This window comes from Eumetopias jubatus, unplaced genomic scaffold (genome assembly GCF_037043125.1).
Source record: "Eumetopias jubatus isolate StellerSeaLion01/CBP00866 unplaced genomic scaffold, mEumJub1_p1.0 scaffold_16, whole genome shotgun sequence".
In the NCBI taxonomy this organism is placed as follows: Eukaryota; Metazoa; Chordata; class Mammalia; order Carnivora; family Otariidae; genus Eumetopias; species Eumetopias jubatus.
The window spans coordinates 20,925,547-20,987,473 of record NW_028274822.1 but is presented as its reverse complement, the minus strand read 5'-3'; the positions used below and the strand labels follow the sequence as shown (position 1 = coordinate 20,987,473).

The window sequence follows — 61,927 nt, the reverse complement described above, 5'->3', positions numbered from 1 at the left end:
TTTTTTTGGTAAGGAATGAAATTGGTTGTTAGATATTATTGGTGATGCCACTTAGAGGCAAACATTTATTAACATCCTCTCCAGTTTCTGGATCAGTTCAACTGAAGAGCATACTCAGTTTACAATGGGCACTGATAAAAAATATATATCCCATTTGAAATTGCTTATCTATATGATTCTGGAATTTCTGAAAACTCTGTAATCCAAACAGGATGAAGAAATAGATGTTGAGGTTGATATATGAACAACAACCACCCACAAACCTATATGGCAAATCTATGGTTACTATTCTCTAGTTACATTGCACTTATTGATAAGAATTAAAAAACATAACCTTATAAAATAAACAGAGCCATAAGTTTACTTTAATCTACAGCAGAGACAATGATTGAGGTGGGTGTTTTGGGTGAAATTTTACTTGATTAAGGAGTTTATTGCTTTAAAAAAGAGTTTGAAATTCACAAAGAAGTTTGAACAAAATAGCAATAAAAAAGCTGGATCTACAAGTAGTGAATGAATCCAGGAAATTCAGAGCTTTATCAAGTAATAATTTAATTCAATTATTTCTTTAATAGGACTTATGGAGCTGCTATATAATTTGACCATTTTTTTAAACAATGATTAACAGAGCAACTGATTTTTTTTTTTTAAAGATTTAGGATTCTTTTTTTTTTTTAAAGATTTATTTATTTATTTATTTATTTAATTGACAGAGAGAGGGAGAGACAGCGAGAGAGGGAAAACAAGCAGGGGGAGTGGGAGAGGGAGAAGCAGGCTTCCCGCCGAGCAGGGAGCCCGATGCGGGGCTTGATCCGAGGACCCTGGGATCATGACCTGAGCCGAAGGCAGTCGCTTAACCAACTGAGACACCCAGGCGCCCCCTGATTTTTTTTTTTAAAGATTTATTTATTTATTTGTTTGACAGAGAGAGAGAGGGAACACAAGCAGGGGGAGTGGGAGAAGGAGAAGCAAGCTACCCACTGAGTTGGGCTCAATCCCAGGATTCCGGAATCATGACCCAAGCCCAAGGCAGACGCTTAACGACTGAGCCACCCAGGTGCCCCAATTTGACATTTTTTTAAAAGATTTTATTTATTTATTTGACAGAGAGAGACACAGTGAGAGAGGGAACATAAGCAGAGGGAGTGGAAGAAGGAGAAGCAGGCTTCCCGCTGAGCAGGGAGCCTGATGCGGGGCTCAATCCCAGGATCCTGGGATCATGACCTGAGCCGAAGGCAGATGCTTAATGACTGAGTCACCGAGGTGCCCCCAATTTGACATTTTTATATCCACCCAATGTAAGAGGACTACCGATGTCACCTGCTCCAGCAAAGGGCTTGTTGTATCTGGGAAGACCCTGTTCACGCTCTCCTATAGAGATTTACAATAGCCCGGCTTGTGTCCCTGGGTAAGCCTTATAAAGGAATAAATAAGTCTCCTACCACCAACATCTGACTATATGCATTTTATCAGACAAGGCCAGTTCTTTTAATGGTCACCTATAGTTTTACTTAACTGTAGGCTGCATAAAGTCTATGACACAATTTTTCAGACCCAGTAGAGTCCTTGGTATATGCCTCCTAAGTGACTAAGATTTCCTCTCCTGGAATGGGGCCAGGAAATGACCTAAATCTAAATGTCCTAAAGTGCTAGTTTTCTTTTCTCCCCCCTAATCTTATTGAAGTGTAATTGAAGTGTACCAAACTACGCATGTTTATAGAGAGTACAATTCGATCCATCGTAACATATGCACATACCACAACCGAGATAATGAACATTTCCATCAGCCTTAAAGGCTTCCTTTGCCCCTTGGTAATCCCTTTCTATCTTCACGCCCTTCCACAGAAAACCACTGATCTACTTTCTGTCAATATAGATTAATTAACATTTTCCAGAATTTTATATATACATTATCATCTAATTGCTCTTTTTTTGCCTGGCTTCTTTTACTCAGCTATTCATTTTTAAGATTCATCCATGTTGTGATGAACATAAGTTGTCCATTCCTTTTTACTGCTGAGTAGTGTTCCACTGTATGGATGTACTGGTTTTGTTTATCTATTCATTACAGATGGACATTTGGGTTGTTTCCAATTTCAACTATTTCAAACGAACCTGGTAAGAACTTCCACGTACAGGTCTTTGTGTGGGCATCCATTTTCACTTCTCTAAGGCAAATAGCTAGGAATTGAATGACATATGGCAATGCTATGTTTAACTTTTTAAGAAACTGCCACACTGCTTTCCAAAGTCATCATATCATTTTGCATTCCCATGAACAAAGTATGAGTGTTTCAGTTGCTCCACATCCTCATCTACACTTGGGATAGTTAGTTTTTAGAACTTGAGTTTTCTCAATTTATATCTTTCATACCCTGTGGCAGATACTATTTTTGGAGATATGAGCACTAGAATTGGTACAGAAGCTATTGAAAGCCTCCTTACAATCATTGTAAATTGGGAGAAGGGTTTTTGTGTCTTGATTTATGATTATCCTTCCAGGGAGAGCATGTCAACTTAAATGGAAAACTTTTCTCTAACTATCTCAGTAAATAAATGAGATATTGCAATTAGAAATCTAAGGGAAACCTTATATTTACCCTTAGACTTAGCATTACCTATTTAAAACAAGAGAGGTTGTTTGAAAAAATGGTTAAGCTCTCTTTGCTCACTACCATCCTCAGGGTAGATATTTTGGACTCTATAGACAGTGACTGATACCACACTCTAAAGAGCTTGAATAGCTGTCTCCAAGCAAAGCTGTATGTATAACTGGACTTTGAAATCAATATTGCTGGATAAAATGCAGGTAAAAGAATGGAGTCACACCCAAAATAATCGTGGTTATCTATTTTTCCAACTATTGTAGATGGGGGGGGTGTTAAACATTTGCTCTTAATATTTTAGTAATGAAAAGGACCTCTGCTGTACTCCCCCAGAGGCAATGTATTTACTTTTTCTCTTTATCTCTTTTTCATTCTTTATCCTCTCTTTGCTCTTCCCCCAGGCCAGAACAGGTATTTGTTTAATTAGTGAGGAGGAGGGCCTGACAATCATAAGGCCAGGTGGGGTTAACGTGCTGTGGCTCAGCCTTCAGAATCCCTCCCGGATCGCCTCCCTGGAGGCATTGCTGGCTTGCTTTGCCTCCAGGTTCTAATCAGTCAACTGGCAGGTGAGTTGGGCCTCCTGCATGCCTGGACAGGCCTCTGCTGCCTCAAAACTAGCTTCTTACCCTGTTACTGGGTGGGAAAGTCAGGTTGGCTGTTCACATGGGGCTATTTATCTTCAATTCATGGTGGGGAGGGTGAGGTGGGAGGTAGAGGGGAAAAAAACTTTTTCCTTCAAACCTAGTTTTGTGGGGCGCCTGGGTGGCTCAGTCAGCTAAGCGTCTGCCTTCGGCTCAGGTCATGATCCTGGGGTTCTGGGATGGAGCCCCGCATTGGGCTCCCTTCCCAGCAGGGGAGCCTGCTTCTCCCTCTCCTCCCAGCTGTGCTGTCTCTCAAATAAATAAATAAAATCTTTACAACAACAACAACAACAAAACAACCTAGTTTTGCCACTAATCAAGTTGAAAATGAAAACATCTTCTTTCTGCTTGGGTCTATCTCTGAGTTAGTAGACTTGGGGGATTTGAGCTATGGGCTGTGAGATTTAAAAAAAAAAAGCTTGAATTGACATATAAATGTGTGACTCAATTCTGTTCTCTTCATGGAACCATTGTGCAATTCAAAGAACACATACATGATGCAGTTCATGGTGAGCTCTGTTTTTTGCCCCACCCTCTCTGTATATACTCTTCTCCTGTCTAATACTAGAGTATTGAGATACTTTGTAAAAAGGCTGTGTGTTACGCAAGCATTTGCAGAGACTTACAAAAAACAAGGGAAAACATAAGTAAAAGGATTTTCAAGGTGGAAAGGGCTGATTCGAAAGCATTAAATAAAGTTACAGTCTGATAACATGATGTTAATGTGAGAATCTACCTTAGCGATTTTTCCTAAACAGTGGATAAAGGTGAGGCAGGGCAAAGGTGATCCTACTGGAGAAGGTATTTAATGCCAGCAAGTCTGGTTTGCTGCTAAAGCAGATGCATTCTACTTTATTTGAGTTAAACACATACGTAATATTTTTATGGCATGCATTTTCTCCTCATGCTGTGTGTTCTTTGTGATCAGGATTGTAGCAATACTTTATTAAATGGCCTGATCAAAAGTCATGGGCTTTCAAATTCTATTATGTCTTGAAATTTGCCTCAGATATAGAAAAACAGATCAATAGCAACCTAAAACTGACTTTATCCTTCTCATGTTTAAACTTCTGTGACTAGTGAGCCAGCTAGAGGCCCAGACTCCAATGAGGCCGTCTGAGAACTCAAAAATTTTCATTTTTATTATGAATTTATTTATAAAAATATGTATAAAATCCTGGATCTGGCCATTAAAACTTCAGTTAAGATAGTGGAATAACGCTGGTGCATATTACAGAAGCCCAACTCTGACAAAAATGTGGGAGGCCTTCTCAGTTCTAATATCCTAGGACAATTGTCCTGAACGTTGTCCACTGCAGGCTTTTCTCTAATTTGACACCTAGTAAGACTTCCTTATTCACTTGAATAAAAAGTTAGAATTAAATAGGGTATAGAGAGAAGACTTTTGCAATCAGAACAGTCCAAAGATCTGAGATATATGAACTTCAAGGCTTGCCAGCTATATCTTTCTCTTTTTTTTAAAAGATTTTTATTTATTGAGAGAGAGAGAATGGTAGAGAGAGAGCATGAGAGGGAAGAAAGTCAGAGGGAGAAGCAGACTCCCTGCTGAGCAGGGAGCCTGATGCGGGATTCGATCCTGGGACTCCAGGATCATGACCTGAGCCAAAGGCAGTTGCTTAACCAACTGAGCCACCCAGGCACCCCCAGCTATATCTTTCTTAAATTCTATGAGTGAAATTCTGTTCAAATGGACAAAGAGTGAATTCAACCCAATGTCCAAGAAAGTATTCTTCCAAAAAATTTGTAAACAAATTAATCTGTTGTCTATTTCATCTAAAAATTATGTCAATATCCTCTTCAATAATTCCAAGTCTAAATTTTTACATCAATTTGAATTAAACTTTAGGCAGGACCGTTCTCCTATCAACCTGTTATTCCATGTTAGCATCTTTGTAATGAAATCATTTGAAAATGATGATTATTGACAGCTTATGTTATCCACTTATTGACCCTGAAGGAAGGGCTAATCTGTTTAAGCTTAATGTAAATCCTTATTTTTTTTTTTAAGATTTTATTTATTTATTTGACACACAGAGAGAGAGACAGCGAGAGAGGTAACACAAGCAGGGGGAGTGGGAGAGGGAGAAGCAGGCTTCCCGCTGAGCAGGGAGCCCGGTGCAGGGCTCGATCCCAAGACCCTGGGATCATGACCTGAGCAGAAGGCAGACGCTTAACGACTGAGCCACTCAGGCGCCCCCGTAAATCCTTATTATTAAAGCTTTTACAAAACCTACACCTCAGTGAGCAAGAATCATTTCCAGACAGATATTTCAAATAATGTCAAATAAAATTCTAAGTCATCTATAATCCTTATGCATTTATCTTTAAGTTGTCTTGCTCTTTGGGCGCCTGAGTGGCTCAGATGGTTAAGCATCTACCTTCGGCTCAGGTCATGATCCCAGGGTCCTGGGATGAAGTCCCACACCGGGCTCCCTGCTCAGCAGGGAGCCTGCTTCTCCCTCTGCCTCTCTCTCTCTCTTTCTCTCTCTCTCTCTGTCTCTTATGAATAAATAAATACAATCTTTAAAAAAAATAAAAAAAATTGTCTTGCCCTTTGTAAACTTGTATATTTACTTATACTCTGCAGAATTGATGCTTTAAAAGTGTTTGGCTGGGGTGCCTTGGTGGCTCAGTTGGTTAAGCAACTGCCTTCAGCTCAGGTCATGATCCCAGAGTCCTGGGATGGAGCCCAAGCCCCGCATTGGGCTCCCTGCTTCTCCTCTTCTGCTCCCCCTGCTTCTGCTCTCTCTCTCTGTCAAATAAATAAAATTTTTTTTTTAAAGATTTTATTTATTTGAGAGAGAGAATATGAGAGAGAGAGCACATGAGAGGGGGGAGGGTCAGAGGGAGAAGCAGACTCCCTGTCGAGCAGGGAGCCTGATGCGGGACTCGATCCAGGGACTCCAGGATCATGACCTGAGCCGAAGGCAGGTCGCTTAACCGACTGAGCCACCCAGGCGCCCCTAAATAAAATCTTTAAAAAAAATAAAAATAAAAGTACTTGGCTCTTGGGATTGTGCTTTTCACACCACCAAAACATAGAGCTGAGCAACCTGAGAGGTACACTCTGTCTAGGAAGAGTTTGCTGAGATTAAAAAAGCACTGGTTTAGGAACCAGGAAACCTGGCTCCGCTAAACAGCTCAATGACCACAAGCAAGTTATTTAATCTTTCTGGTTTTTACTTTCCTTCTCTGTAAAATGACCCAGTTGAATTGGATAATTTCTATGATCTCTCCCAACTCTGAATGTTTGAGCAAATACAGTTTTAAAACATTTTGGCATTCATTTGCAACAACACGGATGGAACTAAAGGGTATTATGCTAAACGAAATAAGTCCATTAGAGAAAAATGCAATTATCATATAATCTCACTCATATGTGGAATTTAAGAAACAAACAGAGGATCATAGGATAGGGGAAGGGAGGGAAAAATAAAACAAGATGAAATCAGAGAGGGAGACAAACCATAAGAGTCTCTTAATCATAAGAAACAAACTGAAGTTTGCTGGAGGGAAGGAGGATGGGGGATGGGGTAACTGGGTGATGGACATTAAGGAGGGCTCGTGATGTAATGAGCACTGGGTATTATATAAGACTGTTGAATCACTGAACTCTACCTCTGAAAATAATAATACATTATATGTTAATTCATTCAAGTTTTAAAAATTTTAAAAAATAAGAGAAGCAAAGATGAAAGTAGGAAAAAAGTTAGAAATAAAACCAGTTAAGTGTTGCTCCTTATATCTAAAATAAAAAAGAATAAAAAAATAAAATATTCTGGCATTTCTTATAAAACGCTTTCACATATACTTTATCATTTGTCCTCAAAAGAATCCCTAAAGTAGACAAAGAAGGTCTTTAGAGGATAGATAGAAGAGTGGGTATCATTTTATTTTATTTTATTTTATTTTATTTTAAGTTTTATTTGTCAGAGAGAGAGAGAGAGCATAAATGGAGGAGGGGCAGAGGGAAAAGCAGGCTCCTCACTAAGCAAGGAGCCCAATGCAGGGCTGGATCCCAGGACCCTGGGATCACAACCCAAGCTGAAGGCAGATGCTTAACCCACTGAGCCACCCAAGTGTCCCAGGAATGGGTATCATTTTAGATGAGGTAACTAAGGTTGTGGGATGTTTGGTGATCAGCAGAGATTACCTATGTGATAAATAGCAGGACTAGAACAGGAGCGCAGGTCTTCCAGTTCCCACAAATTTCTGTGTAGGCCACAAAAAAACATAAGAGAAAGCATAACTGTTTGGAATCCCTAATTATATGCATGAATTACTTCTACTGATACTGTCTTTAGTTACAAAGACCATGCTAAGCTAAAAGTAAATGTAAGTAACAGAAATAAAAGTAATAAAATCACCAGTGCTCTGTTTGATATGAATATGGGGGTAATTACAAGAGATTGAGAGGTAACAGCTGTGCTCTGGGTGGGTAAGTTTGAGGCGGCAGTGTGAAGCAAAGTTATGATTCAGTTATGGCCAATTCTTACCAGAAACGTAAAGATAAGCCATAGGAGGCAGTAGGGAAACAAAGCCATGAGCAAAGACAAGGAATTGGGAAACCCTCAAGTCAGCTAGGTAAAATGGGAAAACTCATAGACTAAAAGTATTTGAACAGGGTGCCTGGGTGGCTCCGTTGGTTAAGCAACTGCCTTCAGCTCAGGTCATGATCCTGGAGTCCCAGGATCGAGTCCCGCATCGGGCTCCCTGCTCAGCAGTGAGTCTGCTTCTCCCTCGGACCCTCCCCCCTCTCATGCTCTCTCTATCTCATTCTCTCTCTCAAATAAATAAATAAAATCTTTAAAAAAAAAAAAAGTATTTGAACAGCAAAAGCATATGAAAAACATAAAATATGAACCATGTTAGAAAGAATTAAGATTAGGAAAGGATAAGGGGCGCCTGGGTGGCTCAGTTGGTTAAGCATCTGCCTTCGGCTCAGGTCATGATCTCAGGGTCCTGGGATCGAGCCCCGCTTCGGGCTCCCTGCTCAGTGGGAAGCCTGCTTCTCCCTCTCCCACTCCCCTGCTTGTGTTCCCTCTCTCGCTGTCTCTCTCTCTGTCAAATAAATGAATAAAACCTTTAAAAAAAAAGATTAGGAAAGGATATAAACTCAATGGTTAGACTGCAGTAAAAAAAGATTTGTGAATACAAAATTATATGCCAAAATGAGTTATAGGATTTAGGAAATAGACACTGGAATATTAAGGGGTAAAGGAGGTGATATATGGTTCCCCCCTTCTTCAATACAAAATTTTTCTCCCAAAACTACCAAACCAGCTGATCTTTAAAAATGATTTCAATTATGAATTAATGGACTTCAACTCTTTGGGGGAAGCTGTATTGTATCAAGAGGTTTACAAAGAGGACCTATGCGCCAAATCCAGCCTACAGATGGCTTTTGTAGGACCCAGAACTAAGAATGGTTTTTACATTTTAAAATGGCTTTTAAAAAAAGAATATTTTATGACTCATAAAAATTATGAAATTCTGGAGCACCTGGGTGGCTCAGTTGGTTAAGCATCTGCCTTCGGCTCAGGTCGTGATCCCCCGAGTTGAGCTCCCTACTCAGTGGGGAGTCCTCCCTCTCCTTCTCCCCCCTACTCGTGCTCTCTCTCGCTTGCTCACTCTGTGTTCTCTCTCTCTCAAATAAATAAATAAAATCTTTTTAAAAATTATGAAATTCAAATTTCAGAGTCCATAGATAAAGTTTGGAATATAGCTATGTCCATTTGTTTATATATTGTCTATGGCTGCTTTCACTTACAAAGGCAGAGCTGAATCGTTGTGATAGACACCAGAGACCTTATACCTAAAAAACTTAGATATTTACTAGCTGGCCCTTATAGGGAAAGTTTGCCAGCTCCTGTGTTGTATAAAAACCAGTATAGATTATAAATTTCAGGAAACTCAGTGACTTCTGTGTATTCAGTTCAAAAGGAAAGTGGCCTTTTAGGACAGCTAGATTAACTGGGGCAAACCCTTTAATTCAATCGGGAGGTGACAATAAGCTGCATTTACTCATCCCTGCATTATAGGTGTCATTTTTAGGTTGGTTGTAATTGGACAGTTAATCTTTGCCCCTTCCCACAAATCTTTGCCTTTTCCCATACAAGCACCCAAAGGAAATTCTACTGTCAACTCTATAACTCCCCCAAGGGATATTTGTACTGTACAAAGGGCTCTACCAGAACCCTTTTCCAGGGTGGGAATTTCAGGCACCGGTAGTACTGTGGAATTGTGAGAGGGTGTGATATCCTTAGGTAGTGCCCTTCAGATCTCACCATTTCCATAAAAAGATGGCCTTAAGTCCACCTCTCCCTTGATTTTCCAGACAACCAATTTCTGCACAAACCAGAGTAGATACGTTCTGCTTTCTGTTGCTATCTGACACAATTATTCCTGACTGGGGGGGGAAATCCTACCCAGTTCCACAAGGATATGGGAGGTCAACAGGGCTTATAGACAGAAAGTATTAGCAATATTGCTGGTACTTGGCCCCTTTCTGGAAGGTGATGTGCTAAGCTCCTGTGTGGCTCAAGGTTTCTGTGAACATCAAAGAATTAACAAATAAAGTATTTTGTAATGATAATGAAATAATACAAGTGAAAGCATTCCTGAACTGTGGCAGGCAATATGACTATAACAGATACTATAGTTATAATAGACATAGTTGTTACTCAGCTAAAAACAAGCCAAGGTTAAATTGAAAAAAAAATCATATCAGTAGTCTTGTTGTTTAACACTATAAGCACATTATAGACAGTTTAGCTGCCTTAATCCTGATAGATGCAACATCCCTTGCTGTTTGCTCTTCCCAGTGACACAGGTGTATTAATTTGCTAAGGCTGTCGCAACAAAGTATCACAAACTGGGTAGCTTAAACAAAAGAAATTTATTGTCTCACAGTTCTTGAGGCTAAAAGCCCCAAATCATAGTGTTAGCACGGTTTGTTTGTTCTGAGGTAATAATGTGTTCCAGGCCTTTCTCCTTGGCTTGATGGATGGCAATCTCCTCCCCATGTCACTTCACAGTCTTCCCTCTGTGAGTGTCTGTGTCTAAATTCCCTCTTCTTTTAAGGACACTGGTCATATTGGATTAGGTTTCACCCTAGCGACGCCGTTTTAACATGATTACCTCTGTAAAAACCCCATCTCTAAGTAAAGTCACATTCTGAGGTACTGAGGGTTAGGACTTCAACAAAAGAATTTGGGGACAATATAATTCAACCTATACCATGAAGGATGGTTTATTTGGTGAATTTAGGTACAAAATCCTTTTTGTTGAAGACCTAATTCTTTGGTGACCCATTGATCTTAGTGAAAGATGTTCTCCCTCTCTTTCTCAACTTCGAGGCATGTCTCATTTTCACTGCTGAATCTATCCAACCAAAATGGAAAAGAGCCGATAAGTTTGCCCCCCACAACACTGCAAAGGATGGGTAGTGAGTTCAAAGACCTACATGTGGAATTCAGGCATACTCAACTTGGTGTTCAGCCTTTCAATATACAGATCTTTCCCCAAGAACTTAAGAACTAAAGGTAAGAATGAATCTACCACCCTCTGCAGAGCCTAGAAAATATGAGAGGTGTGGTTGTGGTTGAAGTCAGTCTGCTGGCTTAGCTACAGAGTATAGCATAAGCAGAAGCCTCCGAGGATGGCCATTCACCTGTGTCAAAGGGAAAATCAAAAAGACTATTTTTATAAGGAACATAGGAGTGATAGGACACTAACAAAGACCAGACTTCAATAAGTTCTGTTGGGAAGCAAACTCGTTAAGAAACACAAAGCATTGAAGAAGACTTTCTTTTTGTGGCTAGAATATCTATAAATCCAAAAATTAGCCTATTTATTTTTAAACACTAAACTAAGTTTATTTGCAGTTTTAATAGAAGCATTCCAGCTAAAATTGTTCATTGTCGCAGCCAACCTTCTCCATTGTTCGCTGAGAGCACCCCTGACATTTAAAATATAGTCTTCATTTTCATTTGTCATGTACTAACATGTGTGGCTGCACATCTTAATGTAGGCAATTACTGAAAATGTCTTTGATGCAGTAAGACAGGTTCTACCTAATTCTCCTCTTCTGGCGCTGCAGGGTTCAATGACAAATCTGGAAGTAAAAAAAAAAAGGAAGCCCCAAAACCCTTTTATGAAACCTTCCCCAAATTTGTATTCAAGCAAGGAGCAGTTTAATCATTAACTCTACACCTCCCCTGCTACCAACAGTTGCTAAATGGTAGCAAAAGCTGTGCAGGAAACTCTCAGTGAGGCACGTAGAGAGGCTCTGAAATAATCCTTCAAAGAGACTGTAAAATCAGTGTTGTCAGCTTCATGTCTGGGGCAGTGTGAAGGAGCAAAGGCAGAAATCCTCAGAGTTATGCCCACCCCATACATTTGTTTATTTATGGCCACCTTCCCACTGTGCAAGAGAGGGGGCTGAAACCAGCAATAAGAAGTGGTGGTGACAGTCACTGAGCTCCAGCTGAACTGAATTACTGGTACAACGACTATAATGAGAAGGAAAGAATCTAGCATTTCCTGAACACTCACTCAGCGGCTAGGTCAGCGCTTCACCAACGTTAACGTGCATATGAATCATCCAAGACATCCTCTTAACAAGCATGTTCAGGTTCAGCAGGGCTGGGGCCGGGCCTGACATTCTGCATTTGTAACAAGTTCTCAGTGACTGCTAGCTGCTGATGCCCACACCAAAGAGTCTGGAGCCTGAGCAAGAGCCTGGATCCTTCATATTTAATACTTAGTATAAATTTAAGAGATAGATATTATTATTACCTTTTAAAATGGACATTGAAGGAGAGGTTGAAAAAATTAATAAATGAGGAAAATTGAAATTTGACAAATAGCAAAGCTCTTCTGTTTCCAGTATTCCGATAACACCCCCTAGGAGCACCAGATGCTTCATTTTATTTTTTAAAATTTGTGTCTTAAATATGCCTCGTCATCTGTGACATTTGTCTAAAATTCAGAACCTTGGGCTCCACTGCAATCTATTAAATTAGAATTTCTAGAAGACATGCCTAGGAAAAGGTATTTTAAGTTGCCATCTAGATTATTCTTGTGCGCAGGAAAGTTGAGGAAACAATGATCATGCAGGTCACACTGTATTCTGAAAACTCAGGTAAGAAGGGCTGGTGTTCCTTGTTTATTACATCTCTTGGAGAGAACGTTGTCTGATCAGGCAATGAGGATCTCAGAACCCCTTTACTGCATTTCTTCTTTTTTTTTTTTTTAGTTTTTTTTTTTTTTGAGAGAGAGAGAATGAGAGATAGAGAGCACGAGAGGGAAGAGGGTCAGAGGGAGAAGCAGACTCCCTGCTGAGCAGGGAGCCCGATGTGGGACTCGATCCCAGGACTCCAGGATCATGACCTGAGCCGCAGGCAGTCGCTTAACCAACTGAGCCACCCAGGCGCCCTCCTTTACTGCATTTCAACTTCACTGAGAAGGGCTGCTGATGCACAGGGAATGAAACTTGTTAGTTTTTGTGATGCAAGGGATAGGTTTAAACCTGTGTCTTAGAACAGGGTGCAAAAGTATAGTGTCTAATTATGTCGCTTTAATTGTAAGGTGAAAGCAGCAACAGGTACAATGTTTTCCTTCCCTCTTTATCAAGTAAATGATCTCTGTCTACCAATCCAATTATAGAGCATCTGTATTCTAGAATAAAAGCTCAACTGGATAATATTTCCCATGTCCAAAGTCCATAATTAAAATTTTTAGTTGGAACTCTCAGTGAGATCAGAGTAAGATTGGTTATTTATTTATCTTTGCTTTGAAATGGTAACTTTGTGCCAAGGAGATTACCCATAAATTTTTCACTATAGTTCTGAATGGTAAATAAAGGGCCAAAGAAGGGGACTTTTTTTTTTTTAAGATTTTATTTATTTGACAGAGAGAGACACAGCGAAAGAAGGAACATAAGCAAGGGGGAGTGGGAGACGGAGAAGCAGGCATCTCGAGGAGCAGGGAGTCCGACGTGGGGCTCGATCCCAGGACTCTGGGATCATGACCTGAGTCGAAGGCAGACATGTAACTACTGAGCCACCCAGGTGCCCCAGCAGTGGACTTTCAAAGTAAACATTGAGTTAGTTCTTTTAGATCACTGAGCTCTTTTCTGGCTTTTAAAAAACACATTTATTATACTGCAATACTATACATTATTAAGAAGTACTCTAGGATCTTGATATAGTTAGGTTAATGTACTTATGAATGTACTTATGAAATTTTACTTAGGTTAATGTACTTATGAAATATGTACTTTATTAGCTTAATACATTCCATTACTAATAGAACCTAATAATAACTAGAAGATGTTGGATTTTCTCATATATTTCTAAATATTGAATAAAATGTAATTATTTAAGACCATTTTCTTTCTTTTTTTTTAAAGATTTTATTTATTTATTTGAGAGGGAAAGAATGAGAGATAGGGAGCACGAGAGGGAAGAGGGTCAGAGGGAGAAGCAGACTCCCTGCTGAGCAGGGAGCCCGATGCGGGACTCGATCCCGGGACTCCAGGATCATGACCTGAGCCGAAGGCAGTCGCCCAACCAACCTAGCCACCCAGGCGCCCCTATATAAGACCATTTTCAAGTATCACATTTCCTCTTAAAATTAGCAGAATATTTCAAATATGTCAAAGGACTTGTATTACTGAAATCTCACAATGACACAACTTCACTAAGGGTAGAATTTGTTGCAGGCTAGGTCAACCCATACAAATAGTGAGACATTTAGAGATAGCCCAATCTGAGGTCAAAGCTAGAGCGGGCCAGTTACTTTTCTGACCCTCCATTCCCCCTCCTCTGGGAAATAAAGATGTTTCCTTCTTGAGTTATGTATTAGACTAGAGAGAGACAAATGGGCAAGCATGTGCAAGGTGATTACTGAATAGTAATTATAAAATGGTATTATTGTTGAACTGCTAAAGGACTTACTTTTAATGATTATCATTTACAAGATGATCTCAAAGAGTGAACTCCCCCAGCACTCGATTAGCAAAATTTGTGGGTATTTACTTCTTTCACTGGACCACTATGAAGTCAAATGATATCTACATTTTACTTATTCAAAATCAACTACATGAGGGTGCCTGGGTGGCTCAGATGGTTAAGCATCTGCCTTCGACTCAGGTCATGATCCCAGGGTCCTGGGATCGAGTCCCGCATCGGGCTCCCTGCTCGGTGGGAAGCCTGCTTCTTCTCCCTCTGCCTCTCTCTCTCTCTGTCTCTTATGAGTAAATAAATAAAATCTTAAAAAAAAAAAACAAAAAAAAAGCAAAATCAACTACATGCACTTGACAAGAAAGAAAAAAAAATGGAAAGAGGAAAAAAGTTTCCCCAATTTTAAATTATCTAGGCAGTTTAGCCCAATAGCCCACTCAATGAGCCAATACTCTTGTATAAACACAAGATGAGAAATGTGGCTCTTTCTCTCAGTTGGTCTTGCCTCCAATGTGCCTCTCAAAGTACGGACATTTCGTGGTGCAGAGCATAATTCTGGCATCTTGAAATGTATATTTCTGTACAAAATATTCCTAAAGCACAGGTCAATAACTGTACTTTATCTGCTGCTCAGCTAAAGAAACAATGCTCTGTTTCAAACCTGGAGGGAAAACCAGCTCTATTGGAACTATTGAGCAATAGTATGTTTCCCTCTGAAGTAACAACTTCCTGAGGAATTTTCCAACGCCATTACAAAAAAAAAAACAAACAAACCCTTTTTATTTTGAAATAATTTTAGACTTACAAAAGTTGGAAAAAAACTTGCAAAAATAATTCAGGAAGTTGTTGTCTCCTCTTTACTCAGTTTCTCTAATGTTAACAACGTACATAACCATAATCAAATTATCAAAAGCAGGAGACAAACATTGGTACAAAACTGACTGCATAACTGATTCAAATTTGCCTGTTTTTTCCCCCACGTCCTTTTTCTGTCCCAGGATCTGATCCAGGATCCTAGCTCTTTTATTTGTTACATTTTCTCAGTCTCCTCCAATCTGTGATCTTTCCTCATCTTTCTTAGTCTTTCTTGATTTTGATCTTTTGTTTCCGTGAAGGGAAAGAAAGGCAAAGTAAAGTCAACATTTTTATAAGTGTCTCAAGTAAGAATTGATTTCTTAGGTAATGCTATATAAATCCAAAACCAGGATATTTTCTATAGTGGATTATTTATTAATTTGTCATTATACAAGTGAATGTAGCAGATGCCTTTATCTGAATGAAAATAATTCCCCCAGTGACAACAAAAGTAACAAAGTGCTTTTGCTCCTGGGTAGTTACTACCTTGTATTAAGAACCATTTTAGATACTGGTAGAAGAATCTGTTGGTAGTACTCCAAGTCCATCACCTCAGATGGATTGCATATTCAGCAATTCTGACTTCAGGTTCTCATTACCACTGATTTCTTGATAATCTCTCTGGCTTTTATTCAAAAGAAATATAAGCTAAAACTTATAGACAAGTAAGAATCATCTCATGTGGAAACTCTTTTTATGGAGTGATGATTTTAACAGCAGTAATTATCTGTCGGGTGCCAGTATGTTCAAAAATATCCTCCAATTATAAAAATTAAATGGGCATTAACTGCATAGATAGCATCTTTTAAGGAATTTTACAGTATGGTAATAGAAATGGAAAACAATTGTTGAGACCTAGGAGGTTTAAAAATTTTGTAAACAGGGGCGCCTGGGTGGCTCAGTCAGTTAAGCGACTGCCTTCGGCCCAGGTCATGATCCTGGAGTCCTAGGATTGAGTCCCACATCAGGCTCCCTGCTCAGCAGGGAGTCTGCTTCTCCCTCTGACCCTTCCCCCTCTCATGTGTTCTCTCTCTCATTCTCACTTTCTCAAATAAATAAAGTCTTCAAAAAAAATTTTTGTAAACATGATTCAGAAGACAGTAGTTATCAATTTATATACATGTTAACTAATAAAAAGGCAAAATGTTCACTGCACTTTTGAATATCAGCAGCAACTATATAAGTTGCTTTATTGAGGTATAATTACAAATAAAAATCATATATATTTAGGGTATGCAACATGATTTAATATACGTACATATTTTGAAACGATTACCACAATCAAGTTAATTAACACAACCATCACCTCACAGAGGCAGTTCCCTTTTTGTGTGGGTGTATGCTGAGCTACAGGACTCTCTTTTTCATTCTTGTGTTCTTTTATTTGTAAAGATTTGAAAAAAAATATTAAGGTTTATTTACATTCTAGTTTGTGATTATCTATTTTTTAAAATAAGCTTTTTATTTTGGAATAAATTTACACTTACAGAAAAGTTGCAAAGATAATAAAGAGAGATCTCTCTCAGCCCTCACCAGTTTCGTCAGGTGTTCACATCTCACATGGTACTTTGGTCAAAACTAAGAAACCAGGGGTGCCAGGGTGGCTTAGTCGGTTGGGCATCTGCCTTTGGCTCAGGTCATGATCTCAGGGTCCTGGCATTGAGCCCCACGTTGGGCTCCTTGCTTGGCAGGGAGCCTGCTTCTCCCTCTCCCTCGCCCCCCCCCCCACTTGTGCACGCACTCTCTCGCTCTCAGATAAATAAATAAAATATTAAAAAAAAAACCCTAAGGGCGCCTGGGTGGCTCAGTTGGTTAAGCGACTGCCTTCGGCTCAGGTCATGATCCCAGAGTCCTGGGATCGAGTCCCACATCAGGCTCCCAGCTCAGCGGGGAGCCTGCTTCTCCCTCTGACCCTCTCCCCTCTTATGCTGTTTCTCTCTCTCTCATTCTCTCTCTCAAATAAATAAATAAAATCTTTTAAAAAAACAAAAATAAAAACAAAAAACCTAAGAAACAACATTGACGTATTTCCACAAACTTGAGATTTTATTTGGGTTTCACCAGTTTTCCCATAAATGTCCTCTTTTTGTTCTGGAATTCGATCCACATTGCATTTAGATGTCAGGTCTTAGTCTCTTTTAACTTCTACCAGTTTCTTTTACCTTGCTTTTCATGACCTTGCTGCTTTTGATGAATACTAATCAATTGTTTTGTAAAGTCCCTCAATTGTCTTGAGGTTTTCTTATGATTACATTGAGATTTTAGGCAAGAATTCCACAGATGTGATGTTGTGCCCTTCAGAATGCATCTTAGCAGTGGTGTATGATACCTATATGATCATCGGGTTGAGTCAGTGACTCCAGGCTTCTCCACTGTAAATTTACTATTCCTCCCTTTCCATCCTCTGTTCTTTGGAAGGAAGTCACCATCTAGTCCACTTGTAAGAGGAAGAGATTAAGCTTCACCTCCTGGAGGGGGCTTATCTACATATAGTATTTAGAATTCTTCTATAAGGAATATTTGTCTATACAGGACTTTTAAAAATCTACCATTATTAAAGTTAGCCAACTGATGTTGAAATAGTGCCATTCATTTATTGCACATATGTTTTTGGTAGATATCAGTAAAGTACAAGGCATACTAGGTCCCTGACCTAATACAACTGACATTCTAGTAGGAGGCAGAGATTAAAAACAAGTAAACAGCAAATAAACAGTTACATATTTGGGTGCTATAAACAATACTCAGTATGTTGTGAGAGAACGTGATTCTGGGGGAGGTCATCTGAGAGAGTGTGGTTTGGAAAAGTCAGTTGGAGGTGTTGACATTTGAACTGAGAACTGGAAAAAGAGAACAAGCCAGTTAATATGAAAAAACTTTCAAATGATAGAGTGGTCTGGAGGCTGGAAGTTGTCCTGTGGTTAATTTCATGCATCAATTTGGGCCACAGGGTACCCATATACAGGTTAAACACTATTCTAGGTATGTCTATGAGAATGTTTCTGGATGAGATTAACATTCACATTGGTAGAATGAGTGAAGTAGAGTGCTTTTCCCAATGTGGATAGCTTCATCCAGTCTGTTGAAGGCTTGAATAGTGGCAAAAACTAACTAAGGAAGAGTCTGCTTTCTCTACCTGTCATAGAGTTGAGACATTGGTCTTCTGCTTTCAGAGTTGGACTCAAACTAGAATTTACACCATTGGCTCTCCTGGTTGTCAGGCCTTTGGATTCAGACTAGAACTATCTCACTAGCTCTCCTAGCAAGATCTCCAGCTTGCTGACTGCAGACTACTATAAACCCCCAGAATAGAAAGGGGGCTGGTGTGGCCCAAGTGCAAGGAAAAAATGATAAACTGTTATGAGAAGTAAGGAAGAAAGCTCAAGCATGCCCCAGTGGTGCTGTGAAGACCATGGCAAGAAAGGAGTTTGACTTTTACTCTAAAGGTTGTGGGAAGCCTATGAAAGGTTCTTAGCAGGAAAATGAAATTATAGATCATTAAAAGATCACTCTTAGCACCCACAGATGGTAAAAGGCAGATGTTAGGAGGCCACTGCTGTAAACTAAGCCAGAGATGACTGTATGTGGCCTAGACATGGAGTGCATCGGTGCAAATTCAGAGGAGGGGAGAGATTTGAGAGTATGTCCGGAAGCAGAACTGACAGGCCTCATGTATCATGGTGTGCTTTCACATGGTGTATTCTTAATTTAAAAAGATAAAGATAACCTTACTAGACTTTTAGGTTAGATTTGTCCTAGGGAAGGGTGGGTTCAAACTCCTGAAGAAGGGCAAAGATATATGTACGAGAATGTTTATGGCAGCAGAAAATCAGAGATAAGTGCCTATCAATATGGAATTGTAAAATCATGCAGCCACTAAAAAGAATGCAGTACATTCTTGTACATGGAAAATAAATGATGTTCAAGAGATACTAATTGAGAAAACATAGTGTAGAAAGTCTGTATGGTAGGAGCCCACTCATCTAAATAAGAAATGATTATCACTGTGTCTACCCTCTACTGAGCATTATAAGAAAAGTTCTGATGTAGTATATCTCTACATCATTAATAGTGGTTAACTCTGTTAACAGTGGTTATATCAAGGTGCAGTGGGGATTATGGAGGCTTTTCATGTTATACCCTATATTTTTTGTTTTACTAGAAAATCTTAAACAATTGATGAGAAGAAAAATAATTTAAAAAAAATCAGGGGCACAAGCAGTACTTTTAGGATTAATAGGTACTTTAATGAGGTCTTTGAATCAACTTTAAGAAATAACTCCTATGCATATAAATATAATTTTCCTTTGAGAGTTTATATTAAACTCAAATTCGGTACATGGAGATTACTGATTAAACTGAAATTATTATTATTATTTTTTAAAGATTTTACTTATTTGACAGAGAGAGACACAGCGAGAGAGGGAACACAAGCAGGGGGGGTGGGAGAGGGAGAAGCAGGCCTCCTGCAGAGCAGGGAGTCCGATGCGGGGCCTGATCCCAGGACCCTAGGATCACGACCTGAGCCGAAGGCAGACGCCTAACGACTGAGCCACCCAGGCGCCCCTAAACTGAAATTATTAACATCTCCAATCTTGGAGATGTTAATATAATAATAATTATTATATAATAATAAATATAATTTATTTATAACTTATATAAAAGCATATAATAAAATATGCTGAGACCATATTTATTCATTTACTTCATATTAACATCAAAAGCAAGCAAATGTATAAAGATTTTTCTTTTTTTTTTAATTTTTAAAAATTTTATTATGTTAGTCACCATACATTACATCATTAGTTTTTTTTAATTTTTTAAATAATTTTTTATTGTTATGTTAATCACCATACATTACATCATTAGTTTTTGATGTAGTGTTCCATGATTCATTGTTTGTGCATAACACCCAGTGCTCCACGCAGAACGTGCCCTCTTTAATACCCATCACCAGGCTAACCCATCCCCTCACCCCCCTCCCCTCTAGAACCCTCAGTTTGTTTTTCAGAGTCCATCGTCTCCCCCTCCGACTTACTCCCCTTCATTCTTCCCCTCATGCTATCTTCTTTTTTTTTTATTATAAAGGTTTTTCTGTGTCATTTGTTCTGACAATGCATCTCACAATGGTTTTTGTGGTTTGGTAAAGAAATAGATGCAGAAATATATTTGTGAAATAAAAAAATAGCCTAAGTTGTGCTTTATGAAAAGACTATTAAGGCATGGTTATCTCTGAGCACCCAAATTATGAATTATTATGGATTATTTCCATTTTCTTCTTACCTCCTTTCTATAGTTTATAATAATCCTGAATACCTTATAATAATCCTGAATTACCTTTGCAATCAGAAAAAGGGTTTCTTTTTTTAAAAAAATTGTTACATGAAAGTTATGTGTCTATAAATATAGCATAGTAAACCTGATCTATTTCAATCTGCTTGCACTTTCTATATGACATCCAGTAGTTCTCTTTCCCTCAGTGGCTGAAGTTTGCAGACTTTATTTACAAGCTGGAACCCAATGACTTGTAGTGTGATCACATTGGTCCCCATCTGTCTCCAAAATGACAAAGCAAGGTCCATTGAGCACAACCTGACAAGCAATGTTTTAAATGTCATTACTAAAACAACTATGCAGGCTTTTCATCAGACTTCTACAGAACCACAAAGAAAGGTCAAAGCAAAGAGAAGCTGACTGTTAGAAAAACTCCAGCCTCTTACACCTCTCATAGCCACAGTCACATGGTATGAAGCAAATATTTTTAGGTTACACGGAGAAAATTTGAAACTGCAACTTTGGTGTGCAATGGGATATGCAAAGAGAGACAGAGAGAGAAGAGGGTTTCTTCATGATGAGTAAAGTTTTCGTGCAAAGGGTTTGAGATCCTTGGATGAAAGTTGTTAAGTAAATACTGCATGACATGCACATTGTACAACAGCGTGTCATAATTATAGTTTTCTTTCAACCATCTGAAGCCTTTCTGTGTTTTCTGGTTTTAGCTTCTAAGCCTTATGAATTATTTCTGACTCATCAGCCTTTCACCCTAGGGGCAACTACCAAGCTCCATAAAAATATGGATATTTTTCTTAAATCTCTTTTCTGGCAAATGCATTTGTTTTTAGCCTCAGAATGTAAATTCCCAAAATGAAAAGCGACTAAGTAATACTTCTCTCCCTCTCTTATATCTTCCTTTCTCTAAAAATGTCGATTTGTAATTAAAAGCACATATCTGAAGACCAGTTCTTCATTATAATTGGGGACCTGAAGCTGAAGAGACAGTTGGGAGCAGGATGGTATGAAAGCTACTACTAGGTCAGCGTGCCCACCTCTGGTCAGCCCAACTGACACTTTGGGCTGGATAATTCTTTATTGCGAAAGGCTGCCCTGTGCATTGTAGGATGTTCAACAATATCGCTGGCCTCTGCACAACAGATGCCAGTAGGGCAGAGCTCCAACTCCCCAGACGTGGTCACCAAAAGTATGTCCAAGATATTACCAAATATCTCCTAGCAGACAAAATCAGTCCCAATTGAGAACCACTGCACTGGGCCAAAAACCCTACAAAACCAAACCCTTAGTGCTTTTTCCAATTCAAAGTGCTCCTTTGACCTCAGAGTCAACCTCTACCTACCTAGCTACCTACCAACATAAAATACAGACACTCAAACACCTTCACACTTTTCATGTCAAAGCCCTTGAACGTTGTCTAGAGTTTTTCCTCTGAGCCTTACGTGACTAATTTGGCTAGGAGAAGAGAAGCACTGGTAACTTTCCCACCCTTCACTGACATGGGTGTTCACGCTTTTAATGTTCATGGTGTTTTTAAGTGACATGGGTGTTCATGTCACTTTTAATGTTCATGGTGTCTTGACTACTGAAGCTGTAAATGTCCGCAGATTGTTTTTTTAATCTGCTAGTCACACTGCAACCCCATGCTCCCCCCATGAATATTGTTTCAACCATAATTTTATTTAATTGTTTATTTTGCCTTGTAATTCTCTCATTTTGTCCTTAAATATGCAATTATGATCTAGGCTCAATATATTTATTTCCTGAAATTATCCTAGATTAGAATGGGTTAATTAAAACCAAAGAAGGGATTTATAGAATTAAAAAAAGGACTTCCTAATTCATTCCACAACAAAGCAACACATAGTACTCATATAAACTGTATTTTTACGCCTCTTAGTATATTCAAGGGATGTTTATTCTCCCTACTTCAAGTTATCTGATGCTTGAAGCACCAAGGAAAAGGGACAGAGGGAGTGATTTCCTCTATGGAAGAAACATTAATAAATTCTTCTCTATGGAAAACTCTTGATAAGTGGATTTACCATCACTAGATTCATAATCATGAGTAAGCACCTTAGTCTCTGCTGGCCTGTTTCATTTTTAGTAAAATGAGAATGATGATACCTACCCTCCAGGGCATGTTGAATGAGATCATCTATTTTAAGCTTTTAAAGACTTTTTATTTTTTTAAATTATTTATTTATTTATCTATTTATTTATTTATTTATGCATTTATGCATTTACGCATTTATTTGACAGAGAGACACAGGGAGAGAAGCAACACAAGCAGGGGTACTGGGAGAGGGAGAAGCAGGCTTCCCACGGAGCAGGGAGCCCGATGCCGGGCTTGATCCCAGGACCCTGGGACCATGACCCAAGCCAAAGGCAGACTGAGTCACCCAGGCGCCCCTGTTTTAAGCTTTTAGCCCTGTGCCTGACATACAGGTGTTTTATTGTCATTTCTGTGCTACTTCCCTCCTTTGTTCCTAGCACCAGCTAAATAATTTATGAGATTCAGTGCAAAATAAAAAATGAGTGCTCCCTTGCTCAAAAATTAAGAATTTCAAGATGACCACAGCAAAACATTAAACCAAGTGAGGGGCCCTTCCAAGAGAGGGGCTTTCTTTGTTACTGCATCAGCTGTACACTCATAGAGCCAGCCTTGCTTGCTCCCCTAGGGTTTTCAAGTTCCGTTTGTCTATTCTTTTAAATTAAAAGCCCCTCTTCAATTTGACAATTGACAGGGAAATAAATGTAACTAACCAAATAGGGCTTGACTGTGTGTGTTGTTTTTCAATGCTTGCTCACTTTTACTCAAGCTGTTGAATGTTAGTGGGCCTCGAGCTGTTACAAAGGAGCTATTAATCTGCCATGGCATTTCAGGCGTTTGTACCATTCTCAAAATGGAGGAATTAAAAAAAAATACCTTAGTTGTCTATAAGAAATTCGACCCTTGATGATAGCCCAAGAGGCACTTAGTGTCCAAAGAAGCCACTTAGTTGAAAAGCTCTTTATCCAGAGTTATCAAATAGCATTCACAAAGAAAGCAGCATAGCTCTAAATATTTTAGATCCTAGCCTGGAGACTTTTAGAGACCTGGTCCAGATGTCTAAGAGTAAAATACCCAAAGAGGAAGACTTGGTCTCCAAACTGTGCCCCAGTTCTGCAGGTTATTCCTTCTTTAAGGATGCAGCAGCATGTCCTATAAAGGGTTTGTCAAGGTTTTCACATCCTACTTGTAAGAACAGATTCCTGTATAAAGGCAAAATATGTGTGTGACTGTGTATAAATACATAGATACACCGAGAAATGTCCAAATTTCCTCTATTGGAACACACACACATACACACACACACACAGGCACACAAGCATCTTAACAGAAGGCAAAGAGAATTAACATTTACTGAGCACCTTCTATGTGCCAGGTGTTTTACGTAAATGAGAATACTAAAGTATATGTTAGTTCTCATTCTTTCATTCAATCTCAGGACACTGAAAACAACTCCCTCCCCGCCCCCCACCCCCCGTGTGGAAACTGAAGCTCAGAGCAGTTTTGCAACCTGCCCAAAGTCATACAGTTAGCAAGTTGGAGGGTCTGGACTGGAAATTTTATCTGATTCCAAAACGCATATATCACATCCCTCTTGACCTTAGATGATTAAGAATTCAGGGGTCTAATCTGTCACAGTGTCTTTTAATCAAACAACAAATGAAATGCAACATATTTTAACATACTTGCTAATCATATTAGTTTACATGGCCGCCTTGCTCTTACCATAATTCCCACTCTTTCTCCCACCCTCCATCACCATAAATCGTTCAGTGTCTAAGGGTTACCAATTTCGCTAACAGTTATCGGGAGAACAGGCTGGCCTCTTTGTAAAGATAAAAAGTTAAAATTTGTGGTCTGGGACTAACTCCAAAGATCTAAAAAAAAAAAGAAAAGAAGAAAAAGAAAGCTGTCTGGGACTCCAGTCCCTCACTTCCGGCCTTGACAGGGCGAGAATGAACCCCAGCACGTGAGACCAGAGGATTCCTAGCAGGCGCGACCCTCCGAGCAACTGCCTGGTCGGCCCGGACTGCGCAGGCGTGAAGGCCGAAGGGGCTGGGGGCGGTCGGCTCGCGGTTTCCCTGGAGACCGGGCGGAAGCGGCCGGAAGCTGCGCTGCGGTTGGCCACGGCGGAATGGAGCAGCTGGGGGTGGAGCCCGCGGAGGAAGCTGGCCGCGACGAGGAAGAGGACGCAGCTCAGGCCATGGAGCGGGTGGAGGCGGGGGAGGCAGGCTGCTCGCCTGGTGCGCCAGCGCCTGAGGAGCCCGGCGGCCTCACTTGGTGTAAATGAGAAGGGCGGGGCGGACGGAGGCCAGGGGCGGCGGCGGCCTTCGGGGTGCGACTGTCCCCGCCTCGCTCTGTTCTTTCGCTTTCCCGGCTTGGTAGAGAGAGCTGGCCTCCGCTACCGGGTGTTTTATTGCCAAGATCCCGAAAGGGTTGGCTTTGCTTAATAGGACTAGGGTGGGCGTGTCAGTTAATGATAGTCGAAGGTGCATTTGTGCGACCCCAAACCGTCCGGTGAAGGCGGAAGAGGCGCCCGGGCGGTGTAAGGTTGCAGAAGTAGAGAACCTTGTCGCCCACTTGGCAGAGGTTGGGACTCAGGCTGGGCTCGCAACCGGACGAGGCACATCTGTAGTGGCCGCCTCTCCGTGACCCTGTTTCAGCCTCTGGGCTCTACCTTGTACCGCCCAAACCCAGGGCCTGGGGCCAAGGCTCCAATTCCGGGCCTCCCCTTCCCCCTTTAACTTGTAAATTTTGGAATAATTTTAGACTTACAGAAGTTGCAGAAACGCCTTTCCCTAATATTAATGTCTTCTATGATTGTAGTACAGGTCGAAACTGAGAAGTGAACACTGGCATAATGCTATTTTTTTTAAAGATTTTATTTATTTATTTGAGAGAGAGAGAATGAGAGCACGAGAGGGAAGAGGGTCAGAGGGAGAAGCTGACTCCCTGCTGAGCCGGGAGCCCGATGCGGGACTCGATCCCGGGACTCCAGGATCATGACCCGAGCCGAAGGCAGTCGCCCAACCAACTGAGCCACCCAGGCGCCCTGGCATAATGCTATTAACTAAAGTAAAAACGTTACTCGGATTTTACCAGTATTTTCCATTAAAATTTTTGTTCCAGTATCCAGACCAGAATACCACATTGCATTTATCCTTCCTTGGTTTTGACTGGTTATGAGCTGGAATCTCCTCTTATCCCCCTTCCCTCCCCACCCCTGACGAGCTACTTTTTTAAAATTCAAGAAATATTTACTCATTCTTCTAATTTAGTGAGTATTTATTGGTAGTCTGTGATATGCCAGGCACTCTTCTAGGTATTTGGGATTCAGTACAGAACTAGATAATCCTTTTCTCATATGGGCACTAAATACAGTCCACTGGGACCCACAGGTCTGGCTTCTGCCCTTTTGTGTTTACGATTATTATTATTTTTTAATTTAAGAACATGCCACTTAGAATAATTTTTAGTTGGTTGAAATCAGTGTTTAAACTTTCCTACCCCCCTTTCCTACCCCCTAGTGTTTAAACTTTCCTACCCCCTTAGATGTTCTAAGAACATCTAAATGTTCTTAGAAACTTCCAAATGATAGGATTACCTTTTGCATCTTCCATTATTGATCAAGATTTTTTGCCTCAAAGTTATTACTAGCCTGAGAAAAATAGAGTGCACAAAGAAATACTAAGTAAACAGGACTGAGGACCCTACTGTAGATGGAGTTTCTCTCATGTCTATAACTTTTAGATGCCTTGACACATGAATCCAGGAAAAAAAAAATCTATTCTTCTTTCTCAGTTACCATATTTTAAGGAACTGCCAATTGCTCAGAGATGATAAGCAGTCTGAATGTATTTTTCTGTTTCTTTGCATATTTTGCATTGGTTCATGGTCAAGTGGTTCCAGAAGGAAGTTCTTCATCCAGAGTCATAGTACACGTGGATCTGGATTGCTTTTATGCACAGGTAGAAATGATTTCAAATCCGGAACTGAAGGGCAAACCTTTAGGTAATTTTGGACATTAATAATAATTTTCATTTTGTATAAGAGTATTAGCTATTCCTTTATGTTGATTATATTCTGATTTATTAACCATATTTAAGATTTTGGAAGCAGTTCTCAAGGTACTTTATAGACAGTAAACTTTGCTTCACTACCAGGTGTAAAACTTATAAGCCTTATTTAATAAATGGTGAATTTTATACAACTAGTATAGCCAGCGAACACATGAACGGAAAGACCATAATAAACTTTTAATCTTGTTCTCAGTGGTTGAAATTTTATAATCCTCTTATCACAAAAAAAAGTCATTACATTCTAATGGACGTTTTCATCTGTCCTCTCCACTTTTGAAATTAACTCTTGGATTGTGTAACATATGACAAAAAGGTTGGATTTTGAATAGACCCCTAAATACTTAAGGCATATTGAGTGTAAGTTTTCCATAAATAATAAGTATCTTTTTAAATAAAAGGCAAAGAGAAATTTTATGTTGAAGATTTACTTATTAATATGTTGGCTTATTTTAACATTTTTATTATATGTATATCTTAAATTGGAAAAGTCATTTAAATTTCCAAATTTTATGCATGTAGTGAGAGTTTATCTTTTTTTTTTTTAAAGATTTTATTTATTTATTTGAGAGAGAATGAGAGAGAGAGAGCATGAGAGGCGGGAGGGTCAAAGGGAGAAGCAGACTCTCTGTTGAGCAGGGAGCCCTATGCGGGACTCATCCCGGGGGATCATGACCTGAGCCGAAGGCAGTCGCTTAACCAACTGAGCCACCCAGGCACCCAAGAGTTTATCTTTTAGTATAAGCATAAAGAGCAACTCTGGTTCACCTGCTGCTAACCTCTTGTGCCTCATTTGGTTTTGATAAATCCCAGTTCAACCCAGCCTAGTTGATTTACTGAAGAAGAACAAAGGGATGACTAGTTTTTGGTATGCCAATATCAGTCTAGGATCTTTAGATTTCCCATGGGTGTCAAGGAGTTAGGATTAGAGGATATAAGTTTTCTCCTAAAGGCATTTGTAATTAGTAGCACTATAACACAAGATGCTATGTAGATAATGCTCAATAAAAAAGTATTGTATAATTAAGACACAGGAATGAATGATTATCTGGAAGGGAGAAATGTGATGTTGAAAGTTTCTGGGAGAAAGCAGAAGTAGTCTTTCAGTTATGCTTAACAAATGTGTGAGTGTTTAAGTTGGGCTGGTGACATATAATGGTGAGTCCATATAATTTAATTCTGTATTAAAAGACTGCTTTTTTAGTTGAGGAAGTTACCAATCCTATTTTCTATATAGTTCACTGATTAATCTTAAATTACGACTTTTGACCTAGAGATTCTATTTTGGGGCATAATCTGATATATCACAAATCTTTATGTGAAATAACATTACTTTGCCGTGTTTATAATATCAACATTTTAGAAACCTATGTCTTACATTGGTGGAATGGACATAATCCTTTTTTTTCTTCTATATGTTTGTATTTTACATTTAGATGACCATTACTTTTATAGTGATAAGTGGTCAACTTGTGTAAAGAGAAAATTAATTTCAGCAATCTTAAGCCACCACTAGTAAGCTAGAGTTTTCAGTCTGTAGATGATCATAATTTAATCATTTTTGATAAGGAGGAGGCTCACTAATGATGGCTGACTAATATTTTCTACAAATTACTGTGAAGAACAGTTCAATAATTACATTTATCGGGGGGAGATCTTTAATAATAACTATAGGTTAGCACTTGTAACAGAACATTGCTTTATATTCATTGGAAAGTTTTTCTAGCAGAAACCAGTAATTAATTGTACTCAGTTATTTTCATCTGCTTTATTTTTCTGGTGAAACATGGCCTAGACTTTATACAGAGAGAGTTAATTCAACATAAATTAATCTGGTTTATATTGTCTGAAAAAAAAATCCTAGAAGTATCTTTTCACTGAAGACTCCAGAGAATATACTGATTTATAATAATTTTTGTTAAATTTCATAGAACCTTGATGAATGGAGGCTGTGCTTTTTTTTTTTTTAAAGATTTTATTTATTTATTTGACAGAGACTCAGTAAGAGAGGGAACACAAGCAGGGGGAGTGGGAGAGGGAGAAGCAGGCTTCCCGCAGAGCAGGGAACCCGATGCAGGGCGGGGCTCGATCCCAGGACCCTGGGATCATGACCTGAGCCGAAGGCAGACGCTTAATGACGGAGCCACCCAGGCGCCCCTGGAGGCTATGCTTTTCAAATGAATAGAGCTTTTTATTCTTAATCAAAATAGATTGCATTACAATTTACAATTATAATATGGAATTAGTAAATTTTATTTTAAAATGTTTCTTTAATCTTGCTCACTTTTCTCATAAAATATTTGCTATTTTATAGGAGTTCAGCAGAAATATTTGGTGGTTACCTGTAACTATGAAGCTAGGAAACTTGGAGTTAAGAAACTTATGAATGTCAGAGATGCAAAAGAAAAATGTCCACAGCTGGTATTAGTTAATGGAGAAGATTTGACTCGTTACAGAGAGATGTCATATAAGGTTACAGGTACAGATCATGGACAATATACTTTCATCATTAATTTGTATATAGGATGCTCATTTACTACATGAAACTTTTAATTAGTAAAATGCCATAAATCACACCCTTTTTGCTAATAACTTTTATTTTGGATCTTGCCTGCTTTTAAAAACATCTTATATAAGAGGATGGCTTTATATGAGTAATGTTGACCAAAAAAACGTATAGTTGGAAGAAATTTGAAGTCTCTTGTGACTGGTGTTTATATGTGAGAAAAATGTGTTAAATGTGAGAAAAAATGTAAACAAGATTTGGAAGCAAGAAAATGGAAAGATATACAAGAGATAAATGCAAGAAAGTAAACGATTTTTTTTATTTTATTTTAAATTTAAACAACAAGTTTAAATGAATTATGAGGAAATATCTGTACTCTGATGCACTAGTAGTTGGGAGAGGCTTCTGTAATGTTTGATTAACATAATTAAAAACTAGATTTGTTAAGAACTATTAGCAGAAATAATGGGTATATTAAATTTTTCTTGGATTGTGTATGTGTGTGTGTATATATGTATATGTATATATATATACATGTATGTATATATATACAATTAAAAACTAGATTTGTTAAGAACTATCAGCAGAAATAATGGGTATATTAAATTTTTCTTGGATTGTGTATGTGTATATATATATGTATATGTATATATATATGTGTGTGTATACATACATATACACACACACACACACAGACTAAATATTATAGTATAGATAAACTCTTCCCTATTAAGGTTTGGGTTTGAATCTTAGAGTTTTAGTAAATTACAGGAAAAATGAAAACATTTATACTGGTATATTGCAAATATATATAATTAAAAAAGTATAAGAATCAAAGAATCAACTGTTTATCTTTTCTGCTTTGTTTTTGCTTCTTTTTTAATTGTAGCAGTTTTCAGATGAAAGTGTTAAATATAATACCCAAAGCCCTTACAAGTTTACAAGAAAAAGATACTTAAGAAAAATGGATGAAAGATATGAATAGGCAGTTGACAAAAAGAACAAACCCAGTGTCCACAATTATGTGGAAAAAGAATACTCAAATTAATCAATAGCTAAGGAAATTTGAAGTAGATATTATTTTATGTCCATCATACTTGCAAAAAATAATGTGAAAGTAGGAACAAAATATTATACATTTACAAAAGTGATATAGAAACATTTTTTGAAATTAGAGATAGTATATTTTTTAACCCTGTGATACTACTGCTGGGAATTTATTCAATAGGAATAAAATAATGAGAACATATGTACAAAAATATTTCTTGTGGCATGGTTCATAAATGATAAAAATATGAAATAAAAACAAGTGTTCATCAGGATGAGAATGGCTAAATAAGACTTCTCTGTGATGGAATATTATATAGCCATTAAAAAGAATGCATTGGTGCTATACTGTTTGACTCAGAGAGATATGCCTTGTTGAGTAAAAGGCAAGATGCAAAAACATGTCATATTGTTCCATATGTGTAAAACAATGGCCCAAACCCCTTCCTTTACACATATATATATGCCTGTATATAAATAGGAAGGGAAACATGAAAGTATGTATACTAGGTTTTTAACATTAATTAACTTCTGGAGAGAGCATGGTGAAATGGGAGAAGGGAGAAGAAGGGGTAGCCAAGCAAAGATAAGACTATACTCTGAAAATATCACTTGTGCATACATGCAAAATTGTATGTGTCTGAATATTAAGAAGTTAATCTTTATACAGAAGAGGTTATACATACAGTTGTTCCTCTTGGTGATCTCTCATATCCTTCATACCAGCTCTTCCTCATTCTTTTTAATGCCTGCGTAGTACTACATTGTATTTTGTTCCATACTCATTTAACCAGTCCTTTAGTGATATGAAGACAGTGTGTCCCACTTTATTCCTGTTATCCCTACATAATTATTAAAGCACTTTTCATTCAAAAAATGTCTTATGTTGGATGATAAATTACATGGTTTCCTGATAGTGATGGATTAATTTGGCTATTACTTACTTTTTGCTCTTCCAAATATATGCTTCAGTAGACATTTTCATATAGAAATTTTGGCATACTTTTATGAAGATATCCATGACATAAGTTCTTAGAGCTTAATTTCTAGGTCAAAGTGACTTTTCTTTTTGATTTAGTAATAATTGGAAGTTTGTGGGGTTTTTGTTTTTTTTTTAAGATTTTATTTATTTATTTGACAGAGAGAGACACAGCGAGAGAGGAAACACAAGCAGGGGGAGTGAGAGAGGGAGAAGCAGGCTTCCTGCTGAGCAGGGAGCCCGATGCGCGGCTCGATCCAGGACCCTGGAATCATGACCTGCCAAAGGCAGACGCTTAATGACTGAGCCACCCAGGTGCCCCAATAATTGGAAGTTCTGTTTATATTTTTGAGAGAGAGAGAGCACATGCACGCAGTAGTGGGGGGAACGGCAGAGGGAGAGGCAGACTAGACTCCCTGTTGAATGTGGAGACTGACGCTGGATCCCAGGACCCTGAGATCATGACCCGAGCCAGAGTCAGATGCTTAATCCACTGAGCCACCCAGATGCCCCGGAAGTTTTACATTTTATTTGTTTTGTCTTTTTAAGACTTGTGGAAAATACAGGTAGAGTGTATTATTACTTGTCTCTGCTTTTCTAGGCTGATTGTAATTTACTCTTTGGAACCACTGTTTCAAAATCATAATGAACTATAAGCATTGATATATAATGTACTACAGGTATAGAAATTATAGGTATAGGAGATTGAGCTAAATATATTGCTATAAGCATCTGTCCAGGGAATGTCATTTTGGACTTATTTTGTTGGAAAATATTGCCTTTACTCAAAATGTGGTATAGGAAAAAAATCCGGTTAATGGGGGACTTTATTAAAGATATTGTGGAACTGAATATATGTAAAGCCTTTAACATATGTGACATATTTTTCAGCATAAAATAGTTAAATCCACTTCAGTTATGACTTTAGTTAACATCTGTGCGCCAATATTATTTCAATTTAGAGTTGCTGGAAGAATTTAGTCCAGTTGTTGAGAGACTTGGATTTGATGAAAATTTTGTGGATCTAACAGAAATGGTTGAGAAGAGACTACAGCAGCTTCAAAGTGATGAACTTTCAGCACTGACTGGGTCGGGTCATGTATATAATAATCAGTGTAAGTGTATTCTTACTTTATTTAGTAACTCAAAGTACCAACATTTTTTAATGTTCCCTGAATTCAATGAGTTCAACGAGTTGACTTTATCTTTCTGAAAATTTTATGGCTTTTGTTGGAGGTATAGCCATATTTCAGTGACCTGTCTCAAATGACTAAAATTAGGTATTGCTGTTCCATATTAAGTAGGCAGAAAGTGAGATTTTGATGACATGTGTATGTAGCTCAGTGGTCCATGCACTTTTCATTTCTCTGACACAGTTTGTGTGTTACCATTTTTGAGAGCCATACTTCCTTAGGTCATCCTTTAGTTATAATAGTTGCCTTAATAATATACTTTTTAGAATAATTTTTGCTTCTTCCAAAGCTGTCTTTAAGCAAAATTTTGAGGTAAACTAAATTTGTCCTTTGTTGCATCTTTTGCTTGTTCCTTTCTATTCCCCCAGGCATCACTCATGTTGCTCTTTAAGTTCCTGAGTTACCTCTGTGGAAGCTTGTCCAGGCCTACCTGCCATCTTTTGCAAACTCATATTCAGTCAGTTTGATAATCTTTGCCAACTATTAGCAAGAAAACAGAATGGTCCATCTCCTTCACATATTAAAATATAAATGACTGATGGAATTTCCAGAGATATTTGCTTTTGAAAATAAGCTTCAATAAGCCCCAGTGAATATCTTTTAGACTTTAAAACCTCTTGTAACTCTGCTGGTGACTTTCATATCATACCACATGGAAGACATGCTAGTCTGCTTTAGTATAAGATCTGCCCTGACCTTATTGGCCTAGGTCTCAGCATATGTGTCCTCTTAGCCTCCTTTTTTGAGAGCTAGTGATCGATCTCCAGTCTAGTTCTCTGCCATCCTGATGCTAAAGAAGAAAAGGGGTAGAGCTACAGTTCTCTTCTAGAAGAGGACACGAAGCTTTTCATGTGTCCTTTGGATCTGCTCTTTTGTCACTTATAGGGACTGACTAGAAGAAGGTTCTGTTTCTTTATAATTTTTAAAGCAAATTCAGTATTTGTTAGAACATAATACAGAGATCTAGGTTTTATATTCTAAAAAGAAAATGTCTGATTCTTCATGAATCCTTCCTCACAAGATAATGTTAAACAATTTTTTCAAACCTACAAAAAAGTTGAGTAGTACAGTGAGAACACTTATTATGCCATTCCTTGTAGATACACCCATTGTTATTTTCCTACATTTACTTTATCTTGCTTCCTCTTGATTGATTGGTTGGTTGATGAGCCATTTAAAAGTAAATTGCAGACATCATGACACTTCATCTGTAAATACTCCTGAGGATAAGGACAGTCTTATATAATTCTTTTTTTTTAAAGATTTTTATTTATTTGTCAGAGAGAGAGAGCATAAGCAGGGGGAGCAGCAGAGGGAGAGGGAGAAGCAGGCTCCTCACTGAGCAAGGAGCCCAATGGGGGACTTGATCCCAGGACCCTGGGATCATGACCTGAGCCGAAGGCAGACGCTTAACTGACTGAGCCACCCAGGCGTCCCAAGTCTCATATAATTCTAATACCATTTTCACCCCTAAGAAAATTTGTTTCTGTATAATTTCCCTACACTTTTCATAGAAGATCTCTTAAACTATGTACAGACTCAGAATTATTTACAGTAGCACATATAGCTAGTGTGTGTAAAGTTTAGATTCAGATCTTTAAAGCTGTAATGTTAGCTCTGTTATTAGCATAATACTTCTACTTTTATGCTTGCTTACAGTTAAACACAAGTAAAAGTTTTACTAGTGTCAGTAGGAATTTTTTTTATGAGACATCAGTTTTCATAATCTGTTAATCATTAAGCACTCCCAGGATGCATTCACTATCACAGGCACTTGGAATTCACTTTTGGAAGTTATTTACTTTACAGGATTCCTATGAAGAATGAGAGAGATGAATTAAATGGGTGACAGTATGGTAGTGGTCGCGGGGGGGGTTGGATATAGGTTAAGCCCTGTGCCCTTTTTATTTATTTATTTATTTATTTAAAGATTTTTATTTATTTGACAGAGAGCGAGAAAGGGAACACAAGCAGGGGGAGTGGGAGAGGGAGAAGCAGGCCTCCCGATGCGGGGCTCGATCCTAGGACCCTGGGATCATGACCCGAGCCGAAGGCAGACATGTAACTACTGAGCCACCCAGGCGCCCCAGCCCTGTGCCCTTTTTAAACTCATATGTAAAAAAGAAAATTAAAATTTTTGTGGTGACTTAATGATATTGGCTGTTTTTATAGATATAAACCTGCATGACATCGTGCACATCAGACTACTTGTTGGATCTCAGATTGCAGCAGAGATGCGGGAAGCCATGTATAATCAACTGGGTCTCACTGGCTGTGCTGGAGTGGCTTCTAATAAATTACTGGCAAAATTAGTTTCTGGTATTTTTAAACCAAATCAGCAAACAGTGTTATTACCCGAAAGTTCTCAAGTTCTCATTCAGAGCTTGAGCCATGTAAAGGAAATGCCTGGTAAGACGTTTATAGTTGAAAAATATACATTAGTTTTATTGTATTTCTTTAATTTTAAAAATTGTAGATACATGTTATTAATTCTTAGACTCTGTATACTTGGCTCTTGGAGAAAACCCAAAACCCTGATGTTCTCTAGAGGGAATCTGGATTAGGAAATCTATGAAAGTACTTTTCTAGTTTCACCTACTTTTTGTATAGTTTGACTATGATCGTGAAAGTTATAACCTGGAATCACAGTCCTTTATTTCCAATCCCTGCTTCATATTCTTTTTTTTTTTTTTAAGATTTTATTTATTTATTTGACAGAGAGAGTGAGACAGTGAGTACAAGCAGGGGGAATGGCAGGCAGGGGAGAAGCAGGCTTCTCGCTGAGCGAGGAGCCCGATGTAGGGCTCGATCCTAGGACCCCGGGATCATGACCTGAGCCGAAGGCAGACGCTTAACCGAATGAGCCACCCAGGTGCCCCAATAAATAAATCTTAAAAAAAAACATTTCTCCTCCCCATCCATTGCCTTTGATTTACTTCTTTTACTATACAGGAAGATCAAAATACTGTAAAATTAAATTTTTTTTAAATGAGAGAAATAAAGGGGCACTAAATTACCTGATCATCTCAGGTAAGGTGATAAAGTATGACTGAGTTTTAGTGCAAGAACTTTTGATAGTTTTGTTAATGAGTAGGTTTTTTTGTTTGTTTGCTTTCTGGTTCTTATATTTGGGATAGTAAATATTGCCAAATATGACTTGTGGATAAATGTGTGATATTATAGGTAGGAGTCAGGTTAGCTGATTAGCACATGCTAATTAATTTTGTTGCTGTAGTGACAGTCTTTCTTTGCATGAATAGTAACCCTTATTCTTGAATACTTCCAGAGTATTATGTAACAGGTGGTAAACATTTCATTTTATCAAGACAGCATTTATTGGTTGTCTCCATATTCATTATGTTGTACTAGGGTTGTGAGGTTTTCAAAGTGGTTCATTTAAGAGGCCCTGAGCAGAAGAAGGACAGCCTAATTTTCAATAAAATTTAGTCCTAGCAAAATATTCATCATGGAATTTAAGGATGTTTTTGGTATATCTCTATAATATTTTAATTAGCTTTAAGGAGAAAAACTACTGTAACACTGTATTTCTTTTTGTCTAGGTATTGGCTATAAAACTGCCAAACGTCTTGAAGCGCTGGGTATCAGTAGTGTGCTTGATCTTCAAACCTTTTCACCCAAAATATTAGAAAAGGAGTTAGGAATTTCAGTTGCTCAGCGTATCCAGAAGCTCAGTTTTGGAGAAGATAACTCACCTGTGACGCCCTCAGGACCACCTCAGGTACATGATAATGATATTTATTTTAATTGAGTACTGTTTGTCACTATTTGAGATAAAAATTTCTGGTTTTAGTATTATGTTCTTTTCTGATTTGCTTACTAGGTTAGTATATGATCTCTTTCCTATGAGAAGGCTAATTTATTAAGTTAGTAAATTTTTTTTTTAAGATTTTATTTTATTTATTTGACAGAGGGATAGAGAGAGCGCAAGTAGGCAGAGCAGCAGGCAGAGGGAGAGGGAGAAGCAGGCTCTCCACTGAGCAGGGAGCCTGACATGCGGCTCGATCCCAGGACTCTGGGATCATGACCTGAGCCGAAGGCAGCTGCTTAACCATCTGAGCCACCCAGGTGCCCCAGGTTAGTAAATTTTTTTTAAGTAGGCTCCATGCTGGAGCTTGAACTCATGATTCTGAGATCAAGACCTGAGCTGAAATCAAGAGTTGGATGCTGGGGTGCCTGGGTGGCTCAGTCGTTAAGCATCTGCCTTTAGCTCGGGTCATGATCTCAGGGTCCTGGGATCGAGCCCCGCATTGGGCTCCCTGCTCCGCTGGGAGCGTGCTTTTTCCCTCTCCCACTCTCCCTGCTGGTGTTCCCTCTCTCGCTGTGTCTCTCTCTGTCAAATAAATAAATCTTTAAAAAAAAGAGAGTTGGATGCGTAACTGACTGAGCCACCCAGCCGTCCCTAGATTAGTAAATATTTTTAAATTGGATCTAAGAAATAGTATTTCTGTCTCAAGTTAGCTACCTTGATTAAATATCATTTAATTTTAACAGCCTATATTGCATACATTTGGCAAAATATTTTAATTTTTAAGAAATATTGTTTGCCAATTAGTCTAATGATTTAGGAAATGGGGACAGGTATAATCACCTAGTCAACACTGATTGATTTTTTTTTCCTATGTGACAGGCACTTTACTAAGTGCTTTATATACCTTAGTCCATTTATCTTCACAACAAAGCTTCAAGGTAGCTATTTTTTGTTCTATTATTTGTTCATACCTTTTTCCCTCTCTCCTGTTCTTTTCTTAAAGATAAGATACTGTACTTTAGAAAGGTTAAATAATGTGTCCAAGGTTAAACTCAATTTCAAGTGCTAGGAGATTAAGAACCTCACTGTAATCGTAGAATAAAGCTTGGAGTTGGTACTAGAACTTTATAGTTTTGACTTTCAAATCTTTTTTTTTTCTAAAGATTTTATGTATTTATTTGAGAGAGAGAGAATGAGAGCTAGAGAGCACGAGAGGGAAGAGGGTCAGAGGGAGAAGCAGACTCCCTGCTGAGCAGGGAGCCCGACATGGGACTCGATCCCGGGACTCCAGGATCATGACCTGAGCCAAAGGCAGTCGCTTAACCAACTGAGCCACCCAGGCGCCCCTAGTTTTGACTTTCTAGTGGAGTACAATAACTTGCAGATAAAAAAGAGTTAATATAAAAGTGAACTAAACGGCTCAAATTAAGCACGAGAGGGAAGTTAGTAAAGAATGTTTGAATATTTGGCATGCACACTCATAACTGGATATGCTTGTTTGGGTTTACAATAATACCTATTTGTGCTTCTTTGGTAGTCCTTTAGTGAGGAAGATTCATTTAAAAAATGTTCATCAGAAGTCGAAGCTAAAAATAAGATTGAAGAACTACTTGCCAGTCTTTTGAACAGGTGATTTTCCATTTTGCCATATCATTCTATACTGTATGAAATATATGGAAAGTATAGTTGATGTTCTGTCTTGGAACTTACAGACTAACTGGAGACTGAACAGTGTAAAGAGAGATCATTTATCATTGAGTTTCTCTACATTATAAACTATTGCAAAGATAGTAACAGGTGCTCTTAACTAAATTTAATTCATTTGTTCCCATTAGTCTTAATTTTGGTAACATTGTGGTTATACTGTGGCTCTTAAGCTGCTCATAGTTACCTAAGAGGGTGTTAAGGATATCTAGAATCTCTACACCTATAGATTTGTGATGATTGAGGATAGGAAATTATGAAGACACCAGTGATGGAGAAAGTAGAAGAACCTCATTATCTCCTTTGCCTCAGACTATGTAAAAGAAAATGGACTCAGACAAAGGAATAGGTCAGTGGGGCTGTGTGTGAGCAGTCAGAGTGTGGTGTGTGCAGGGCACTGGTCTGTAAGTACATGAACACGTCAGCTGGGATTATGAGTGTATGAATAGCATAGCGTAAACTGAGCAAGATGTTTAGTTTTCTGATGCTCCTTTACTGTCCTATATCTATTTCTCAGTGTTCCATAGAAGAGTATTATCTCTTTTCCTCCCATTTCTTTGATTACTCAAAATAAGGTGTCAAGGGTCTAACAGTTTTGAGTAGCTGTACTTCTGTAAATGAGTGTAAGATGGCTATGACTAGAGAAAAAGATTTTTAGATGACTAAGTCTCAGTAAACCGATGAGGTAAAATTTCCTACAGCTTTGCTCTCACATGCTCTGTGGTTCTCATGTCTTGCGCAGAGCCGTGCAGCTCATCGTTTGCTGTGTGCAACGGGGGCTTGCTGAATGACCCAGCTCCAGTGATGTAACTCAGGCTGGGCCTGTGAGTGTGCTTTTGAAACTGGGTCATCTGCTCTGCTTCAGCTAAATGTGAGACTACTATGAAATGCCTGGCCATTGGAAAGAGTTCTGCATGCAGAGAAACCACAATTTCATAGACTCTTATATTTGAAGCATCAACCCAGAAATGAGGCTAGGTGCTCTAAACCTGTAAATGACCAACTATGAACCATTTATCCTCATCTCTGCTTTCCATTCCCTTTCTACACCATGGCCCCTTATTTCAGTGACTGAGGTATAATACCATCAAAGTGACTGGCAAAAAGAAGATTGTGTTTGTGTGAATGTGTTTTCCCTCTAGTTTAAGCTTGCTTAGAATATAACCTTTTCCTAATATGTCTTAATTAGTTATAGGAACCAAGTAATACTCTTTAAATTGTATGACTTAATAGAGAAAGGTTAACTGGAAGATATTTAAACTAATAACATGTTTACAGGAACCACGTAAGATATTATCTTAGGCAGCAATCAAGACGTTTTGTGATAAAGCAATAAAGAAAAAAATCATTTATAAAAACCCAAATTTTCCAGTTCAAAATCTTCAATATGTTTAACAATGTACAATATTTTTCTTTTGTGTTTGTGATTTTTTAATGCATTGCCATACATATAAAAAATAAAATATTACTTTAATGACATTCTAGTAATTAGATTTTCTGCTTTTTAAGTGAATTTTCTATCTTGTTAAAACTTTTGTTTTCAACACTGAAACCAAGACCATTTGAATGGAACACTTTTTAAGATGCCTGTACATGTACTACTTAAATATAGTGTATAATTGATCGTTCAAGCTATTACTCTTATTTGCCATATAATGGTGATATTACTGTTCTTTAGGTCTATTCAGGGAGTGCTTGTGGACAAAAGTTACCTCATTTAAAATTTTTTTTTCTTTTTGTAATCTTATTTTTTTTCCTGTGTAAAAAGAATCTGTCATTTTTCATGTTTTTGCCTCTGCCGGTGAAGGAGTCCCTTAGTTTCTTTAATTTCCTGCCGATTTTATATGTTGCTTTTAGTTATGTTTGGACTTGGATTATAAAATGACTTGTTATAATTATATCTTATTTCTGTTCTTTTCCTGATTGCACTCAATTCTGAATTTTACCTGACACCTTACATTTAAGATTTTAGCACTTTGGTGCATAGATGTGGTGAAATTTCTTTGGGCTATTCAGAGACTTTTATTGCTTACTGCCTAGTCATCAACCATATTTATAATTGTTATGGTTACTAAATCTGATACCTCTATAGATAAAAAAAAAAATCTCTCCTTTCTCTTTCCTTTTAGAGTATGCCAAGATGGAAGGAAGCCACATACAATCAGATTAATAATCCGTCGGTATTCATCTGAGAATCACTGTAGCCGTGAGAGTCGTCAGTGCCCTATTCCATCTCATGTGATTCAGAAGTTAGGGACAGGTATGGGCTAATTTTCTAATAAATTGAACTCTTTGACCTCTTTTTTTTTTTTTAATTTTTAAGATTTTATTTATTTGGGAGAGAGAAAGAGTGAGAGAGAGCATGAGAGGGGAGAGGGTCAGAGGGAGAAGCAGACTCCCCGCTGAGCTGGGAGCCCGATGGGGGACTTGATCCTGGGACTCCCGGATCATGACCTGAGCCAGAGGCAGTGGCCTAACCAGCTGAGCCACCCAGGTGCCTGACAGGTTGAACTCTTAAAAAAACAAACTTTGAATTAGAAATATGATCCAAAGATGGAGGATCTTCACAGGGAGTTAGTGAGCTATTAAATACCTTCATTCTATCAGGAATTTTTACAGGAAAACTTTGTTGTTGTTTAATAGAGAATGTATTTTATGGCACAAGATAACTTCTCTATGGGCATTTAGATTGTTTCCATTTTTTGGCTATTATGAAAAATGGTGCTATGAATATTTGTATGCAAGTCATTGGGCAGATATATGTTTTTGTTTATCTTGGGTGGATTACAAAAAGTGGAATTGCTGGGTTATATGCTAAGTTGAACTTTAAGAAACTACCAAACTTTTTCCCAAAGTGAGTATAACCATTTACATTCTTACCAAGAATGTATGAGGGTTCCGGGCTTTCATATTCTCTTTCACACTTAATATTGTCAGTTTACTTTATTATCGTCATTCTTGTGGCCTTGCAGTGGTATTTCATTGTGTTTGTGTTTTTTTTTTCTCTTTTATGGATAATGCTTTTGGTGTCTTATTTAAAAATTCTTTGCCTAACTCAAAGGTCACAGATATTTCCTCCTGTGTTTTCTTTTAGAAATTTATAGTTTTAAGCTTTACACTTGATCTAATTTGAGTAAATTTTTGTGTATGGTGTAAGATAAGAGGCTTAGTTCATTCTTTTGTATGTGGATATCCAGTTGTTCCAACAGAATTTGTTAAACAGATTATTCTTTCTTGAATTGTCATGGCACCTTTGTCAAAAACTAATTGACTCTAAAGAAGTTTACTTCTTGATTTTCTTATTTCATTGATTTATGTGGTTATCCTTATATCAGTTCCACCCTATCTGATACTTTGTTATAAGTTTTGAAATTAAATAGTGTAAGTTCTCCAGCTTTGTTCTATTTTGAATTTGTTTGGCTATTCATGGTCCTGGCCTTTTGTTTATAGGAAGATTTTAAAATAGGAATTTGATTTTTTATTTATTGTAAGTTTATTCAAATTTTCTATTTATTTTGAATCAGTTTTGGTAACTTTTATCTTCTAGGAATGTATCCATTTCATTCAAGTTGTCTAGTTTGGTGGCATGAAGTTGTCAATATTGCCTTATTATCTTTCTAATTTTTGTAGGATCTATAGTGATGTCTCCTCTTTCATTCCTGATTTTGGTAATGCATGTATTCTCGTTTTTTCTTTATCATTCTAGCAAAGGTTTATCTGAGTGAGGCCTCACTCAAAGGTTTTATTGATCTTTTTCTAAGAGCCAACTTTTGGTGTCATTGATTTTTCTGTTGTTTTTCTACTTTCTATTTCATTTATTTCTGCTCTGCCTTTAATTTATTTCTGCTTGCTTTAGTTTAATTTGTCCTTTTCCCTCTGGTTTGTTAAGATGGAAGCTTATATTATTTGTTTTATACTTATTTTCTAATAATTCAAGTTTAAAGTGATACATTTCCTTTTATTGGTGCTTTAGCTGTATTCCATAACATTTGTTGTTATTTCCTTTTCATTAAGGTCAAAATCGTTTCTAATATCCCTTGTGATTTCTTCTTTGACCCCTAAGCTCATTTAGAAATTTGTTGTTTAATTTCCAAATATTTGATGATTTCCCAAATTTCATTCTGTTGTTGATTTCTACTTTAATTTCATGTTGATCAGAGAACATATTTTGAGTAATTTCAGGCTGTCTAGATTTATTGAGTGTAATTTTATTGTCTAGCATATGGTCTATCCTGGAAAATGCACCAGTTATGTTTGAAAAGAAGAGTTGAGCATCACTATCACACCATTCTACCTAACTAAAATTTATGAAAGACTCCAATATAGCATTTTTGAATGGCACTTTGTCTGGATATAGAATTCTTGACTGTAGGGGCACCTGGGTGGCTCTGTCATTAAGCGTCTGCCTTCGGCTCAGGTCATGATCCCAGGGTCCTGGGATTGAGCCCCGCATTGGGCTCCCTGCTCCGCAGGAAGCCTACTTCTCCCTCTCCCACTCCCCCTGCTTGTGTTCCCTCTCTCGCTGTGTCTCTCTCTGTCAAGTAAATAAATAAAATCTTTAAAAAAAAAAAAAGAATTCTTGACTCTTTTTCTTTCCCTACTTTGAATATACCATTCTGTTGTCTTCTGGTTTCCATTATTTATGATGAGGAGTCAGCTCTTAATAGTTTTATCAGTCTCCTACCAATCAGGAGAGAATAACCACACAAAAATTTAAATAGAGAAAGTTCCACAGAATTATTAAACCATGTTAGAGGAGTGACTATAAAAGTATAAAGAGGACTCTTAAGGGGTACCCAACGGCTGAGGAAAAGCACCCAAGGAAGGACAAACTTAGAAAGGAGATTCCCTCTACCCCTTAAGGAGAAGGTGTGGTTGTAGAACAGTGGGTGGTGGAGAAATCTTTTGAATTACCTGGCCCAGAGCTGGTCCATAGTTATTGGACAAAGAGAAAAACCATCCTCTGATCTGTGGGTGAGCTGAGGCTGGTTGGTGGGCACACAGAAGGAGTTGGGATGTTGGGAACTTGCTCATTGTTGAGGCAGTGTATGGGTTGGAGCATGCAGTGTTCGTATTGGGAAGACTTCTGTTAACAACCCTTTAGGATGCAGGTAAGCTGAGGCTGGTGGGTGGTTGTGCTGAAGGTATCTGTATTCTGCTAGTGCAAAGGTGGAAAGTATGGTGCCTGCATAGGAAGACCTGGAGGAAACAACCTCGTGAGATAGAGGCAAGTCAAGGCTATTAGGTGGGTGTGCAGAATGAGTGGGGTCACTGTCCTGGTATGTATGGTGTTTAAGTTGGTAGTGCCATGGTACAGAGTCACTAAGCTCAAGCTGGGGCTCGAGGTTGCTGAGGGACTGAGTGTTCCACATGTATGTGGTATAGAAAGTACTCTTAGGTGTCCCCACACATGCACTACAAACAAACCATGTAATGGGAGAAAGCAAAATTAAATAACTGTACATTGGAAATTAATGGAACCAGGAACCAGGTTCCTGGACCAGGAAGAGAATCTTCCTGGTCTTCCAGTGTTCTTTAATGACAAGGTGTAACGTCATATTCAATGTGAAAAATTTTAGAGTGCAATGCATTATCACAGAGCAGGTACTGAAGGGTGAATTTGGAGCTGAGTTGTACTGCACTATAATGATAGTTGTATTGTTATTCTCTTTTATTGATGAGTCATTTGTCTCTGTCTTTGTCTTTCATCAGTTTGACCATGATGTGTCTAAGTGTGGAATCTTTGTGTTTATCTTTCTCTGGATTTATTGAACTTCTTGATTCTGTAGATTAATTTTTTAATGAAATTTGGGGAGTTTTAGGCTCTTATTTCTTCAAATAGTCTTTCTTGCCCCTTTTTTCCCCTCATCTCCTCTGGGATCTCATTTCACATATGTTGGTATGCTTGATAATAACCTAAAGGTGTGTGCAATTCTGTTCATTTTTCTTCAGTCTTTTTTCTCTTCTTTTTAGATTGGATAATTTTTTTTAAAGGATTTTTTTTTTTTAAATAATCTTTACACCCAACATGGGGCTTGAACTTACAACCCTGAAATCAAGAGTCGCATGTTCTACCGACTGAGCCTGCTAGGCACCCAAAGATTGGATAATTTCTATTGAGCTGTCTTCAAGTTCTCTTGGTTCAGCTGTCATCTCAAAGCTGGCATTGCCCATCTAGTGATTTTATTTGTTTATTTTGTTTACTGTACTTTTTAACTCTAGACTTTCCATTTGGTTTGTTTGTATGAGTCTGTTTCCTTACGAGATTCTTCTCTTTTGGTAGTTGTTACCATTTCAGTTATTTTTTATTTTTACTTTTTCTAAGATTTATTTATTTATTTATTTGAGGTATAAATAAATATAGAAACAGGAAGCCTGCTTCTCCCTGTGCTTGAGAGAGAGAGGGAGTGAGATGGGGAGAGGGGCAGAGGGAATCTTCAAGCAGACTCCCTGGTGAGTGTGGAGCCGAATGCAGGCTTGATCCCACCACCCATAAGATCATGACCTGAGCCAAAACCAAGTCAGATGCTTAACTGACTGAACCACTTACGCACCCCTCATATTTTACTTTAATTATTTAAAATGGTTTTCTTTAATTCTTTTTTTTTTTTAAGATTTTGTTTTTTATTTGAGAGAGAGAGACAGAGCACACATGCATGAGTGGGGAAAGGGACAGAGGGAGAGAGAGAGAAGCAGACTCCCTGCTGAGTGTGGAGCCTGACTCAGGTCTCAATCTCAGGATCCTGAGATCACGACCTGTACTGAAATCAAGAGTTGGAGGCTTAACCCACTGAGCCACCAAGGTGTCCTGTTAATTTTTTGAACATATCTATAGTAGCAACTTTGAAGTCTGCTAAATCCAACTCAAAGTCAATTTCTATTGACTGCTGTTTCCTCCTCACTAGACTCACACTCCTGTTTCTTCATGTATTATAATATTTTATTGAAAAGTGGACATTTTAGATAATGTATTTTAGCAACTCTGGATTTGAATTTTCTTCTTGTGGGCTTTTTTTTGTCTTTCTTTTCCTTTTCTAACCTGCCTGAACTTAAGCTGCAGAATCTACGTCCCCTGTGATGTGTAGCCTCTGATTTCTCTGCTTAGCTTTCTTTTTTTTTTTTAATTTTAATTTAAATTTTTTATTTTGGCTTCCTTACCCCTGTGTCTGCATAGTTTAGTGGTTAGCCGATGACTGGTCAAAGCTTTTGCTCAAATGCTAGAGCCTGAAAGGCTTGTGCCTTCTGTCAATAGATAAGTGCATGGGTTGGAGAGTGCTTTCAGAATTTAGGCCATTTTCAACTCTGCCTTGGCTTTTATTTTCTGTAGCCTTCTTGCATCGTCCATGTATGCTTGCTGCCATTCCCGTCCGCAATGTGTAGAGAGCTTGGGCCTTCTATCCCCTCCCCTCCATGTGTGTGCAGTCTCCCAGTCAGCTGGGGTTGTGAGGAGAGCTTATCCAGTCCCTCTATGGTTCTCTCATTTCCAGATCTCCTGCTTAAATTTATGGCTCATCCACTGATTTTTTACTCACTCCAGCCACAACTGCAACCTCAGACTAGAGAGTTGTGTGATTTCTCCAGTTGTTTCCTACCAAGTTTATTCACTTTACTGCAAACACTGCTGGGTATGGGCTTTTGCCCTCTGCCTCAAATCAAGTCTGTCCTTTCTGACAGCAAAGCTACTGGCTCTCACAGCCAGCCTCACCCTGGCAGGACTACTACATAGAGCAAGATATGAACAACCCCAGCGAGTAAGGCTGCTGTCTCCTCTTTTCTCATCTAAGTTCTACTAGCTGTTACAAATCAATGCTTCTCAATTTATTTGCCTTTGGTCCATTTTCAGATCCTCAAAATGGTTGTTCTTGACAATGTTTTCCAGTTTTATTATAGTTTTATGGGGAGATTTTCTGACCTGATCACACTCCCATAACTGGAAGCCCCATATTTCAAATCATTTGAAAACTTTACCTTATTTGGCATTTAGTATTAGTGTTGAGATTGTCATAGTGTAGTATATACTGTCAGGATGTCCCAGTGATATCTGTTGAGGATTTTAACTTCTTAATCTAAGCAATATAAATTAGATTAAGCTTTTAATATTAATTATGACATAATGTGCTTAGATACAGTCTTCTCAAACATTTTGTTTAGGAAATTGCGATGTGATGACCCCAATGGTTGATATACTTATGAAACTTTTTCGAAATATGGTGAATGTGAAGATGCCGTTTCATCTTACCCTTTTAAGTGTGTGCCTCTGCAACCTTAAAGCATTAAATACTGCTAAGAAAGGAACTATTGATTATTATTTAACACCATCATTATCAACAACTTCACGGTCTGGCAAGCGCAGTTTTGTAAGTACACTCTTGTTGGATTTATGTGGTTAAATTACAAATCTAAGTTTGTGTTTCATTGATATAATTTAGAGAGTCTTTTGGATGATATTGTTTGAATGACTTACTTGTGTATATTACCTCTCATGTTATGGTTGCTAGCCACAAGTGTACTGTACTGTGATCTAAGAAGAAAACAAGCATCACTGGATAAAAGAGAAAACCATTATGGAGGTTCCTTGTTTTGGAGGTGTTAAAGCATTTTATAGCAACAGGAATATGATGATTACCTAATAAATATGAAAATATTTCTAGATACTGGAAATAAAATCTTTTTGTCTATTAATTTGTATATAAGCTACCAGCATCCCCCCAATGTTTTTGTTAAAGTATTTAAATTTTCAGGGCGCCTGGGTGGCTCAGTTGGTTAAGCGTCTGCCTTCGGCTCAGGTCATGGGCCCAGGATCCTGGGATCGAGCCCCGCATCAGGCTTCTTGCTCAGTAGGAAGCCTGCTTCTCCCTCTGCCTGCTGCTCCCCCTGCTTGTGCACCCTCGCTCTGTCGAATAAATAAATAAAATCTAAAAAAACAAAAAAAGTAAATTTTCTTGGTTTTGAAATTACATTGAATTTTGATAACAAGATTGATATATGACTACTCATTCTACAATTGTAGAAATTAAGAGTGTGGCAGTAAAGAAGCAGAGGCCGGTCATATTTCCAAGTGACTAAAACAAAACCTTATATTTATGGCCATCTAGCAAAACTCTAGTTACTAAATATGGGATGCTTTAAAAAAATAATCATAGGGGCGCCTGGGTGGCTCAGTTGGTTAAGCGACTGCCTTCGGCTCAGGTCATGATCCTGGAGTCCTGGGATCGAGTCCCATATCGGGCTCCCTGCTCAGCGGGGAGCCTGCTTCTCCCTCTGACCCTCTTCCCTCTCGTGCTCTCTATCTCTCATTCTCTCTCTCTCAAATAAATAAATAAAATCTTAAAAAAAAAAAAACATAAATTTATAAAAAAAAAATAATCATATTTTACTAAATTGTGCTTGCCTACAATTAACTCTTAATTCAAAATGTTTTTATTATTTTCTTTGTTTTAATGTTTAATCAGTATAATTTCAGTAATATTTTCATTTACATTTCAGTTTAAAATGAGAACAGGATCCTGTTACAGAAATAGTGAATCAGTGCCCTCTTCAAATTACTTTTTTTCCTGTGGCCCTTTTTATTCCCTTTATTAACTGAAATTTAAAAAGGAGTTTACTTTTTACCTCTTATTTGGTAGAATCAGAATTATAAGTCTTTATAGTGGTATTAGAGAGGTAAACATAAGCGAAAGTACCTTGTACATGTCTGGCATACAGTAAATATAGTGTCCCAGATCTCTTCTCCTTTTACTTTTTTTTGCAGTTACTGTTGTGTTGATGTTTCCTGAGTTATATTTGATTGTGTATACATTTTCATGGTGCTTAAAACTAGAGGGGAAATTTAAGTGAAAAATTTACATAGAGGGTGCCTGGGTGGCTCAGTTGGTTAAGCGACTGCCTTCGTCTCAGGTCATGATCCTGGAGTCCCAGGATCGAGTCCCACATCAGGCTCCCTGCTCAGCAGGGAGTCTGCCTCTCCCTCTGACCTTCTTCCCTCTCATGTTCTTTCTCTACCATTCTCTCTCCTCTCAATAAAAATAAATAAAAATCTTAAAAAAAATTACATAGAAAAATTATGCAAATTAGAACTGAAGGTGTTTTTAAATTTTTATTTTATGTAGATATAAACAATATTATATCTTCATTTTGATGTTGAGATTTTACCATAGAAATATATTTTTTTCTTTCTGTTAAATGTTACACTTCAGAATAGGGATTTTGAGAAAACCAGCCCTTGATGCTCTAACATACATATTTTTTAGATACCCGTAGGTGAATCATTTACTTTTCTAGGTTACCATTCCTTTATTCACAGAACTGTAAATTTGAAAACACAATTGCTAAGGTACTTTCTAAGTTTCCAAACACTTATCTATCTTCTGGCTCAGTGCTAAGATGGAAGGAAATTTCTCCCTAGAATTGTGAATAAAGATGCACACAATAGTGTGACTAATTGTGGTGGGTTTATCGTCTCTAGTTGTTTGGAACTGACCAAAAGGAATGAAATTATTGAGTAGATTAGAAACATGTTGGTCAGATAATGGCTATAATACTCTTCATCAGCATGAATATTTAAAAGTAGCAGATATCTTAAATTACTCTGTTATTCTTGTGTTCTAGAAAATGAAAGACAGTCATATGGAGGATTTTTCCAAAGACAAAGAAACAAATTGGGATTTTCTACCATCTGGAAGAATTGAAAGTACAAGAACTGGGGAGGCTCCACTAGATACTCATTTTTCTAAAGACAAAGACAGTGATGAATTCCCACTCTGCTCACTTCCTGAAGGTATTGACCAAGAAGTCTTTAAGCAGCTTCCAGTAGATATTCAAGAAGAAATCCTTTCTGGAAAATCTGGAGAAAAAGTTCAAGGCAAAGGAAGTTTGAGTTGTCCATTACATGCCTCTAGGGGAGTATTATCTTTCTTTACTACAAAACAAATGCAAGATAGTCCCTTAAATCCTACAGATCATTTATCCAATAGTAAACAGATATCATCTGTGTCTCCCTGTGAACCAGGAACATCAGGTTTAAATAGCGGTAGTTCCTCTTCTCTGTCTAGCCAAAAGGATTATTCACATTATGTAGACAGTAGATTAAAAGATGAACGAATGAATCAAGGACCTAAACAATCTCAAGGATTTCATTTTTCAAATACAAACCCTGCCGTATCTATTTTCCATTCATTTCCAAATTTGCAGAGTGAGCGACTGTTCTCCAAAAACCGCACTACAGATAGCCATAAGGAATCAACAGTGACAGTCTCTCATCATGAAAGACTTACAGAAAATAAAGAGCAAGATTCTAGTGATGAGAAAATTACTTTTCCTTCTGACATTGATCCTGAAGTTTTCTATGAACTACCAGAAGAGGTACAAAAAGAGCTGTTGGCCGACTGGAAGAGAGCAGGGTCAGATTTGCCCACTGTGCAGAAATAAGCATGGTCAGAAAAAAGGTCTAGAAAGCAAAGGAAAAGCCATTGTTCTCAGATTTAGCAGTTTATTAAGCTCCTCTAAATTAAACACTAATAGATATTCAATAATGTAGAAATCCAATATAAAATGTTCTCGATAAAAGCAAGTGTAGTTATGGGAAGTAAATTCTGGCACAAAGCATAAAAATATTCATAACAGAAGAAATAATGTAAAATTATCTTCTTATTTCTAAAGCTATTTTGTATTGCTTTTCAATAAAAAGAATATCATGGTTAGTATTAGTACATTTCCCATAAATTGGGGAGGGGGGAAGGGGGAGAGATATACACCTATGTGTAAAAAATAGACTAGCCAAATCATTGCTATGACATAGCAAAGAATTTTTTTTCTGTGAAATATGGAATGGCCCAAGAAATTCAGCCCATTAGGAAACTTCCAAAAAAGAAATTCTACTGCCAACTACAAAATATTCAGGTATCTTTGACTGATGTACTATGTACCATTTAATAAGATGATTTTTAAATACCGAAGCAATGTATATCCAGTTCATGCTTCTGAGTACACGAGAATCTACTACAGTGTCTACATAGAAGGCACTCAGTAAATATTGAATGAATGGTGTGGCAGGGGCCAGGTGGGAAGTTGAGCAGGGGAGTGTACATGTTGTAGAAAACTAGAAGGAGCTCTCCATCCAGGTAGATTAAGGGAAGGATGGACACCAGAAAGGCAATGTGATAGGTTTTTAAGAATGCTAGATAATGGAAGAAGTCCATTTCCTTCTGGCTCATCTGTGTAGGGTTTTAAACTAATGATTAGATGTTTTTGCATCTTCTTATTTTTGGAGATGAGATTAAGGATGTCATATCCACAACAAATATGCACAATTACTAAATCAATAGGTGTTCTCTTTTTCCCATTGTTAATTGCCTTCCCCTTTTGCCTGCAAGGTTAAAAATTGGGTATAAGATTGTGGACATCTTATAATTTGCAAGACATAAGTTTCTAGAACACATCAAAGTATACCTCAGCACTGATTCGGAAGAGTCCTGTTCTCGAGTTTATGACCTTTGCAGATATAATCTAAAGAAAAAATGATAAAAATAAAATATACAAATGTGAATAAAGAGTAACGGAAAGATACTTTCTCTTAGGTAAGAAGTTTTAACTTAGTTTTAGATTTTTTGAAATTTGAAAATTTCCTAACCAAGGATTTTTAACAGGGAGTTTGGGGTTATCAAAAACAATAACTTAGAGCAAGAACCTCAAAAGTTATTCATATGCAAATATTTAGTATTCTGGATCAAGGACTATGGAATTTTCTACATGTAGTATACTGGTAAGATTGTTAACCTGATAAAAAGGATATATTACTTTTTTAGATAATACATTTAAAAATTTTTTCAAATAATCCTTGTATTATTTTAGCCAGAAATTATTAAGCAACTAGAAAGGTTTAAAAAAAAAAAGTTAAGAGTAAAACAGTTTTGGCCAGTTTAAAAAGAGAATAAAATAGTAGTTAAAGTACACTCTCTGAAGTGAGAATGCTGTGGGGATTATCGAAGCATTGTTACTCATTCTGTGGCTTTAAGTTAGCCTTTCAATATCTTAGTGCCTCTGCATTCTGACTTTCTAGTTTATCTTTTATTTCCGTCTCCTTTTAATCCTTGTTTTTGTTTTTCCTTTGGTGTTCTACAGATTTACTATGATGTTTGGAGATGTGAATTTCCTTTTTATCCTCAATATATGCTGGCTTCCCATTTCTTTCAATTTATGTTAGTTCTGTAAAACATTTGGCCACTAGTTCTTCAAATATTGCTTTTGTATTCTTTTAGGACTCTGCACAAATTATGGACTTTCCCTTAATCTCATGGTTTTTGTCATCTTGTTTATCTGCTGCATTTTGGTTATTTTCATCAGCTCTGTCTCTTGTTCATTAATTTGTTTTTCAGCATTGTCTGATCTACTGTTTAAAACACTAATGATGGTTTTAATTTTAATAATTATATTTTTCATTTGATTCTTTTTCTAATCTTCCCATTTATTCATTATAGCCTTTTATAAGTCTGTTTCTAATTTTTAAAAACTCATGTTATATTCTATTTTTGATCATTTCAATATTTTAATTCTTTATAAGTAAGTTTTTGGATATTGTCATGTACCTGTCGATTAGCCTGTTTCCTTGAGTGTGTAGCTGAGTTTAGTCTGTGGGAAGACAAAGGATCAAAATTGTGCATACTTCCCTTCAGATATGATTTGCATTTGCTTCCAGTGAGTCAGTATGAACCCATTTGGTATCACTGTAGCCCCCTGAAGGGTCCTTCATGAATGTAGTTGTCTTAGTTTGTCTTATTTTCAGCTCCCTGACCTTGCTACTGTCCCAAGGTTTTGTCTCCAAAAGTGATTTGCAGGCATTTGCTGTCAGGGTGAATCCCACCTTTCAGGAAAGTTTGCTTTTTGCCTGATGCTTCCTGATCCTTTCCTGCTTTTGTTTCAGCTCAGTTTTTTCCCCCTGTGATTGTAGGGGATTTGGGCCTGGAGATTTCCCTTATATAGTTCAACCGACAATGAATTAAAAAATCTGTTTTCTACGGAATCTAGTATTTTGTATTGAAGGAACTCTTAAGAGTATTTGTCCCTTCATAGTGCAGAAGTGCAAATCTATTTGGATTTATTTTTTCCATATTGTTTGTGCTTTCTGTTTTTCTCTTTTTCTATGCTATGCTTCTTTCCCATCTTTTTTCTCATCTTGTTTTTGTATTACTTGAATTTTTAAAATATATTTTCCTTTGATTTGAAATGTAAACATTCTAAGTATTCTTGATTACCCTTAGAAATTAAACATGCCTAACATCCAAAAATGGTAAATATATGTACCTTCTTCCAAACAACATAAAGATATTAAAATATGTTAAACTTTTTAAAAAGATTTTATTTATTTGAGAGAGAGAGAGAGAGCACATGAGAGGGGGGAGGGTCAGAGGGAGAAACAGACTCCCCGCGCAGCAGGGAGCCCGATGCGGGACTCGATCTTGGGACTCTAGGATCATGACCTGAGCCGAAGGCAGTCACTTAACCAACTGAGCCACCCAGGCGCCCTAAAATATGTTAATTTTAATTCCTCTAGTTCTTTATTAACCTCCAAATTGGATATTATTAGTATTTTATAGAGTTAATGTTTAGATTTATGAGCATGATTATCTTTTTTTCCCGCTCACCTTCTTTACTTGCATCTCATACATTCATTCCTTCAAAGTAGAATTCACTTTCTGAAATTATGTCTTTAAAACTGTGGATTTTGAGCTGACTTCTTTGGACTGTTTTAAGATATTCCCTTTTATCTTTGGAAATCTGCAATTTTTATTATATGTCTAGCTACAGACTTCTTTTTATCATGGTTGGGATTTAGGTGTTTTGTGAATCTGCAGGTATATGCCTTCATCAAATCTGGATTAATTTCAATATTTAAAAATATTTTTTTGTGAAATTTATATGCAGAAAAGTGCATAAGTAAGTTAATGGATGATTATAAGCAACAACTATGTAACTCGGTCAAGAAATAAAACATATCAAGTGATCGGGAAAGTCCAGAGGTTTTTTTGTTTGTTTGTTTTTGGTTATGTAACAACTCAAGGGGTTCACTGTTGGGGGTTGAACATCACATTGAACACAACCCAAGGAAATGTTGAAAGCAAAGAACTTTTTATTGCTTGTTACAAGTAAGAAGACAGGAAGGTAGCTCCCCAAGAACTGTCTCACCATGTGGTTGTGCGGGAAGCTCTTATTCAGTGTGAAGGTGGGAGCAGGGAGCTTGCACAGGCACTTTGGTTCAATTGCTCATGCCTAGCCTGTCGAGGGGCTAGTGCATACACGGTATGTTCAAAAAATGTCAGAAAACTCCACCCATAGAAGGAGATCTTGGTAGTATAATGAGCTAAATGTAACAACTTAGGGGGGCTTCTGCCCTGGTCCTCGGCTCTGGTCCAGCTCAATAGCTCAGATATGGGGCTCTCAGGTGAGACACACCTAGCAAGGGGCTATCAGGTGAAACAGTTGAGCTTCTACTTGGCTGGAACTGTTGGTTCTGCAAAATGAAATACATTCCTTCCCTGCTTTTGTCCCTTCCCCCACCTCCCTTCTGAGAGCTTTCAGCTCTCTTTGAGTAACTTTCTGTTGCATCCTAGGTAACAGTTGTTTTTAAATTTAGATATAATTGACATACTATCTCAGGGGTACAATATAATCATTCGATATTTGTATATATTGTAAAATGATCACCACAGTAAGTCTAGGATCTGTCACCATTCTTAGTTACAAAAATTTTTTTTCCTTGTGATGAGAACTTTTAAAGATCTAAGGAAGTCCAGAGTTTTTCTTAGGGTATCATCATGTTGGGAGGGTTTAGTAAATCATTGACCTTGTGGTTAAACTCAGTCTCCAATTCCCCAGGGCTCCTACCCTCCCAGGATGTCAGGATGGCTCAAAGTTTCAACATTCTAATCATGTGGTGGTCTTTTTGGTGTGGGCTCTTGCCATCCTAAGCCTTCCTGTTGGCATAAACTAGGCCCCCACACCCCCCCCCCCGCCCCATGAGTCACCTCATTAGCATATACCATGATGAATAAAAAACACACATTGGGAAATTCTAAGGGTTTTAGGAGCTCCATGCCAGGACAAAGACCAGATAAATTCTGCAGAATATTTTGAAATAAGTCTTGAGATATTTTATGACCCCAAAAGTGCCCTATCTTAGTAAATGTAATGTGTGCACTTGAATGTGTGTTTTGCTGTTGGATAGGATATTGTATAAATGTCAATTAGCTTTATTTAGTTCGTGTTCAAGTCTTCTGTATCCTTACTGATATTTTTGTATATTAATTTTTGAGAGGAGAATATTCAAATCTCCAACTATGATTATAAAGGTATCTTTTTCTCCTTGCAGTTTTTTATCAAGTTTTGCTTCATGTTATTTGAAGACACATTCAGGGCTATTATGTTTTGTGGAATTGACCCCTTTTCATTCTGAAATGACCTGCTCTGAAAACCAGTTTCTTCATAAGACCCACTATAGCTTTTGTAAAAAGTAATGTTAGACTAGTATCTTCCCCCATCCTTTTAACCTATTTGTATGTTTATGTAAAAAATGATGTTTTGGGGGGGTTATACAACAAATAGTTGGGTCTTGCTTTTTCGCTCAGTCTGATATCTTTGCCTTTTAATTGAGGTTTTTGACCATTCATATTAACATGGTGACTGATGCAGTTTATTTAAATCTACCAGTCTGCTATTTTCTATTTTTCCCCGTGTGTTCTTTGTCCCCCCCCTTTTTTTCCCCTCTTCAGACTTTTACTGGGATTGAGTTTTTTTTTTTTATCGTTCTTTCATCTCCTTTATTGGCTTGTTACCTATAAACTCTTTGCTTTGCTATCTTAATGGTTGCTTTAGGGTTGATATTATATATCTCTAACTACTACTTTATGTTTAGGGGCCTTAAACCCCTTATGTACTTACTTCCATTTCTCCCCAACTGGCCTTTGTGCTATCGTTGCTATACATTTTACTCCTCCATACATTGTAACCTCATATATATTTTTTATTATTTTTATTTTTGCTTTATATAATCAAATTTTAAAGATTTTTTTTCTTTGTCTTAGAGCATGCATGTGGGCGGAGAGAGGGAAGAGGGACAGAGGGGGAGGGAGAAGGAAAGGGAGAGAATCTCAAGCAGACTCCACACTGAGCATGGAGCCCAAAATGGGGCACAGTCTCATAACCCTAAGCTCATGACCTGAGCTGAAACCAAGAGTTGGACACTTAACTGACTGAGCCACCCAGGCACCCCTATACAATCAAATTTTAAAAAAAGATTTAAAAATAGGGGGAAAATGCTGTTAAATATACCCACATTTCTGGTGCTCCTCATTTCTTTGTAGATCCATATTTCCATCTTGTATCTTTTTTTTCCCTGCCTGTTAGACTTTCTTTAACATATTTTTGTAGTGCAAGTTTGCTGGACACGAATTCTTTCAGCATTCTTATAGCTTATGTCTTATGTTTTTATTTTACCTTTATTTTTTTGAAGATAGTTTTGCTGGGTATAGAATTCTAAGTTGTATGTGTTTTTTTGTTTTGTTTTTTTTTATGGGGGAAGGTGGGGTCTGGTTGCCTTTAAGGTTTTCTCTTTATTACTGGTTTTAAGAAATTTGATTACGATATTCTTTGGTATAGTTTTATTCATGTTTGTTGTGCTAAGTATTTGTCAAGTCTTTGGAATCTGTTCGTTTATAGTTTTTGCCAAATTTGGAAAAATTTCAACTATTGTTCATTCAGATATTTTTATGCCTCCCACCCTCTTCTTTGGGGACTTGAATGAGATATTTCCATTCAAGTTGTTCAATAGCCCACCGATACTCAGTTAATTATTTTTTTCAGTCTTTTTTCTCTCTCTCTTAACTTTTGATTAGTTTTCATTGCTCTGTCAAGTTCACTAATTATTTCTTACATAGTTTGTCAGCTGTTACTTCTATTCACTATGGTTTTCATGTCAGACATTTTATTTCTTTGGATATCTGATTTGGATTGTTTTTGTATCTTCCATGTCTGTACTTTTAATATCCTCAGTTTTTCCTCTACCCTCTTGAATATGTGGAATATTAATATTAACTTAATTGTTTTAAGGTCTTTTCCTACTAATTGATACCTGTGTCATATTTGCAACTATTTCTGTTCATTTGCTTTTCTCCTCATTATGGCTCATACTTTTCTGCTATATGTATGCTTGGTAATTTTTTTTAAATGAAGTATTTTTTTAAGATTTTTAAAATTTGAGAGAGAGCACAAGCTGGGGGGGAGGGGGAGAGGGAGAGGCAGACTCCCTGCTGAGCAGGGAGCCCCACGTGGGGCTTGATCCCAGGACCCTGAGATCATGACCTGAGCCACCCAGGCACCCCATAAATTGTTTTGCAGTAGTTGTGAATTTTGCCATGTTGAATAATTGGTATTTTTGCTTTTCTGTAAATATTCATGAGTTTGGTTCTTGGTTACTTTAATGGGCTATTTTATTAGGTGCAACCAGAGCAGCAATTAGTCTAGGGACAATGTAGGGATAAGATAGGGATATGTTTTTCAGTTAGTTTTTACCCACTTCTCTTTACCAAGTGATGTTAGCATCACATTGGTAATGTAGCACAAGTCCTTTGGGGGAAAATTAGATTTTATCAGTTAGATGTAGTCCCGTGATTTTTGAAAGGTGAAAAATGTAACAAAATTTACACAGTGAAGGTGAGATGGAGTCCTGCCTATTTTGACTATTGTCTGCTGACAAGTAAGGCTGTGCAAACATGAGTCATTTTTGTAATGATATCGCTCAGTTTGTTCTCCAGTTTTCTGGAGATAGAATTGTTATGGAGATGGTGACTGGACTCTTTGTTCCAATGCCCAGTCACCAATTCATAGATGTCAAGAAGTATTTGCGGAAGTAAAAGTAATGATTTCCTGATGTTTGAATTACAGCTGTAATATATGTTCTTACACATCATATTTCCAATGTAGACTTAGAGATAGTAGCTGTTCTGGTAGGATGCCTCCCTAGTATTCTGGGAGACATCCCTTGGCCGAGAACCTCCCCTTCCAACTTTTCCAACAATGATCTAGGTAGCAATTTAGCTGTATTAAATCCAACCCTTTCTACTTAAAATACCTAGATTGTTTCTTTATTGTTTCTAGAATGATAAAGTTCTATTTCATTTTTTAAAATTTATTTATTTTGATAGGGAGAGACACAGCGAGAGAGGGAACACAGGCAGGGGGAGTGGGAGAGGAAGAAGCAGGCTTCCCACGGAGCCGGAGGCCTGAGGCGGAGCTCAATCCCAGGACCCTGGGATCATGACATGAGCCGAAGGCAGACGCTTAACAACTGAGCCACCCAGGTGCCCCTCTATTTCGTTTTCTTAAAAACTACTTAAACCTTTTCTTATACTCTGTATTAAACCAGTTTATTAGTCCTGTCTTTATTTTACTTGTTTTAAACATAGTCATGTTAATTCTGTATTAGGTAAAACAAATGTTTGAATTCTTTGGTGGAGGACTCTTAATTCTTTGTCTTATTATTTCTTCTGACAATTTATTCATGCTGGTCTTTTTTCTCAGGTATTCTATGATTTTGGATTATGGGCTTATACTTGTTGGACTTTATTTGTGGGACTCCTATAAGGTCTGGATACCGATGTGCCCCTCCAAAAAATATATACACTTGTTTCTGCCAGCCCTTTGGGAAACCATAATTTTGGACCATTTTAATTTCTCATCTGTACAATTTAACCCTAGATCTGGACAGACTGTGGGCATGATTTTGCAGGCAGAGGATACTTCTACCTTTTCCCCTAAACCCATTCATTTGTCTTTTATTTTATGGTTGGATTATTTTTCCTAATTCACCATTTTACTGAGAGGGTAGTCCTGTGAGGTTCCTGGGCTATCTCATCCCAGTTACCTGCCTTGCATGGGTCCAAGTTTTTGTCCTTTGTCTATAAACTTAGATTTATTTTGTTTTCTTATTTGCCACATTTCTCTCTTTTGCATACTATTTCCACTTGTAAATAAATGATTGAGTTGTGTGGAATTCACTCTCATTTGTTATCTCACAGTGTTACCTGTACTGTCTTTTTTTTTTTTTTTTGGAACAGATAGATATAATCTCCATACATAACCTTGTTCTATAAAGTTGATTGACATTAACAACAATGTCTTAAAAGAGTTCTGCTTTTGATATATAAAGGTGAAGCTCTCATAATTTGGTGATATTTGGGTATCCTTTCTTTCCTAAATTGTATTTATTATATATTAGGTATATTAAAAATTTAAGATATTGAAAAAATATTTTTAAAATATGCTACAATACTTTGGGATAACTGTAAACTTCTTTCAAATGTTTTGGTCAGGAAGATGGAACTTCTGTAGATATTTTAGGCAAGAAGATTTAATATAGTAAGACGCTTACAAAATCATTGCATTGCTAAAGGAGTGGGTTCTGGGCTTGGCCTCTAGAATCACATCTGAGAACTAGACAGAACCAGTCCACCAGGTAAGCTGTCTCGTTTGAAGCCATTGGCAAAACTATGAATTCAAGGAGCTGAAATAAATAGGCTGTCACCACTGCCACTGCTTGACATCTGGAAGGCTGGAGAATAGTTACCTACAATTGTGTCCCAGTGATCAGGAACAAGAAATCAAGAAGATGCTGCTGCCTCTGTCACTGACACACCCACCTTTTGGCACAGAAGAATCTGGCAGGTGGACACTGGAACACAGAAGAAAAGTCTCACTTGTCAGTTGTCCTTGCTGGCCAGCAGAAACAACAACAACAAAAAAAATAGGAAAAATGGCCTCTGCCTCACTCAACTCTCACAAGACTTCATCCAATGGGTGTAACCTAATTTGCAACCAAAGACTAGGTGCAGTCAACTCCTGGGATGCCTGGTTTTTTTTAGCTTTCCATCCTCTTTAATTAGAAGCAAGGTAGAATGAAGGTGAGCAAGCCAATATACAGAATCTGTCAGTTATGTGTGTGTGTCTGTGTGTTCATGTGCATATATATGTATATAATATATATGTACAGAATAGTAATTTATATATAAATTATATATATTATATAATTACTATTGAATATACAATTATAATATATAATTTATAGTATATACATATGTAATAAATTGTATAGTTATATAAATTATTTTATGTATAATTATATAAATTATATGTATAATTATATGCATATTTTATGTACATGTAATTATACATGCCAATGTATGTAAATATAATGCAATAATTATATATGTGTATATAATATATATTATAAAATATATAATATAAATTACTATTGAATTTTTAAAAAGTGGTTACTACAATATATTTGTGTCATAGTGGTAATTTTTTTATATCATATTACAAACCTGAACTGTGATAAAATTCATCCTGCAGTTGATTTATCTGAACCAAACTTATGTGGATACAGATATATTGAAGTAGAAAAACCTGAGAAGTTGATAGAATATTTAGACTTAGCCAGATTATAGTATTCTAATTAAGTGTCATCAGCTTTTTTGATATAACACTCTAGCAGTAAAAAGAATGGGGAGCCATACACTTCCAGTTTCTGTATTATTTAACTAGGGATACCAAAGTTTAGCTTTAGTCTTGGTATTTGGCCAAATTCATTTATTTGGTTTTTGGGCAGTTGAATAATCAACTACTTTAGCACCATTTGTGGCTTTACTGAAATTGTGCATGAAATTACCGTATGATTATATAGGTTGCCATCATATCTAATCATAACATGTTAATGATTCTAGTCATAAAAATAAGTCATATTTAGATTTATTTTTAGCATCTGAGTATTGAATTTCAAATATAAAGTAAGCTTTCCAGATATAACCAAAAAAAATCTTGTGAGCTTCCTCTTGCAATTCCATCAGAGTATAAATTTGTAATTGTTATTGCAAAGTAAAATGTTGCAGTAAATGATGAGTATGAAAACTGCTAATTTTACATAGAAAACAATTTTCAAATTATTGAATAGGGAAAGAGATTGATAATTAGAAGATGGGGGGTGTGTATGTATACAGTATACACACTGGTTTATTACTTAGCCATAAAAAAAGCACTAAATCTTGCCATTTGTGAAAACATGGACAGACCTAGAGGGTATTATGCTAAGTGAAATGAGTCAGGCAGAGAAAGACTAGTACCATATGATTTCATTTATAGTGGAAACTGAAAAATAAAACGAAGAAAACAGACTCATAGATATAGAGAACAAACTGGTGGTTGCCAGAGGGGAGGGAGTTGGGGAATGAGTGAAATAGGTGAAGGGGCTTAAGAGGTACCAACTTCCAGTTAGAAAATAAGTCACAGAGAAGAAAAGTACAGCATAGGGAATATAGTCAATAATATTGTAATAATGTAAGGTGACAGATGGTGACTACACTTATGGTGGGCACTGAGTAATGTATAGAATTGTTGAATCACTATATTGCATTACCTGAAACTTATATAACCTCATATGTCAACTGTACTTCAATAATAAATATTTTAAAAGATTGAATTAATGTGGATATTGAGAGGTGCAATTATTCAATAACTTTATGATGAACATATATTCTTTTTTTTTTTTTTAAAGATTTTATTTATTTATTTGAGAGAGAGAATGAGAGATAGAAAGCACGAGAAGGAAGAGGGTCAGAGGGAGAAGCAGACTCCCTGCCGAGCAGGGAGCCTGATGCGGGACTCGATCCTGGGACTCCAGGATCATGACCTGAGCCGAAGGCAGTCGCTTAACCAACTGAGCCACCCAGGCGCCCAACATATATTCTTTTTTTTAAAAGATTTTATTTATTTGATAGAGACAGCGAGAGCAGCCATCTAGGTGCCCCTAACCACACATTTTTTTGTTGACTCAAAAAGAATGTATGTTCAGGCGCCTGGGTGGCTCAGTCGTTGAGCGTCTGCCTTCGGCTCAGGTCATGGTCCCAGGATCCTGGGATCGAGCCCTGCATCGGGCTCCCTGCTTGGTGGGAAGCCTGCTTCTCCCTCTCCCATTCCCCCTGCTTGTGTTCCCTCTCTCGCTGTGTCTCTGTCAAATAAATAAATAAAATCTTTTAAAAAATGTGGTTATTTGTGTTGTGGCATTATTTGAGTAATAGATTACAGCTACCCAAGTTGGTACTGAAGGTTGGGAGCTGTACAACAAAAACCTGAAGTATATGCTGTTGGCTTTTGGACAGTAGCAAGGTGAGAAAACTGTTCACTGAGGCTGGAGTAATGGTGAGGAAACTGCTTTATTAAGAAGCTGTTATGATGCATTTGATAAAACAGCTCTTTTTGCTATCTTAGAAAACAGAAAATCTAATGAACTTTGGCTTTGGGCAAGGACGTCTCCAGGAAAAATGAAGAAAGTGCCACCTGGTGGTTTTCAGCTGCATAGGCTAAAGTACTCCTACAAGAAGAGCTGAGCGAAGGAGGAAGGAGAAAGGGAGGAAACTGTTGTCTTATTTCCAGCCAGCTCCGCTAGCTAAGTCTCAAAGTAAGACATGGGCACACATCAAACATCAAATCAAGATTGTGACCATCAGATATTTTGATAAGACCTCTGAGTTAAGGTGGTACTGAGTAGATCTTCTCAGGTGGACAAAAGCCAAGGGCGTGGTCCCACAGAAGCCAGATCCAAAAGTAGCAGTAAGAAAATCTAAAGAAGCATATATTGCTACCAATTATAGGTACGGCTTTTGGGTGTGTGATGGACCACAACCAGACAAGAAAGCTCAAAAATTTTAAAGAAAGTGGTACTAGCAAAAACAGCAACTGCTTGGGCTAAACTAAAAGGTGATCCCGCTATAAAGATGTCTCTTGGCCCTTGGCTGTCTTTGGCAGGAAGCAGCTTGAGAAAGTCACTCAGCTGCTACCAAGGCTGGGAAAAGAGGGACATGACATCTCAGATAGTATAACCAAAAGCTGTGGAGAGCAGTGAGTCAGGGAGCAACTCCCAGGATGCAATTAGAGATTAGGCTCCAATCAGGAAACATTTCCCCGTTGCCAGAGAGGTGGGCCCGGGAGGTGATCAGAATTGTTAGGAACCAGCGACTATATGCTTCCATTTCTTCCCCCTGTCCAGCGAACTATTTATTGTGGTTATTCTATTCTCTTTTAATTATTATAGTGTGTGTGTGTGTGTGTGTGTGTGTGTGTGTGTGTGTGTGTAGGCAGATGGGCATTGTCATCTTGTCATTTTATTTCATAGATCTCTG

General features: G+C 37.6%; 1 protein-coding gene across 1 annotated transcript; it reads left to right on the top strand.

Annotated features, from left to right (window-relative positions):
• Positions 1–24,566: 24,566 nt before the first annotated feature.
• Positions 24,567–52,687, top strand: POLI (DNA polymerase iota). The gene is made up of 10 exons (XM_028103009.2): positions 24,567–24,714; positions 26,333–26,443; positions 28,823–28,987; positions 32,003–32,155; positions 34,406–34,642; positions 35,794–35,972; positions 37,540–37,631; positions 39,836–39,966; positions 45,858–46,063; positions 48,315–52,687. Exons 1-10 carry the CDS (start codon positions 24,567–24,569, stop codon positions 49,131–49,133), a joined length of 2,241 nt encoding a protein of 746 aa, XP_027958810.1. The 3' UTR covers positions 49,134–52,687.
• The last annotated feature ends 9,240 nt before the right edge of the window (positions 52,688–61,927 follow it).

What these genes read in the sequence shown, in the direction of transcription:
- POLI (XM_028103009.2), top strand. Translation starts at nt 24,567, where the DNA reads ATGGAGCAGCTGGGGGTGGAGCCCGCGGAGGAAGCTGGCCGCGACGAG. An exon ending in ACTGAAGGGCAAACCTTTAG is followed by an intron (nt 26,444 to 28,822) that starts GTAATTTTGGAC and finishes GCTATTTTATAG; the next exon opens with GAGTTCAGCAGAAATATTTG. An exon ending in CGCCCTCAGGACCACCTCAG is followed by an intron (nt 35,973 to 37,539) that starts GTACATGATAAT and finishes CTTCTTTGGTAG; the next exon opens with TCCTTTAGTGAGGAAGATTC.